At 41.0% G+C, this 60948-nt stretch overlaps 1 protein-coding gene across 2 annotated transcripts; it reads right to left on the bottom strand.

Annotated features, from left to right (window-relative positions):
- Positions 1 to 1723: 1723 nt before the first annotated feature.
- Positions 1724 to 33900, bottom strand: ARGLU1 (arginine and glutamate rich 1). Of its 2 annotated transcripts, none has more exons than XM_003413974.4 (4): positions 33320 to 33896; positions 23026 to 23251; positions 20641 to 20724; positions 1724 to 4241 (listed from the first exon to the last, which is right to left on the bottom strand). In XM_003413974.4, exons 1-4 carry the CDS (start codon positions 33664 to 33666, stop codon positions 4077 to 4079), a joined length of 822 nt encoding a protein of 273 aa, XP_003414022.1. In that variant the 5' UTR covers positions 33667 to 33896; the 3' UTR covers positions 1724 to 4076. The 2 variants fall into 2 exon arrangements, 1 of the variants encoding a protein (XP_003414022.1); XR_002786780.2 differs by having other exon boundaries at positions 4188 to 4241; positions 20641 to 21208; positions 33320 to 33900.
- Positions 33901 to 60948: the final 27048 nt, after the last annotated feature.

Below are 60948 nucleotides of genomic sequence, written 5' to 3'. Positions count from 1 at the left end.
ATGTATCCTTTGCTAATTCCTTATTTTGTCATTTGTTTCATCTGAAGTGAAAGCCTAGAAAATGAGGAAGGGAAAAACCATCCAAAGGTATAGAGAACAAACCCATTTTATTCTTATCCTAATAACCCAGGGTTAGTAACTGACGGTTGTACCAATCTTGGAAAACACACACACACACGCCCCCCCCCCCCAAGTGATTCTGAAACCGAGTCACCTGAAGATACTAAGTTTTAATTTACTAGCTTTAGACACAGAAGGAAACCCTGATGGTACAGTGGTTAAGAGCTCGGCTGCCAGCTACAAGTTCAGTTCAGATCCACCGGGCACTCCTTGGAAATCCCGTGGAGCAGTTCTAGTCTGTCCTACAGGGTCACTATGAGTCCGAATCGACTTGACAGCAGCGGGTTTGGTCATGAACTAAAATTGCAACATCCTCTGACCAAGCCCTGGAGGCTTGGAAAAATAGCAATCTTCTTTCCCAAAGTGACTGCCAATGAAGTGTTTGATTTAAAAATCCAGTAACTTCTGTGCAACGCACATATCACACAACTGAATTTGCAGACAGATATAAAAGCCTTCTGATTTGTATTACTTCGTAAAATCAAAGTTCTGAGGAAATAACTTGGAGAGCAGAGACTAGGCTACTACACACACACACACACACACGCACACACAAACGGTCCTGAGCGTTCCCCTCCCACTGTTCCCTAGCCCATACCACCCAGTGCTCTCAGGCAGTGCAATCTGATCACCTTAAACAAACGGCAAGTTCACCACAAAACGGGTGGTGCAGTGTATTAGCAAAGATCTTCTGTTACTGCACCATTGGTCCTCCATCATGGACAATGTTTAAAAAAGAAAAAAAATGCTAGTAATAATAAAGGCAAAAGTGCAGGAATCACCACCACTATAAAAAGGCAATTCCAAGAAGTAGGGCCTATTGCTTGGGCTTCAGCACCAACCCTAGATTTCTAGACCAACTACCCTCCTCCTCCTGCCCCTTTTTAATCTTCAGTGATGATTTAGGTCTTTTTACAGCTTAAGGGAGGCTCCTCAGTGGCACAAACGGCTTGAACCTGGCCAGAGGCTCTCAGAAGGCCTAGCAGTGATCCACTTCCAGAAGGTCACTGAAAATCCTAGGGAGTGCGGTTCTTCTCAGAAACACAGGGTGGCCCTAAGCCGGGACAGACTCTGCGGCCAATGGTTTGGTTTGTGGAACTGCTCTGAGCACTCCAGTTCTCCAGTGTTCATGAGACTCTTGGGGAAAGGGAGCATTCGGAACCTCAGAAATTAAGATAATCACGTCTTCAGAATTTCTCATGGCTAGTGATGCAAAATCGATAGGAGGTTCCGGGTGTAAAGGAGGGGAAAAAAAGAAACTAAAAGCAGAAAGTCTAGTTGACAGCTTCCAAGAAAATTACTGACAAACTGAGCATCTTCAGTGTAAGATGAGGCGTCAGAAACTGTACATAGAGTCCAGTCAGTCAGGACTCCATGCTTGTTTTACTTCAGAGAATTAAATACAAAGCCACAGAAAATTCTTATCTAAGGAAGGGTGGCAATACAAAAAAGCTGTGGACGTACACTAGCACAACAAAATGATTAAGTAGGTAAGAAGAGAGCTGAATTTGCTACATCCTCATAAAGAAAATGCAAGTGATAAATCTTCAAACTACAAATCCTTTCCCCTGTGTGCAAGCAGTAAAGAGTCCTCACACCAAGCTAATTTAAAGGTTTAGTTTATACAACTGGTAATTCTGCAAACTCCACAATATAAATGGCAATGACTACATATTTTAAGTACTGTAGTAAAAATAAACAGTCATTAGAATTACTTCTATAATGCATTAAGAGTAATCTAAAAAAACAAATTATGAATAAAGGCATATTTAATAAATTAGGGAACATCTCAACTGCTAACAAACTGGGATAGAATTTGAACTTTTATAGTATGTACACAAAGGCAGTGGAAACAAAGGAAAGAAAACCAATTACTACACATTGTTGCAGCACAGAAAAAAAAGACTGGGGTGTACATGAACAATTACACCCTCTTCCTGCAGCCTGGCGGAGAAGAGCAGTCAGTTCCCAAGCACAGGAACAATTTCAGTATCTGCAGTCAATCTTCAAGTAGATGCTGCAATGTCACTATGCAACTTCTGTGGTTTGACACCGTATGTGGAAGTACGAAAATTAAAAAAATTAAAAGGCATACACAAGCTGATTTCAGACATTTTAAGTCCAGGCTACTTTTTTTAGATACAATGTTTAGAAAATACGTATAGCAAAACAATTTTTAAATAAACATTTTTCAAAATTTGAATACAGAACTTCAGAATAATGAATCTGCACCAAAAAAGTTACATTAAAAAAAAAAAGTTAAGAATCATGAAATAATTAGAGCTAACTTATATTTAGAGATAAAAAAGATTTATAGACCACTTATACTCTTTAGGAAAATAAAGTGAAGGTTTGATTTTAGAGTAATAGACATCATGTTTACTAAAAGCCAGTTGTCACTACAGTTCATGCTTATTTAAAATTCTATCTTTAAAGATACTTAAACTGATCATTTTGTTCCTTACTACAGGACTCACTGAAGAGCTCAAACTAAAGCGACAGCATTTTTTCCTAGCATGCACACACAAAATCATCTACCAGTTAGTCATCTCATTAACTTGTTCTCAATTTTAAAGACTGATCAGCCAAACTGATGTCTCAAAAATACCGGGAAACATTTTCTCCACTCTGAGGACATGTTTATCATCTCTGGTAGCACTTCTATATCCACATCCTTTCCTTAAATAATGTTTTGATACCAGCAGATTTAAACACACGAGAGGATAAATGAAGCAGATTCTAGTGTATAAAAAGAAAAATTCATCCATAAAATACCACATGCAAACCCTTGTAAAAAGTTTAAATGTGCCTATCCCCAAAATAAACGTGCAAGTACCCTATACTGAAGACGATTTGACTAGGTTAGCCTTCTTTAAAAGCACAAAGCTCTTTCTGACGGCCTACCCTGAAAATAATCTAAGAGTCTGTAAATTTTTAGAAGCATTTTTTTCTACTCTTTACTAAGCATCATTTATGGTGTAATACTTATAAATCCTAACACAGAGGCACAGGTTTGAGGATTTAACTCTTCTTCTCTGGGTGCTGTTAGTCTGTCTTAAAGGTAATACTGCTGTCATAATTGCTTTATCAGCATAAAGGAGTATTTGTAAAAATAGCCATTAAATTCTAATTCACAAGTATATTTAATGTACATATAAACCCTATGTTAAAAGTATAAACCAGAAGAGAGGAAACAGAGCAGAGTTCTAAGACTTCTCAATTGCTGACCATCAAAAAGGAAACCACCCTCTTTTAAGACTTAACAGAACTTTAAAAAAAATTGCTTAAACATATGAATTTAAGACTTTGACTTTATTCAGCAAAATCATTTATTTACACAATGGGGAATGCTGGTTTGATTTTGTCAATGAAATAAAAGCAAACTGAACAGAGACAATGCTGAACTGTGTATACAGATCCTGCATCGAGGTGACCAACTGTTTCCTTACCTGTATCAGGAGCAACCGTGTCACAAGGACACTGGGTTCAAAATACACCACACAGGTCCAGTAATACCCTGGGAATTTTCCAATGCAATTACCAACTTTTCCTTTTTTTATAAATATATAAAAAAACAAAAAGTCAGCAAAACCAGCATTATGGTGTAATAAACAGAGTATAACTCTGAAGTCAGTGAGCCAGTAAAAACCTTATCAGACCATCTGTAGTTTACACACAGTGATCTGCTCTTCTTCAGACCACTAATACAGAATCCAAACAGGTGAAAATACCTCACTCTTCAGAAGATGACGACGATCTGATAAGGATTTGACTTAATGGAAATTAAGGGGGAAAAGGAATTGCAGAGCATAGCCCCTATTAGAACAAGCTAATTTTCCATATTTTCCAAATTAAAATAACAAAAAACAAAACAAAAAAAACCACTTCAACATGAAGCTACCATACAAAGTTTTTCCATTTTTTTTTTTTTTTGTAAAAAGTTCAGAGTTTGAAATTTAATCCTGGGTTTTTAATGAGAAGGACAGTTTTGGCCTGGACTTCCCCTTGCCCAGGATAATTTTTTGTTCTTCCTTTTGTTGACGTTGTCGCTCTTGTTCTAGTTTCATCCTTTCCTCATGAATCTTTCTTTGTTCTTCGACAATTCTCAATTGTTCTTCAGCCTGGAAGATAAAAGTAAAAATCAGACCTTTCTATGAATTCCGTGTCTTCTACTAGTAATATTTGAGAAATCAGGTTGTAACTTACAATCAAAATATGAAATACAATATAGCACATTTCTTTAAATTGCTGAAGGTCACACAGTAAACAAAAGTATCAAAGTCTCTCAAAATTGAAGAAATTAGGCAAAAACCATTTATTTTCATTGTTCCTACACATTTTCTGCATTTTGGTCTTCACAGAAAATGAGTATACTGTAGGAAAAGGATATATACATTTTAAAAACAGAAAGCAATGTCCATAACTTTGAGATCAGTGTAACTTTTGTTGTATTACCTGTCTGTATCTATACCTTCAGCACATGCAGAGAACACAATTATCAACAAGGTATGGGTTTATTCAGAGTATGTCATCTAGCACACTGTATGTATAATTAGAAGGGACTAAAAGCTTAGGAAAAGCCCATTAGGGCTGCACTGTAATGACCACACATAATCAAGAATCACCCAAGATCTCTTTCCCTGCACAGAAAAAATTAGGAAGCCCTCTGACGGGCTATCTCATTTCAAATGGACACTGATACAATTAACTCCCTTAGTACTTTCATCTACTTCAGCCTCTAGCAACCGACTTCCTTCCCGCATTCTCCACAGGTGATTTCCTCTCTTTACCAGAAAATTCAGGCCATTCTTAGGAGCTCCTCCTTCAGGCCTCTCCCTCTTCTTCCTGCCTTCCAAAGATACCATGCCCACTTCCTCAATTCGGCAATGTGTAGAGATGATTTTAGCTGTCATAACAGGGCGAGAGGGGTGGATGGGGCTGGGGGGGGGGGGGAGGTTGCTAATGGCATCCACTAGGAAGAATACAGGGACATCACTGGACATCCTACAATGCACAGTACAGCCTCCCATAGCTAAGATTCATCCAGCCCCAAATCTCAACAGTGCCAAGGGTGAGAAACCCTATTCTTACTCTTGCCTTTTCAACCCGTTATCACTGAATTGGCCCCACTCTCCCCTTCATTTGACCTTGATCACTTCATCCTATGAGCTGCCTTCCTGTTTCCAAAAGTCAAACTTTAAGAAGTTGTTGCTTCCATGCCCATGATTCTACTGAAATTACTTTCTAGATGGTCAAACACAAACAAATGTAGTGACCTTTCACTTTATTCATTCTCATGTTCACATAGTCTTTTTACAGTTCTCTCTCTTCCCACATATTCTCTAACACTCTAAGGTTCTCGACCTGATCAATTCTGCTTGTCTCCAATATTTTTTGGTTCAAGGAACAGTAATTCCATGTGACTGGATTACAGGCTTATGAAAGAAGGTGGGAAAGGTAATGGACCTTGGCAAGCAACACAAAAAGTTTAGATTTTATCTTGTGGACAACAAAAAGGGAAGAAAAACCCAACAATCTTTAAATAAAGATTCAAATAAAATCTTTGTTTTACTCTAAGACAGCAGTGTGGGGGTAGACTAAAAGCCTTAGAAGATGGGTGGAAGGGCAAATCCATTATCATCAAATAAGACCAGAGATAATCAAGATCAGAATTAAAAATAGTGGGAATCTGATAGGTAACTGAGGTAGAAAAGGTAATTTCAGTATCTCTAGCTCTTTATATTCCCACAAGATGGAAAATCCAGAGAGCTGAACTACATCTTTTCTCCTAAGCTATATTTCCAGCTGTCTACTGGTATCCCACCTGGGAGACGACCACCTAGGGATACTTCAAAATTGAACATGTTCAGTATTTCAATTCTTCCACCTTACCAGTCCTTTCTACCTTCTTTAAACACACACACACACCCATTGAGTGAATGCCAAGCATTTTATAAGACACCAAATAAACAGTTCCAGCATTTTATAAGACACCAAATAAACAGTTCTACTTTTAAACTCCCTGACTTTTTGCGTCGTTGCTGTAGCTGGGTACCGTCGAGTCTATTCTGACTCACAGAGACCCTATGGGACACAGTAGAACTGCCCTATAGGGTTTCCAAGGCTGTAATCTTTATGGAAGCAGACTGCTACGTCTTCCCACCTACTTTTCTTACGGTCACCTAAATTCTATAGCTTAGTGTTTGCCTTCTCCCTCTTGCTCTGACACGTTCAAAGACGTACGTAGTCACCAAGTTTGTTAATTCTTCTTTTATATTCTCTCTCCTCTAGACTTTCTTTTCCATTTCTACTGCCACCATGCCAGTTCAGGGCCACGTATCTCTTGTAGGCCTCAAATGATTCCCGTTTCCGGTCTCTGTCCTTCAATCTATCCTATACCATGCTGCTAATCGTTTTTGAGCACTACTATTTCCTGTCCTCAAACATGCAATCATTTCAACTGTCCAATGAATACGGCTTAACTTTGTAACTTAGCATGCTATTTATCACTTTCTATAATCTGGTGCCAAAGTATTTCTATTACTCTCAAATTATTTTTTCTTTCTACCCTGCCTCCTCTATCCTCTGTTCATGCTATTCTTCCCTCCTACTGACATTCTACCTGTATATTAAAATCCATGTTGCATTGCCACCCTCTTCATAAGACTTTCACTGATAGCTATAACAGAAAGTTATTTTCTTCTTAATGTCAATTACTTTATACAATCATAATTAATAATCACACATTTGGGATAAGAGCTTAGTAGGTGCCACTGAATCAAGACACAGTAATGGCTTTTCAAAGGGTGTGTGCCATGTACTAAAATCATCTGGGAAGCCTTTAGCAATATCCAACACTGACTCACATTTCCTTAAGGTTCTAACTCAGCATAAAAGAATCTTGAAAACATATCGTAAAGCAGAGCCTCAATCCTTAAGAGAAATCTAATTAAAATTGCGTAGATGCTATGTTTTACACCTGCCAGACTAAGAGAAATTCAAAAGTGTGAACAGCATAGGCTCTTGGCTAGTCTGAGAGGAAAAAGACACTCCCATGTACTGCTGGTTGGATGGCAAAATAGTAAAATTCCTAAGAACTTGGTAATATCTATCTAAAATTACATCTTTATAATGCTTTTACCCAGCCAATTTCATTTTCTAGAATTTATTCTAGAAACATACTTAGACACATGTAGAATTGATATATTTACAAGGTTATCTATTGCAACACCATTTGTAAAAACGAAAGACTGAAAAAAACCCAAATATCCACCAATACGGGACAGGTTAAAGAAATTATGGAATATCTATAAAACAGAATACTGCCTAGTTGTTTTATTAAAAAAAAAAAAAAAGGAAAACCAAAACAGGAACTCTCTATGTACTCAAATAGAAAAACCTCCAAGTTGTACTGTTAAATGAGAAAAGCAAAGTACCAGATACCATATACTGTAGCAAAAAGGGGAGAATAAGAATATATATGTATTTGCCTGCCTGAATATACATTTAAAAAAATCCTGAAAAAATAAAAAACATAACTCAGTATACGTTCTGAAAATAGAGATAAGAACTGGGAGAACAGGGGAAAAATGCAGAGGCGTTACTGTTTTATTTCCTAAGAAATATCTGAACCATGTGATCACATTACTTAACCAAAGAATTAAAAACAAACAAGGTTTTTTAAGTTAAAGCATTAAATGTAGAAATACCACTAGACTTAAAAGGCAAATAAAGGGTTTCCTTTGAAAGACATGGAGCATCTCGGGAAAACGGCATGGAGAGAAAAACCCGGGAAGTTCATTTCTCTTTACCTCCCCCTCCCGCCCCCACCCGTAAATCAAGCCAAGAAAGGACATTTTAGACAAACCAGTAGTTCAAAGTATTCCATTAATAATATATGACAAGCCTAGAAAGGTACATTAAATAAAGGGGGCTGCACTTGGCTTTGAGGCTTAGAGGAAAGGTGAGAGGGAAGGAAAAGAGGCTGCTCCAAGTAAAAACCCTGACATAGGCAACAAAGTCTACTTTGGCACCTCCTACCATCCAAGCTTAAATTTAAAACTAAGTTCAAGTAAATGACAGATTTCACTCCCCCTTGCTAAGTGCCCAATTAGCAGAAAAGAGTTGTGAGCCCAAAGCAATAATAAGTGGTCGTTCAAAAACCCAGCGCCGTCGACATTACTGAATATATATTTTAAGTCTTTAAATGTACAGGAGAAGTCAGATACTAATTTCATAATATAAATATCTTACTTGTAATTGTAGACCCATATTAATATGTCAACAACAAATGTTAATACTCTTCCCAATCCAGGTAATTCTTTGCCTTTCCAGATATATTCACCTTCTCTTTGTTCCCAAGTAAATATTTTCAGATAACCTCTTTTCAAATGGGAGAATCTTATTTCTGGTGCCAAAGACGAAGAGTCTTAAAAGGCTGCTTAAGGTTCATCTGATCTAAAACGGCTTAGAAAAGTACGACTGCCCTTCCCAGAGACAAACTTCCTTCACACACAGAAAGTACCAATTCTATTGCACTGAGATTAGATTGGGTAAAGAACCAGGGAAAGTTTCATTTTTATTAAAGTCTAAAATATAGAAGTGATAAAGTTTACGTGTGCAGAAGGGGAAATGCAATTTCTCTGAGACTATAGCTCAACAGTGTTACCCCAGCGCTAACCACACAGTGCCTATTAGAAGTACTCGGTAACAAAATGATTTAAGAAGTGAACGGAGCAGGTGAAAACCCTGCCTTTACATACAGATACTTGTATTTCGTTCATTGTAGCTTTAAACTTACATAAATGTTATTCAACTCCATCTTGGGAAAAGCAAAAACAAAAAAAGCCTAGTCCAAGAGACACGGATCATCTTTCCTATTAATATAGTGGCTCTCAGTTGATAGTTATTTGTCCTGTTTATCTGCCTGTCGAGTGTGGTATGGCCACACACCTTCTCACTTGCTGTCTTTTTTCTAAACGCCAGCCTCCCTCTGTAGTCGCTGTTTTGGATCCCCTGCTTCCTTCCTGCTAACCCTACTAGCCAGAGAGTATCCGTCCAGCACTATTCTGCCCTCTCCCTTTTATTCTAAAGTTATGCAAAAGAAAGCATTATTGCCACGGTAGTGTCTCTCTGTGCACAGAAGAACACCACTAAACTCACCACAGGGTCATGTGGTGGACAGACATGGAGGTTAGGAAGAAAGCCAACAACGCCAGGGCCATGAAGGCAGGCCCTCCTGGTGGTTATGCTCAGGACCCTGTTCCTCAGTCTCACGAAGGTGGTTTTCAGCCCTGCACCCCACCCATCCCAAAGAGTGACTGCCAAGACAGAATATAAAGACAAAACCGAAATACCGTTACAGGTGAAAGACCCATTTACCCCATCACCTTACACAGAGGGCTTACCGCTTAGAAACAACAAAAAAACAATCTCTTTTCAAAGCATTCCCCCCCGCCTTGCTCTTTGGCAGGTAAGGATACTGAAATCTACTAAACTCAACTTGGAATATATATGTAATTTTACAAAGAAAAAACCACTCAAAGATAGAAATACTTGTTGGGAGTGGTTATGAGAATGATAGGAAACAATGAAAAATAAAACAATTAGAAACCATGCCACTACTTAGAGAAGAAATTTGGATCTCTGCCATTCTTAACAACCTTTTAAGACGCACTTTACCATTTGCAATTTTAGTTCCTTGGCTCATCTTAGTAACTCATATAATGGGATGTTCCACTTTAGATAAACAATGAATATTAAAAAGAAATTTTCTGCAACTAGTCTCAACCCAAAGCAAACTACATTAATAAAATTTAAAAAATGCACAAGATTAAAAACAACTTCAAAATCAAACAGGATAAAATACAGGGAGCTCTCTCTGCCCCATGGCAATGTAATTATTCTGTTACCTACTTAAGGTACATAACGTGTCACATCTTTCATTATGGAATATCCTTAGCCACCACCTAAAAGAGAATTCAGAGCGCCATCCACTCTCCCTACTCCTTTTCCCTCTCAATTTATTAATTCCTCTTTCTGTTACCTTTATAACCTTAAATATGGTTTTGAAACTTCAACTTTAGATAGTATCTCCTGAGATTCCATATTATCTAAAAGGAAGAAAACTGCTTCAAAAAGAAACCATTAAGAGCTGAGCTTGGTATGAGATATTGGGTACACAAATCACTGCCTCCCAGAACTTTAGAAAGAATGCTCTATAATATTGCCAAAAGACAAATGTAATGCCTTCAGGATTTTCTTTATCGTTCACATTCTAAAATTTAACCAAAAACCAAACCACCCAACTAAATGTGCGCCTTTTAAAATTTCTGTGTCCTAAATTACCTCTTTCCTTTAGGGTCAGTTCTTTTGGTTCTCTTTATTATTCATCCTCCTTCCTCTTTTTTAATTAAACAAAAAAATTGGCTATGACAAAATATACAAAATGTACCATTTTAAGAATACTTTTCAATGGTATACATTACGTTCACAAGTTGGGTAACCATCACCACTTTTTCCAAAACTTTGTCACTACCCTCAACGGAAACTCTGGGCCCATTCATCGGTAACTCCCCCGTCCCTCCTCCCCTCAGCCTCTGCCAGCCTCTCCTCTACCTCCTGTCTCCATGAATTTGACTATCTAAAAAAAAAAAAAAAAAATTTTTTTTTTTTTTTTAGATAGTCTATGTAAGCGGACTCTCACAGTCTGTGCCCTTCTGCAGAAGTCTGCTTTACTTCGCCTGGTGTAACATTCTCATGGGTCATCCACATTGAGGCATGTACCAGAACTTCTATGGCTGAAAACACTCCTGTGTTTACATATCACATTTTGCCTGTTGACGGACCCTTGGGTTGTTTTCACCTTCTGGCTACTGCGAATAAAGCTGTTACGTATATTAGGGTAAAAGTATCTGTTTAAGCCCCTGTTTTCAATTCTTTCCGGGTAAAAACCCAGGAGTGGAATTGCCAGGTGGTGGTTCAGTGGTAAAATTCTTGCTTTCCATGTGGGACACCCCGGTTCGATTCCCAGGCAATGGACTCACGCTCAACCACCACCCACATATCAATGGAGGCTTGCGTACTGCTCTGATGCTGGGCAGGTTTCAGCAGAGCTTGCAAACCAGGGTTGACTAGGAAGAAAGGCCTTCTGAAAAAAAGCGCCAACGAAAGCCCTATGAATCACAACGGTTTGATCCGCAGCCAGTCGTGGGCAGCATTTCATTCCATCGTTCATGGGCTAGCCATGAGTTGGGGACCCCCAATGGCTGTTTTCCACAGCAGCTGCAGCACTTGACATTCATACCAGCAATGAACCAGAGTTTCAATTTCTTCAAATTCTTGCCTACACTTGTTTTTGTTTTTTAGTAACTGATGAGAGCCACCACAGCAGGTCTGAGGTAATGTCTCACTGCAGTTTTGATTTGCACTTTGCTAATGACTGATGATGCTGAACATCTTTTCATGTTCAATGGGCCATTGGTATGTCTTCTCTGGAGAAATGCCTATTCAGATACTTTGCCCATTTTTAATTGGGATTTTTGTCGTTAATTGTAGTAGTTTTTAAGATATTCTGGTTAAGCCTTTACCAGATATATGACCAGCAAACATTTTCCCCCATTCTGTAGATTCTTTTTCTCAGTAATCTCTTTGACCCACAAGTTTTTAATTTTGATGAAGTCCAATTTATCTGTTTTTTTCTTTTGCTATTTGTGCTTTTGGTGTGTTGTGCCTACGAATCCATTGCCAAATCCAATGTCATGAAAATGACCTTTATGCCTGTAGTTTTAGGATTTTAGCTCTTGTCTTTATGCCACTGATCTAATTGGAGTTAATTTTTGTATATGGTGTGAGGGTGGGGTAGGAGTCCAGCTTTTTTCTTTCAGGTGTGGAAATCAAGTTGTCTCAGCACCAATTGCTGAGAGACTATTCTTTCCCCCATAAGATGGGCTTGGCACTGCTGTTGAAAAATCAACTGGCTATAGACACGTGGGTTTATCTCTGACAATTCTATCTCATTGGTCTGTAATGTTTATCCTAAGCCAGGTAACACACTGTTTTGATTACCATAGTAGTAACTTTGTACTAAGTTTTGAGATCAGAAGGGTGAGTCATTCATTCAGCCTTTTCTTCTCTCAAAATTGTTTTGGCTACTCAGAGCCCCTTATAATTCCGTATTAATTTGAAGGTCAGCTTTCCTCTTCTGCAAAAAAGAAGGCTGTTGGAATTATGGTAGGGATTACGTTGAATCTGTACATCACTTTGGGCAGTACTGCCATTTTAGCAATATTGTCTTCCAATCCATAAACACGGCACTGTCTTTCCACTTATTTAGGTCTTCTTTAACTTCTTTCAACAATGTTTTGTAGTTATCAGCGTATAAGTCTTTCAACCTACTACTTGGTTAAATTACTTCTAAGCACATTTTATTCTTTTAGATGTTATTGTAAATGGGGTTATTTTCTTAATTCCCTTTTCAGATTGTTCATTGCTGGTGTATAAAACACAGCTGATCTTTGTGTGTTGATCTTATATTGCAACTTTGCTGAATTCATGTATCGGTTTTAGTAGCTTTCTTGCAGGCTCTGGGATCTCCTATAAGGATCACATCATCTGTGAATGGAGATAGTTTTATTTCTTCCTTTCCAATTAGAATGCCATTTAATTCTTTTTCTGGCCTAACTGCTCTGGCTAGTACCTTCAATATAACGAGAGCAGCACTTATGAAAAGCGGGCATCCTTGCCTTGTTCTTAAGGGGAAGGCTTTCTATCTTTCACCATTAAGATGTTAACTGTGGGCTGCTCATTATCATGCTGAGAAAGTTCCTTCTGTTCCTAACTTTCTAGCAAGTATTTTTATCATGAAAGGGTGTGGGATTTGAGATGATCATGTGTTTTTTTCCTTTGTTCTATTACGTTGCTTTTCTCATGATGAACCACCCTTGCATTCCTGGAATAAATTTTACTTGGCCACGGTGTATAACCTGTTTAACATGCTGCTGGAAAGATTTTACTAGCTCAGTAAAACCTGTGAAAACCAGAACCTGTGTATGGTGGAAACCTGCCAGAGAAGGAAGATTCAAATATTTTCCACTAAAATGAGCAATTAGAAAAATGGTAAAACCTGTCAAAGGCAGACCACTTGTAAGACCCGGAAAAAACAAGGCAGTCTCGTTGAGTTTGAGCTCTTAAAGGTTTCACTGTATTTCATTCCCTTTTGTGAGCTGAAGTTTTCCTCAAATGGCTGGTGATGCTTGTTAATTCATTACGAAGGATTACACCAGAAAGGTCTTTCTTCCTTCTCCTTTTTCTCCTCTTCCTTCCTCTACGTGTTCTATCACTCACCATGTTTATCAATTTTTCATATACTCTTTCTAATGCCGCCTTACCAATTCAAGCCCCCATCTTTTGATAGGCCTTCAGTGGCTTCCTTGTTTCCAGTCTCTGTTCTTCCAGCCATTCTACACAATGCCGCTACACTAATGTCCAAAATGCGTGTTTTTTAATTGTTGCCCCTCATCTTAAGGCCTGACATGAAGTCTTAAACCAACTTACCATACTGCTAACTGGGACCAAGTCTCTCATACTCTGAAAATCTTTACCTAACTTCCCCATTACTTCATTTCAAATTAAAGTATCTAGTTGACACTTCCCTTTGGTGCCATTTTTTCTTAAAATATGTGATATGTATAAATACACCACTGTCAAACTTCTAAATACTGTGCGACTTCTCTACTATAAGTGCTACACTCTACCATAAATGCTATACTCTTCCCAACACTACTAGGCTCCTGTGGTCGCTGTAACAAATGATCACAACAGAGATTTATTCTGGAGGCCAGAAGTCTGAAATCAGTACCAATGGGCCAAAACTGAGGTGCTGGCAGGGCTGCACTCTCTTTGGAGGCTTTAGGGATTGATAAGTTCCTTGCCTCTTCCAGCTTCTGGTGGCTGCCAGCTTCACTTGGCCAGTGGCCACATCATTCCAATCTTCAAGGCCAGTATCTTTGAATCTCTCTCTGCTCTGTCTTCACATCACCTTCACTTCTATGTGTGGAGCCCGTGAGCCTTCCTTTACTTTGTCCGCTGTTCATTTTAGTCCAAGCTGGCAGTCTTCCGGCTGATAAAACATGCTCAAAAGCCCTACAGGTCTGTCAAAAAGGGGATGTCATGGGGATTCACATAATTAGACCAGACAGGTTTCTCCACAGATATTCCCTGAATACAATCTCATCTCTATTCCTGGCCGCTGCTGAGATGGCAGACAGGATTCACGAGTCGCACGTGCAACCTCTTCAGCACTCACGAATGGTCCGGACATGCAGCTGGCCTTTTCTACGGGGCAAGCTTTCATAACAGTGAATCTCCCAATTTTACAGCATCTTGTGCAATTTGGATAGGATGAAATTTTCCCCAAATCATCAAGTGACGGTTTCTTTTTGCTTTAACAGTTCTGTTCTCCATTTGTCTCTTTTTTGTCTCTCATACTTTACTATAAACAGCAAAAAGAAACGAGGTCACACCTTTAACACTCAGAAATCTCTTGTAGGACACAATTCAGCCAAGTTTTCTGCTGCTATATATAACACAAATCACCTTTCCTCCCGTTTGCAATAGCACGTCTCTCATGTCCTTCTGAGCCTTCACCAGAAACACCTTTAACATGCATATTCCGCTCAACAACTGAAGGCAATCTAGGCAATTTCTATTATATGTCTCAAAATTCTTCCGGCCTCTTACTCATTACTCAATTCCAAAGCCACTTCCACATTTTTATGTACTTGTTACAGCAGTATCCAACCTTCTGGTATCGAAATCTTCACTGATTTCCTGGGGCTGCTATAACAAAATTACCACAAACTGGGGGGCTCAAAATAGCAAACTTATTCTGGAGGTCAGGAGTCAAACATCACTATCACTGGGGTTAGCAGGATAATCCTTGAGGAGCCCTAAGGGCGCAGTGGTTAAGGCACCTGACGGCTAACTGAAAGGTCGCCAGTTCAAAACCAAGAGCTGCTCTGCAGGATAAAGATGTGGCAGTCTGCTTTTGTAGAGATTTACAGTCTTTGAAACCCTATGGTGTTACCAGGAGTCACAATCAATTCGACGGCAGTTGGTTTGGTTTAGTTTGGCAGGATAACTCAGGATAAACTTGCCATTCTAAGATTCTTACCTTAACCACATCTTCAAAGACCCTTCTGGTAGCCACATACAGTAGCACAGGTTTTAACAAACAGGATGTGGGTATCTTTCGAGGGACAATTTTTCAGCCTACTGCACCAATTCATTTTTACATTTCTCTGAGAACAGTTTTCAAAGCTACCTCTTAATTGCCAAAATGAAGTTCTGGTTTACTTTAAACTTAAGAATGTGGAACACATCCCACATATAATCAACTTTGTAGCATGGTACTCTTTTCCCTTAAGCTGGAGAGGTGCAAAGCAGGACAGCGTGATGAACACCGTAAATCTCCCCACCTGGCGGGGGGGGGGAGGGGATTATTTCAATACTAAAAGGAGGAAATGGGAGTCCACGGGTGGCATGAACTATTGAGCGCTTGGCTGCTAACTGAAAGGCTTGGAGGTTTGAGTTCATCCAGGGAGAAGGAAGGGCTATAGGACACATCTGTACCCTCACCTTTAACACTTCAGGAAGTTCATGAAACACAGAGGAATATACTATAGGTTTAGGACTCACAATTCCCGTATGTTTTTAAAACTCCAAGGAAGTCAGTTAAAATTACCTGTTCCCTCCTCTGACATGGCATGTCATTTTAAATTTTATTAGAAATGATCAGTCTGACCCCTATTATTGTTAGGTGTTTACATGCAGATTAAGAACGTTTCGTTCTTTTTTGTTTTTACACCATTTTCACCAGGAGATAGTTTTGAGTGTCACTCTTCTTACTAACACAACCTCATAGATGTTATCATAGAGCGACATCTAATTAATCTCTCCACAGTCTGCTTCCATTTCTAAATAAGACGTAAAAATTTCAGAGTATCTGGGATTCTCCCAGATACATCACAAAAGAACTGTGGAATAGAGGATTACAAAAAATTTCAAGTGACATTTAAAAAACCAAAATCCTACATTGTGACGACAGCCCCTCCAATATTTGAAGATAATCGTGCATTGTCAACACTAACTCAAAAACTAGGAACTAATCTGCCAGAAAGCCAAGTCAAGTCAAGCAACGTTTAGATTAATTCTTGTTTCATACTATAAAGTATGCTGGTTAGTATTTTTTGCCTCCTCATGAGCAGAGAAAGCCAAATTTCTTGATAAACAATTTAGAATGAAAATGAACAAGAACTACCATTCAACTAAAGCACCAAAAGTATGATTTTCTTTTATGAGTGCGCCCACCTGGCTCCGTTAATCCATTTTTTATGAAAGTCATTACTGGATCCAATCTTTGAACTTTTGTCAGAAAAGCCTCCTTAGAAGTGGGCCTGAAGTGTGACTTAAATTTATCTTTTTGCTAATTTAATTATTTTTATGTGCTTGAAAGTGATACACATTATTGTTGAAAACAGGGAAACTGGAGAAAAGTATTGTTACACACAGTACAGCCAATTAGATATCTCGAAGCACTTTTTTCTCTTAAAACGAATAAATATACTTTTTCAAAATAGCAAAATCATACTGTGTGTACGTGTTTTGTGTTTACTATTTCGCCTACATTTTATCAGCTTTTTGGCTACGGAAAAGGCAGTGTGTATGTGTTATAATTTCTCTAACATCCTTATTTTTGAACCTTCACTATTCTAAGTGATCTGGGAGAACATCTTTGTACATCTGTTTGCATCTGATCCAATTTTCAGGAGAGAAATTCTTAGAAGCATAAAGTGACAGGGTACGGCCATTTTAAAGTTTTCTGATGTTTACTGTTAGGTCTTTTCTAAAATGGTTATACCCATTTAAACTCCCAGGATCACCACATTTGAAACAACAAACAAAAACCTTAATTTATTATCAGCGAAAAAGAAAGAAGGGGGCGATTCTTTGCTTCCTGAGATTGGGATATATTTTCAGCAATTTATTGTTACAGATACTTTTCATTCTACTTGTGTGAATAGCATCTCCTGCATTTCTCAGGCTTCTTCTTTCTATAGGGGAGTTGGCTTTCTTTATTGACTTGTAAGAGATCTTTGTATCATTCACTCACGCTTATAATGTTTAAGAAATCTCCCCCTGCACACCTCCTCCCTTCCCAGTGTACTTTCTTCTCCCTCCAACTTGTCTTTTCTCTAATCTGCTTTTAGAACCTCATCTCCCATTACTTTCCACACACTTCTTACTATATGTAAAGCTGGATTACTACAGTCACCGCTACTTTTCCTGCTACCCCGGGAGACCTCACACATTCTTGCCTTTCCTTCTTCCATTCTGCTTCCCAAAAGGTGCTAACCCTACTCCATTTCCTCTCATACTTCTGTCCTGTTCCTTAATTGAATTTTTAACTATCCATTGGAGGCTCACCTCAAGGGGTACCCTCTTCTAGGAAGGTTTCGCAGGCCACCCCAGGGCAACATAGCCTATGTCAATAACCTCATATTGCTCACATCACTCACCAAATATTTCCATATTATTAGATAACTTCTCTTGGAGTTGCCCTTTTCTCCCAATTGATACATTAAGAGAACTGAATGCCATGTCTATTTTTATCCTCAAATTGCTCCAAAATAGAGATTATATGAAGAGTTAAGTTTGGCCACATCCTTCCCTCCCCTTCTAGGGGCTAGGGTGCTTCACATTCTTCTTGCTTTTTCTAGTATATAGAACAGTAAACTGTACATATTACTAGCATATGTATTATGTCATGAAGCAAACAGAATAGCTGCTTAAACTAGAAAAAACTACCACCACTGAAATACCCAGTAAAGTCCCAAGCCACCTGTAAGTGTGGCTCACAGATAAGGAGACAAGGCTGTCAGAGGAATATAAGGAGGCCCAAGCTGTCCCTAGGCACCCAGCCATCCACACCAGGGTCACAAACGATCAAGATCTTAGCAGGGCATACCAAGTTGAGGAGCTCTGCTCCAGAAGTCACCATCTGCCATTCCAAGCCACCCACAAACTAAATCCTGTACACCTATCTCGTTTGGTCCTAAAAAGAATGCGAGTCTAACCTGCTTGGCAATTATGCTTCACTGTTTAAAATTATCAATCATATTGCTCCTCTCTTCTGGAATGTCCATGCCTCACAAACAAGACTGTATTTACCCTTCAAAGCTCAAAACAAGATTCACTTTCCCTCTTGCCTCCTCCTACCTGCACTAAGACGCTCTCCTCACATGGAACACTAATGAAGCATTACCACATACTTAGGAACATGCATTTCACATCCTTACCGCTTTTTCTACCTAAGCAGATTGTAAAGTCTTATCAGGAAAGCAGGATTTCATCTTCTCCTACTGCAGCCTTCAGAACAACCAGGACAGTGATGTTCACAAAGAACAGATCGTGCCACGTGCTCACTGAACTGCCTGGGGTACTTCCAGCATTGTCTCTAATCTGCAGCGCACTGTTTTTCAAAGACCACCCCCTAGAACCAAATGCCCCGTTTTTATCTTTCCATAATCAATTATGGGACACATCACTCATGCTCCTCCTTTACCCGCAGCACCCCTAGCAGTATGCACCGTCAATAAATCAAATCCACTCATATCTTTTTCTGTGCATTCATGAAGCAGTTCGAAGCAGTGCCATCATGGCCGACGAAAGCGAAGCTGCAAGAGGCCCAAAGCTTTAAAACTTGGGTGATCTGGAGCAATACCAGGAACGGGAAGCTTAGGGACCAAAGCCCCGGAATGAGACTCAGAAGAGGCGCAGTGAGGAGTGAGACTCAAGAGAGGCGCAGTGAGACTCAGAAGAGGCGCAGTGAGCCCTTTCAGGAGCCTAATGCGTAAGGCTGCTTACTGGTGGTGAACACCACACACTCAAAGCGACGTCGTCAGCTGCCATCTCTGAGCGGGGCGCCGTTTCCAACTCTGCTCAGAATCTGAAGCGCAACACAACTGGTCGCTATGCAGTGCGTTTGCTGCCCTTGCATTCTAAGAGGGAGATTAAGCGGGGCTTTGATCTGTGATTTTTCCCCTTCTAGTTCCCCAAATTTTCAAAATTCGGGTCTGTTCTGGTTTCGCTTCCTTGGCCATGATTAAACAGCGAAGAACTGGTTCAAAGTCCTGTTATAAACATAGCCACACAATTTTTTTTTTTTTAAAAACCACGTAAGTGGATCTTATTTACAAGTTATTTTCACAGTCCACAATAACGACTTATAGGAAATGTTTTCTTTTTTAAAAAGCTGTATTTAACACATTATTGAACACCAGTGAAAACTTTTCTAGACATCTCTCTAGAAACAACAGTCTGTCCTGGATAAAGTGTTCATTCCTGAGCACCAAGTATCACTAACTTTCTACCCAAAAAGCTTTTCCTTATAATTCTTAGCCATTCCCTTGGATTTTTTTTGCAACATTTATATCCATAGTCTAATTCTAGCTTTCATCTTCCTCATACTGAGACTGCTTCAAAGAAATCTCACATTCTTAAAGGCAAGAACCCTTCGGACTACAAAAATGTTACGTGTGCTAATAAATACTGAGAAATACTATTATATACAAGAACTGATTTGGAAGAAAAACAAATGCACTATGGGTCAGTCCTAAACGTTACCTCAGTGTTCTTGTATTACCTTATTACAATTTAAAACTGCTCTGTATGTAACCTCTCATATCACTCTTCATCATTTTATAATTACTTCAGTCTCTGTATTCCTTGCTAGACTATAAACTAGAACTAAGAAACAGAATTTATTAAATCTGGTGCACTTACTGTCAAAAATATACTATCTACTTATTCTGCCCGTGGATGGCTGTTAACTGAAAGGATGAAGGTTTGAGCCCACCCAGAGGTGCCTCGAAAGAAAGGCCTGGCAATCCATTTCCAGAAGTCAGCCATTGAAGACCTATGGAGCACGGTTCTACTGACTGGACACATGTGGAGTCGCCATGAGTCAGAATCGACTTGACAGCAACTGGGCTTTTTTTTTTTTTTAACTGGTACTTTTTTCTGTCTAGTGGTTGGTAACAATTCAAGTAATGTGAAATGAAATGTTACCTATTAGCTGGTTTAAATCCGTCCTAGCTTTTGTTGTTATTGTCTCGTTTTGTTTCTGCTTTCTAGCAGAGGAGAAGTATGAACGGAGTTAAAAGAAATTTGGGATAAGGGACGAGGAAATAAGGCGTATTACAATTTCTCCTCAGGAAACCTGTTTTAAACCACAGCAAATTTTGGCTTTCTCTCTGGATTAGAGATAAGGAAATTTCTGGATGCCCCCCAAGTAGACTGTTCCGGTAGGCAGCAGCTAAAACCCATTCAACTACTCCTCCTCTTGCCCCAAGCCTTTAAAGTAGCCCTGAAAATTAAGTTAAATTACAGAGCACAAAATCATCCCAGAAAATCTAAAGAAGAATAAAGCCAGCAGAAAATACTTTTGGACTTGACACTTACCAGTCTGGCTTGAGCTTCTGCGATTTTGCGGTTATTCTCTTCCAGTATTCGCTCCAGCTCCTCACGTTTTGCACGTTCTTCCTCCTAAAGGGGAGGACATGTTAAGATGTTAGAAAAATAAAATGTTTATTTTTATTCATAAATATTAACTAATCTTCCTCTGAACTTTTTTGATCTGACTTACAGGGTAGCTTTATAGCTACCTCTGTCTGACAAATGATAAACTGTGCAGCCACTAAAATTGGTTTCTAGGACTAAATTTAAATCATCCCTCCCAGTCCAAACAGCAACCAACTAAACCCTCCCTAATGATAGTTTCCTGGCAATTATTACTAATACTTTAATATCACACAAATCAACAAGGACAACTACAAAACTGGATAGTATTTACCAAATTAAAAAAATAATACATAAAATATAAATAAAGTGAATATTTGTCTCACCAATTATGTATACCTACGTATTCTTTACCTATACTCCTTTAATCAGCATTAAAAGTTGAATATTTACTGTCTTGTCCAGTGTCCTGCAGAGTGTGCTCCTCGGCTGCCATACGCGCCAGCTTCCTCTTTAAAATGATTTGTACTGTTAGCTTGGCAATACCTGCATCAGCAGCTCAACCATTTATAAAGAAACAACATACAAGGAAGGCTGAGCTGAGGAATGCAGATGTTTATGGTAAGAAGGAACAAAAAAATGTAATTCATCATTCCTAAGGCAAACAATTAATAAGAAAAATACATTTACTGTTAGTGAAAAATACAAATGGTAATCCATACTTCATGGAACTAAGGGCTTCTTCCATGGGGAAAATGGACTTAACATTCAGATGTTGACAATTTCAATTTCTAAAGGCAGCTTATATTGTCATCTACAGTCTGAACTGAAATTCAGGAATCCAGGGGACGCATAGGTCAGGAAATAAAATTCTGTAATTTATTTTTTCTTGGAGAATTTAATGAGGTTTTATAATGCAAACTACATGAAGACTGCGTGCTGGTTTGGGCAGTGTTCAGATCACAGCATACAAGTTCAAATGATTTTAGTATTTGGAAAGACTGTCAGAGGGCTGTGTCCGTGTTAAAAAAAAATTGTTAATATGAAACAAAAAGCAAACCAAGAGAAAAAAATCTTACTATGATTAATAACTCGCTACAAGACAGCACCATTACTCCAAAAATATCTTCATTATTAAGCACTGATATAAATAAAAATTTCACACATTCAATTTTACAGAGCCTGTGAAATCCACTATAAACAAAGACATGTATATCTAGTTAGAGACAGCACAAGGAAAAATGCATTTTAAAAGCTAAGCTTACTGGAAAGCAAAGAGATTTAATATTATATCAACTTGTCCACAACAATGCCAAGGTTAAAAATGACAATGAGTCATATATTTTGAGTCAAAATATTTAAGCTCAAGAACACGTAACTATAGGATTTCCTACAGCACACACCAATAGAATTCATATTCACTTATGCCAACTATGCTGAGGGACACTCAGTGCTGTAAAATAATTTGCCTTGAGTGTTTCAATGACTTTCAGCAAGTTTTAGGATCCTGGAGTAATTAGTGCAAATAAGCCATAAAGCTTCAGTAGCAAATTACTGTCTCACAGAAAGACATTTTCAACTTCTGCTCCAGCTGCTGATAAAACAAATCATGTGTTTAGCTTGACTCCAGACAAGGACAACCTGTTCCTTCAAAACTCTCTAGAGAAAAAAAGGAGTTGTTAGTAGATACTAAAAAACTGGATGAATAATCTGGACATTTTTCCTAAAAAGATTTTTTGAAACACATTAGGAAAATTGAGGGCCTTGGTCAGAGTGCTAGAATTAGTCCATTGTGTTGAAGCAGGATTTAAGGAAGGAGGTGAGGGATAAAAGGAAAAAAAGAAGAGTAAGAAAACCTATTTATCAAAAGCAGGTGCTGTCACTCAGTGTTAGGCCCTGCTCTTTTTAATCTGACTGAAGGCAAAGAGCCTCTCACAGTCTAAGTAACAGAGTGATAAACAGAAAAGAATACATAACCACAGGTGGATTTTAACTGGTCCCCTTGACCACTCCCTGTCTCCCCCACCCTCCCAAAAAAGAAATGTAAGTCCTGCAGCCATGGCAAAAGTTTCAAACACTTCTCAAATATGTAGGCCAGTTCCATTAAATCAAAGTGTTCCTTGAATATGTTTTATGAAAATAACTTTTAAGCATCAGCCAGCACTTCTGAATAGGCTAGAAAATTAACTTTCGCAGCAACGTAAGTTTAGATGAGAAAGGAATTAGATAGTCTGTATTCCATCTCTTTCTGAACTGAGCAGGAGGCACAACCCGACACTGAAAGTTTTGCCATGGACTGTCTCTACTTTCCAAACGACCGAGCGTTACCTCTCTAGCTTTTTGTGCTGCAAGCTCAGCTTGTCTCTGTCGCTCGAGTTCTTCGAGCAACTGCTTTTCCATGATGCGCTTGGCTTCCTCCACCCTCCGGAGAACTTCGCGCTCAATTTCATCCTTCCTTTTCTCCAATTCTTCCTCTACCCTCTTTGCCACCAATTCTTCCACTCTTCGTGCTGTCTCTTCCTCGATGAGTTTTTCTTCTATCTCCTGCTGCCGACTGGCAAATGAAGTTAAAAAAAAAAATAGCTTAGATACTACAGAAAATAAATCTAAGAATTCAACCAAAACTAGTTATAAGTTTATAAAATCACTGAGCCTACAAAACCACTGATTATACATTTTAATGATTCTAGAATTCATATTCATACAACGTTTTAAGGAGATAATAGATATGAAAATGGTAAGTGACACAAAAATTCAAATAAATATGAAATCGTATTTCTTTTTTATCTATTGTTTTCTAAACATACGAAGAGCTTGATTCTGAAGTTCTGATTTAGAAACTGTAGGTAAATCTAAAATAGAAAATCTACTCGTTATTAATTTCATGAGAGGTTAAGCTGTTAAAATACGTGATTTGCTCATGTGCCACTCCGCTCAATCTAAAAGTTGAGCTGCAGAGCAGTCAGACATTATCAAAAAGCAGGCAGTTCAGACTAGCTACACTTAGGTTTTTTCTCCCCCTGAAGCAATGATGTAGACCTGGTGATGCGGTGGTTAAGAACGTGGCTGCTAACCAAAAGATTAGCAGTCCAAATCCACCAGCTGCTCCCCAGAAACCCTATGGGGCAGTTCTACGCTATCCTATACGGTCTTTATGAGTTTGAATTGACACAACAGCAACAGGTTAAGCAATGCTATAACAAACACAGTAGACTTGGAGAGATTCAGACTGCTTTTAGTGAAAACATAGACCAACTCACTCAAGCTCTGAACCCTATACCCTTTGCTATACCTTCTTTTCCTTCTGTTAATTGATTTTCATTTAAACTCTCCTCCAGAGATAAGAAACTGGGTGAAAAAAATTTTTTTTTATTACCAGTTCTATTATAAAACTCAATGAAATGTGGTACTATTAATCTGATTACTTTAATCTCATTTAGATATTATAAACCAACTTAACCAAATAATATTCTGTACTGAAAACATTATTTATGAAGGTATTATAGTGGAAACCCTTGCACATTGTATACCTTTGATGTCCAATATGACAACTACTAGTCTCATGTGTCTAGCCCAAATTGAAGACTTATATGAAGAAAAATATAAAAGACTACACACATTTATTTGATTACATGGTAAATGATAATTCTGGGTAGTATATTGGGACTATATTAAAATTAATTTCACAGGTTTCTTTTTACCTTTTTAATTAATTATTAGAAAAATTTAAATTATACATGTGGCTCACGTTATACTTCTATTGGACAGCAATGTTAACCGATAATTTGTGATGAAAGAATGAATTCAGAGACGATGGAAGTACACCAACTCCCCACTTGTAGATATGGCTAGGCTTCAAAGACCAGGTCGATATGCAAAAACGGAGGATGATCATGTCAGATCACAAAATGGAGGATGATTACATCATTACATAACCGCCAAACCACTGAGGATCACGGCCCAGCCAAGATGACACATAATCTTAACCATCACAGCCAGCGTTACTCTCACCTCGCACCTCAGCATTCTTTACTGCCAGATGTATGTTGTTAATTCGCAAAATACTCAGACATTTTACTATTGTGGTAACTGCAAAATATCAGATACCGGGATAGTCAGTCAGTAACTGAGGAATAGATATAAATCTAAATCCTGAGAGGCCAATTTATTCTTTCAACTTTCTCACAATCCACAAATTTAAAAATGTGTAACACCCTTACATGTTCTGATGACTCATTTGACATACACATATATGAGACAGTCACCTATCTATTTAGTAAAGACTACATAGTTCCTAAACCTTGGTGACGTAGTGGTTAAGTGCTACAGCTGCTAACCAAAAGGTCGGCAGTTCGAATCCACCAGGCACCCCTTAGAAACTCTACGGGGCAGTTCTACGCAGTCCTATAGGGTTGCTATGAGTCAGAATCAACTTGATGGCAACGGGTAATAGTTTCTAAGTGACCTTTAAATACTCCATTTCAGCTCAACTCTATTTTTTGGGGGGGGGGATCCAATTCCCACAACTGCATTCATTCTCAACTCCTGTTACCCACATTTTGATTCATTTCAGTTTCTACATTTATCCTGTCTATACTCTCCTGTCAAGTACAGTAGCTTCTTGACAAAGCCTATTTTCGTCACTCTTTCGGGCTCATGGGTACCCCTAGGGTCCAAGTACCTTTTCTGCCTCTGAACGTTTATTGGCAAGTTGCTGCATCAGTGACAGTGTGTGCTCCTGCAAGGCATGGGGGCCTTTATAACTCCTGAACCCAAATAAATAGGTGTGTGCTGCAAATGATTGTTTTTACAGGGTACTGTACAAGGTGTCTGAGTTTTTGGTAGGAAAAACAAATTCTGAAAATTTTTACTTGTTACACATACATACCAACAGACCCATACTTCGCATGTACCACTTAACACGGTAGGCTTGTGGGAGGAGCAAGGAAAAAAAAAAAAACCCGTACTACCTACCAAAAATTCTGACACACTCAACGATTCAGCACGCTACCACTAATGAGAACACATAGTACAAACAAAAAATTTAGAGCAGAAATTACTTGATTCACAAAAGACTACAGAGAACTTTACAGAAAGTTTTATATAGGTCCAATATCCATTCTAAGGATCCTACTGCTTGTTCCTTAAATATTTCGATTCATTAATGATTTTTATTTAAAAAAAAAAAAAAAGGAGGGGGGATCTGAAACCCTAAACTTACTCTAAATGTGCTCCTTTTCCTTTTCTAGTCAAATATAGTATTAGAGTAGTTTCAAGAAGCCTTTATCTATAGACCAAAAACCAAACCCAGATCTGTTGCCCTTGGGTCACTCTGGACTCACAGTGACCAACAAGACAGAGAAGAACTGTTCCATAGGGTTTCCAAGGCTGTAAATCCTAACACAAGCAGAATGCCCATCTTTCTCCCATGGAGGACTGGTGGGCTGGAACCGCCAACTTTTCATTTAGCAACCAAGTGCTTAACCACCGCACCACCAGGGTTCCTTTTACATACAGCAGCCGTTATTTATAGGAGCCCTGTAAGAGCAGATACTCACCCCAACACTAAAGGTAAATCACCAAGATTACATCTAAAGGAAATCAAGCAGCAATTTCAATGGAAATTAAACTACAGGTCTAATGAACATTTAAAATGTAAAAATGCTGCTTCTCACTAGCAATGTGTGTATAAATTTTTGTATGTGAAACTAACGTAATGGTAAACTTTCACTTAAAGCACAATAAAAAATAAACAAACAAATAAATAAAAATGTTGCTTCTTGGCTTCGCCCCAAGAGAAAAGTGACAGCTGAAATAAGTAAGGCCAAGTTTGGTTGATGAGTATGTAAGGACTTCTTATAGTGCTCTCTCTATACTTTTGTAGGAAACCCTGATGGTATAGTGGTTAAGAGTTTGGCTGCTAACCAAATGGTGGGCAGTTCGAATCCACCAGGCATTACTTGGGAACCCTATGGAGCAGTTCTACTCTGTCCTATAGGGTCGCTATGAGTTGGAACCGACTCAACAGCAATGGATTTTTTTTTGGTTTTCTACTTTTGTATGTGTTGGAAGGTTTTCATAATAAAAAAAATTTTAGAGTATACATACACACCCCCTACATACTTCTGCTAGTTGGTTTTCATGGAATCAGTAAATATAGAGAAGCCTAAGAAGAAACTAAAATTTTCTAAAACAGTACAATTCAACTCTTATCAATGCTAAGTGGAGCACAGTACTGACTATTCAAAAAGAGGAGACTGTGAAACAATTCCAATTAAAAATTTCCACATAAAATGGAAAAAGGAGGGTAAAGATTGGGATAAAGCCTTAGGTTAGCTTATCAGTAGAAAAGCTGCCAAATTAACTCAAGAATCTGTTAAAGATAGAAGTTTTTGTCAAGCAGTCCCTAAGCACCATCAACAGCGGACCAGCTAGCAGGACCACAGGTATCATCATCACAGCCGTTATCACACTTCCGTAAGATCTGGTCAGTAAGGAGACAAGTTTACATGAATTCATAGCTTCTAGCTTACAGCACCAGCCAGGTCCCCATGGTGTCAGCTCCCTGTGTCCCCAGTCCCACAGACCACCACCAAACCACAGGGGTCAGGTGACATGCAGCCTAGGCAGTGAGGTGCTCTAGTAAGGAGCCAATTCTAACTGCAGCTCAGAGCTTTTATAGCCCAAAGGGGAGGCAGGTAGAAAACCCCATGCTCAAATGAAAATAGGAAAAATGAGAAATGGCCTCATGGAGTTTCTCACAAGGCTACTTATCTCCCTTCGTTCCTGGAGGAACCAGAGAGCATCCCACCATGACTCCTGCCAGACTGCAATTAAGCCTTGCTGATGTGTCCTATGTGGAGACACACAAGGTCAGGGCGGTACGACAGATCTCCTCCCCTACGAGGACAAGCAAGAATGTAATATTGTCATTGCTGCTACTCTCGGCAAGGTTAAAAACTGCTACTCCATTTTTAAAGCCAGTGCTCAAAAGTTAAAGCTCATTACTACCACTCTACCACGTGTATACCTTGGAAGAACAGCGGGCAACACGTACAGCAGAATTAAGAATGAGTTCATCTTCACAGACAACCTCTCATCATAATCAATGATAAAGCAACTGTTAGGCTAACTGCTGTAAGATGCATTGAAACTTTCTCGAGAAAAGAAAAAGCTTCGGGTCATTACTGTTGTACAAAAGACCTATCACCTCATATTGTTGTCTCTCCGCTCCTTAAAACGACCGTAAGACCTGCCACCCTCATAACGTTCTTTTATTTCTCTGATATTTTCCTCAGGCTCCTGTGCTTATTCCCTTGCCAAGAATCTGTAGTACCGTTAAAAGGGTTGACTGAAAATCTTCAAGTTTTTCAATGAAAACAGGGTAACACTATTAGTGGCTGTTGAGTCAATTCTGACTCATGGTGACCCTATTTGTGTCAGAGTAGAACTGCACTCTAGAGTTTTCAACGGGTGTTTTCAGAAGCAGAGTGCCGGCTCTGTCTTCCAAGCCACCTCTGAGTGGACTTGAACCACCAACCTTTTGGTTAGCGACGAGCACTTAACTGTTTTCAACACTGAGGGACTCTGGTTTAACAGTTGTTGTTAGGTGCCGTCAAGTCTGTTCTGACTCATAATGACCCTATAGGTCAGAGTAGAACTGTCCCCTAGGGTTTCCAGGGAGCAACTGGTGGGTTCCAACCGCCAACATTTTGGTTAGCAGCTGTAGCTCGCCTTGGTTCTCAACTACTATGCCACCAGGGCTCCCTGGTGTAGCAGCAGGACCCATCTTCTCCCTGCTCCCAGGTATTTGTAGTAACACATAAATCTTAACTTTAAAAATGGTGACCACTAAAATGAAACAGCAAAGGTGTGGCGCTACATCACTGCTGACTGAGACTACGACTTGGTACGGGGCAGCTGCTGATCAATTTTAATCTCTTAAAAATGTAAAAACTCTTAATCCCAAGGACTTCTAGGAGTCACTCAATAACACTAGCAAACGACATTCACATAGTTAAGAGCTCAGCTGCTAACCAAAAGGTTGGCAGTTCGAAACCACCAGCTGCTACTCAGTAACCCTATGGGGCAGTTCTTCTGTCCTATAGCGTCGCCAAGAGTCAGAATCAACTCGATGGCAAAGTTTTTTTTTTGGTTGTTGCGTGCCAGTATTGTTGTTGTGTGCCCTCCTCAGGTCGATTCCAACTCACAGCAACCCTCCTGGACAGAGCAGAACTGCCCCACAGGGTTTCCAAGGCCGTAATCTTTGCAGATCGCTTGGTCTTTTCTCCTGTGGAGTCACTGGTAGGTCCAAACCACTGACCTTTCAGTTAGCAACAAAGCACTTAACCCTGTACCACCAGGGCTCCTCTGTACCACTCCTGTGGAGTCACTGGTAGGTCCAAACCACTGACCTTTCAGTTAGCAACAAAGCACTTAACCATTGTACCACCAGGGCTCCTCTGCATAGTATTACTAGTTACAAATACTATGCCATGAGTATATTACATCTCATTTAAATCTCAGGATAGTCTTATAAGGTGAGTATTAATATGCTCACTTTTAATGAAGAAACTGGGTTCAAGCCTAGTGCATACTGCTGAGGTTTGACTCGGAATTCAGGTAAACTCAAAAGCTAAGATTTTAAGTACTATGCTACCCAACACTGTTTCTCCATGACAAACGTGTGAGGCAGAAGACAGGCACAAAGGTTTAACTACAAAAATAATTATTAAAAAATTCATAAAATTATGATTTAGTGTCAGCTAGGATCTTATGCCCCAGTGCTGTCTCAAAGCCATAACCTACAAAAAGTAGTTCAATACACTGAATTTGCTCAGAAAAGCTCCTTTGCCCACAATGAGTTCTTCAAGTATTACTGAAGAATCACTCACATAGATGCCGCACACACTGTAATTTAGTTATTTAGATAGCTACAGCACTGCTCCCTTTGTAGCTTTAGAAGGCTCTCAATCTGTCATGTGACTGAACACAAAGGATAATAGTTACTCTGCCATTAACATTTTTCTGATTCGCCTCCTCACAAGTCATTTTCAGCTGACCATTTTCTCAAAAGTTAACAACACAACATGTACACAGCATCTCAGAAGTATATTAAGAAAAAGATAACACTCGTGACAGGAGCCACTAGTATTAAGAGAAAGACTTTTTACAAAGGCATGTCTCTTAATGCATTACTGTAATATCTCATAGGGCCACTTCTTAAAGTCACTAGGCTCAGTCTGGCTGTACTATATAAATTATACCAAATAACATTACTTAATGAGATCCAATACATGTCAAGCACCTTGTAGGTACTTTAAGTGCACAATCTCTAACCCTCACAATAAACAATACAGGCATGATCTCCATTTCAGACAAGAAAATAAGCTCAGAGGTAGGTAAATTATTCAAGGCCTCAAAATCACCAAGTGGCAAAGCACTCTGGTTTCTGATTTTGCCAGATTTCCTAAATGGTTAAATCCAATAAGTGATTCTTGTTTCACTGCCTCTCCACCTAACACTGGGTTTCCTGAAACGACATGCGGCACTCTGCATTCTTCTAATACCACTTGTCTACTTCCACCCTGGGCTTTTCTTCCTTCTCTCAATTATGCACATAGACGCTCCATAAGAGTTAGATCCTTAAACTCAACTGCTCTTCTTTCACCTCTCCCTGGGTCATTCCATCTATTCTCAAGGTTTCACTGACACACATTAAGACTGCCCTCCCCTAGCCTTCAATCCCCCGTATCAACTCTGGATAAACTCAGTATATACCCAAAACTAGCACCAACAGTGGAAGTGCCAAGTGGAAACTCCCTTTGATTTCTCTCTCTCCCTTATCCACTACTTATCAAGTTTCTAACATTTTAACCAGCTTAACACACAGTAGTTACTTAAACATCTGGTGGGTGAGCTGCTATAGTCACACTACATAAATACTACAGTCAACATCAATGCTTTCTTTGCCCTAATGTCCCAGGTCCCATTTAATTTACCCTATTTCTTAAATCTGTCTCCCCTTTCCATTCCAACAACTGCCCTTACTACTCTTAGAGATTTACTGCACGTGTCTTAGTTTCTATCCTGTATACAGCAGGGAGCTGTTTAAAAAAAAAAAAAAAAAAAAAAAGCTGCCATGCCATTAAAATCTTTCCCTGCTTTTATAACACCAAAGGATGAAATCCAAGCTTAATATGGCACACAAGCCAGTCCAGTACTTCCAACCTCTATGTACCTCTCCAGTCACCATGTGACTTTAGTACTTTAGAGCGCCATGTGCCAGTCCACTTTCCCCCTCTCCTTTATTCTGGTGGAGCTAAAGAGAAAAGAAAGACTTTAGTCCACAGTGGTCAAGAGCTACAGCTGCTAACCAAGAAGTCAGCAGTTCAAATCCACATGGCACTCCTTGAAAACTTTATGCAGCAGTTCTACTCTGTCCTATAGGATCATGATTCAGAATCAACTTGATGGCAATGATTTTTTATATCTAGCCTGATGGTCTCATATTCTTATATGCTGCACTTATTTTTCATGACAACTAAGTTATTTACTCATCCAGGATGCTTTCTTTATCCAATCACATCACTACCGATGGATTTACTATACTGTATTATTACCTACCTAATTTTTTTTTTTTTAATTACCTGTCTTTAAGCTAGCTACCTCAAGGGCCCAAACATCTTTATATTAACCGCACCTAGCACCTGTATTGCACTAATACCTGCTGACTGGATGAACTAACCAACAGAAAGACCGACAACTACTTTACCCCAACCTATCCCCATGGCTCCAAAGCCTATCTTTTCCCTTGTTCTCCCCCTGCCCCAATTATTCCAAGGCATTAGAATATGTTAAGGGCACAAAAAAATTCACCTTACAGGTGGCTACTAGCCCTTCCCCCACCAAGGTATGAATGCTAATGACCATGTGCTTCTCCCACCCTAACTGTATTGTGTTCTATTTCCCATAATTTCACCCCTGGATTTCTTCTCTTGCTGTTCATGTGTAGCTTGCTACACGCTTCTAATTGTTCTTTGCATAGTAAGTTTCCTCTTCTACAGATCTCCACTTTCTAGTGACAAGCAGAATCCGCTGGAGGGCTTTGTTGTTTCCACATGGAAAAGTTACCTCAGAGATGTGTTAGGTAATTTTTCAAATGTTTTTCTCTTGATAGTTATTTGAGAGCTGCATTTTTACACTTGAGCTTCTTGTTCCAGACCAAAAAGCTGGATTCTGCAATCAACGTTAACTGAGAAACAATTACGTGTACTTGTTTAAATACACATTACTGCCAGTTCTCCGAAGTACAACAAACATGAATGAGGAGCGCGTTTTAAAATCATACAACGTCAGCAAAAATATCGCTGGGTAATGATTCTTCTATATTATTTGTGTTCCAGTCCTCCACCTCTTAATACTTTTCCTTTTAGAAACAAGTTGTGCTGGAAATTCTACATAACACAAATCACACTGCAGAAAAATTTAAACCCCCGAAAAATTCAATACACATGAATTCCTTCCAGGAAAACCCTAAATTCAGTTAACTTCCCGGCCTCAAGAGGAGTTTCTAAAAATGCACTGAAGAAACCAACAAGGCTGGCTGGTTCAACTGGGAGAGCTAGCACATCTGCCTAACTCTTCTTTTCAGTCTGGCTTTTGGGAGATGAATATCCAGAGCATCACGGTACCATGTCCTTAAAGTTTAGAGCCAAACCAAACCCTGCGTTTGAAAACCAAAAGTCGGTTTATTTGGGGATCATCCAGATACTTGAAAGTTAACTCTTTTTTAGAAATACATTTCTTTTTTACACCCAAACAAGAGAACCTTACTGCCACTCTAATTCTAGTTCTATGCATGCAAAACCAGGTGCCGTCGAGAGCAACGCAAAAATTAAAAGCAAATACTGAAGTGTCTTTTAAACAAGCATACTGGACAGGGCGGACACGAACACGCAGGGCTGCACATAAACCTGCTACAGAGAAGTACGAGGCAAAATAAAAAAAAAAAAAGAAGGGCTGTGCTTTGATTGGCATGGTGCTTACGCGGGAGACATTAAGTGTCAAAACTCACTTCAGCTTCGTACACCCTGTTTTTAAATCTCAAAAAAAGAAAAAAAAAACAGGGGGGGGGCCACGGGTAAGCCAGAGCAGAGTAACCTCCCACACTTTTTAACAACACGAATACACCAAAGTAAAAAGTTGTTTTGTGTGTGTGTGCCAACTGTTGGGCCACAGAAAAGCGTTGTCTTCCAGCATATTAAGTCCTGCCCCAAATTTAAACTTTCAGGTGAGGATGCTGCTGGTCGCCCGGAGCTCCCGCCGGCTAGCTGAGCGGTACCTCCTTTCTGCTATCCCCCCGCGGGGTCTGCACGGCGCTCGGCGCCCACACCTCGAGGCTGGCCCGTCCCCGGCCTTTCCCCGCCGACGGGGCTCCCCGACCTCACGCTGAACCCCACCCCCCGCCACTTCCTGCTCTCGCCGCCTCGCGCGCCAAAACCGCCCTCTCCCCGGGCGCCCGGTCCTGCTCGCGCCCCGCCGCGTGGGCCCCCCGCGACCCCCAGGGCCCCCCGGGCCTCGCCGGCGCCCCCCGGCCTCCCCGCCGCCGGCACGCGCTCACATTTTTCGCTGTCGCTCGAACTCGGCTTTCTTCTCCTCCTCCTCGCGTTTCTGCTTCTCGTCCAGGCTGCTCCGCTTGCTGACCGTGCGCCCGAAGATGTCGATGCGGTCGGGCGGGGACGAGGCGCGCTCCCGGTCCCGCTCGCGCCGAGACACGGCCGTGTTGGTGGAGCGCGAGCGGGACCGCGACTCCCGCCGCCGGTTCCGCTTACTCTCCCGGGACTTGGAACGCTTCCGGACTCGCTCCTTGTCCCGGGACCGCGACCGCGACCGGCTGCGCTTCTTGTTGTGTTTGCTGCTCTTGGTGTGTTTGGAGCGGGACGAACTCCGGCTCCGAGACCGGCCCATCCTTCCAGGCGACGCTGGCTCCGGCCTCCAAACGCTCCCGGCTTCGCTCGCCTCAGCCTTCGAGCGTGCGCTGACCGTTCTGTCGGGCCCCGAGGAAGAAGAGCCACCGGTCAGATGCCTTTTTACCGTCGTCTTCGGTCGACGGACGCCACGAAGGCCGCCTCAAGCGAGAAGGCCGCAGCGAGAGACTTCCCTAAAATGGCAGCTGTGGCCGCACCGGCTACCTTTCCCACAATGCCCAGCGTGAACGTGCCGTCGCGCGGGCCCCGCCCCCTGACGATTGTTGCCGAAGGCGCAGCGAGGATTTCCGAGCGCCTTCGGCTCTTTCCGCGTGTCCTGGCGGAAGCCTAAGAAGCCACGCTCAGAAACTCACATCTTTGCTTTAGCGTATTTATGTTTTTTTGTAAAATTCTTGTAGAATGAATTAATCATGTTTTGGCTCGAGTTAAATCATTCCTTGGTGTGAATTAAATTTCGCCTGGTGGCACAGTGGTTAAGAACTTGGCTGCTAACTAAAAGGTCGTCAGTTCGAATCCACCAGCTGCTCTTTCGAAAACCTATGGGGCGGTTCTACTCTGTCCTATAGGGTCTCTGTGAGTCAGAATGACTCAAAGGCAATGGGTTTGGTATGAATTGATTAATTGCGTTGTTTTCTAGGAGATGGCTTTGTCATACAGCCCTGAATTGTATCAGAGTGACCCTGGGCAGATGACTTGCTTCCCTGAGCTTAGTCTCCTTGTTCGTGGACTGTAGATAACCACATTTCCTAAAGTGGTTGTGAGACTGAGGGCGGTATGTATTCAGCGGGTTTTCATAAACGAATGCTGATGCTTAATGGAGGGTTTAATGTGCCTGCCAGGGCACTGTACTAAATGTTTTGCGTTTATCAACTAGTGTTTAATTCGTACAACGGTCCTCTGAGTTTTAAAGTTGGGCGTGCCGAGGCTAGTAAGTGGGGATGTGTACTGAGGTAAACGCATAACCAGTAAGCCAACCACCCCCACCCCAAGCCCTAAAAAAAAAAAGAAGCCCTAGCCAAGGTTAAGCAAGTTTCTGGATTTTACAATAAATGTGTCACTGTTGAGTCCCAATTAGAAAAGGCAAAATTATTATTTACGGATGATAGGACACCTTGAAAATCCATGTGCCTGAATTTTAAAACTGAGTTCTAGATAGCTAGACAAATTAAAAAATGAGCAATTTTCCTTTGAATATGCAATTACCTATTAAAAATGAAATAAAAAGATTTTCTCCACCAAAGAAATAAAACCTGTAAAATATGTAGTAATAATTTTTAAAAGTTACAAAATCTTGATGGTGAAATCCTTAAACCTTTGTTGGAAGGCAGAAACCAGACCTGAATAAATGGAAAACATATACCATATTTTTGAATAGGAAGTCAATATCAAAATACATGCCAGTTCTTCTGAAGTCAAATTACAAAATTAATGCAATTCCCATCAGAATTCCAAATTCACCTGGGGCTGTGTAGGTTAGAACTAGATACTTTTAAAATCTTATATGAAAGTCACATAGCTGGGAATTACCAAGAAAACCTTGAAAGAGAACAATAGTGTTTGCCCTATCAAAAATTGAAATGAAACAAACACCAAGATATTAGGAAAATAATCAGATACATTCAAATAGAATAGTATTTTAGTATTAAAGATAGTTTTTCTTTTTTTAAAATTAGCTGGTGTATTAGTTTCCTAGGGCTGTGTGATAGTTAAGGTTGTGTGTCAACTTGGCTGGGCCACGATTCTCAGTGATTTGAGAGTTATGATCTAGTTTGGCAGCTATATACTGATGTAATCACCTCCATAATGAGATCTGATATACCGTAATCACCTCCATAATGAGATCTGATATACTGTAATCACCTCCATAATGAGATCTGATATAATATAATCACCTCCATGATGAGATCTGCTGTGAGTAGCCAGTCAGTTGAAAGGGAGTTTCCTTGGGGCTGTGGCCTGCATCCATTAGAGGTGGACTTTCTGGAAAGGCTCTCAGGCTTTTGCGTGATCTAGATCCTGCATCTGGCTACTGTTCATCTGACGTCTGGTTCTTGGGACTTGAGCTAGCAGCTTACCTGTCAATCTTAGGATTTGTCAGCCTCCATAGTCTGTGAGCCAGTGGCCTGCCATCTTACCTGAGGATCTTGGATTCGTCAGCCCCTGAAGCCACTTGACTCAGGAGAAGCCTCCAGCCTAACCCACAGACTTGGTACTTTTCAGCCTCTACAACCGTGTGAGCCATTTCCTTGATATAAATCTCTCTCTCTATATATATATTCATGCTTCAATTGTTTTGCTTCTCTAGAGGACCCAGCCTAAGACAGGCTGCCACAATAAATTACTACACACTGGTGGCTTAAAACAACGAATTAATTCACTCACAGTTCTGGAGGCCAGAAGTCCAAAATCAAGGGTTGGTTCCCTCTGAAGACTTTGAGGGAGAATCTGTTCTGAGCCTCCCTTTTAGCTTTTGGTAGTGGATGGCAATCCTTGGTGTTCGTTGGCTTGGCTTCTTAGAAGGACAATAGTGATAGGATTTAGGGCCTAACATAATCCAGTATGAGCTCATCTTACCTTAATTATATCTGCAAAGACCTTATTTCCAAATTCACATTCTGACTTTCCAGGTGGCCATGAATATTGAGGGGAACATTATTCAACCCACTACAGCTGGATTTTTAAATTTATTTTGTATTTTTCTGCATGTCGTGAATTCTTTATAATGATTATATGATATTTTACAGAAAGAATAAAGGAATGTTTCTTTTTACAAGGCACAAGAATATGACTCCACAATCTAATATATGATAAGGGTGAGGCTTTAGTGGATAAAGAATGGTTTATTTAATAACTGATGTTGAGATAATTAAAATAAAGGCATTAAAAATAAAAGAGTTAATATTAGACCTCTGTATTATAACAGGAACAAAAATAAATTTTAGATGGGTTGAAATGTAAATATGTTCAAAACCATATAAATCATTAAAGAGACTATGAAACGATGGTTCTGCCGCCTTAAAATTGTATTTTAAATGCACAATCCTCGTTCTTGCCTCCAGAAGTATTACATACAGTGTGGGATTCCAGAACCTCCATTTTTAACAAGCATCCCACATGATTTTGTTGTAGGTATTTCATCAACTATACTTTGAGAAACACTGATATAAGTGAATAGGGTAACATACTTGTCTACATACATAAAAAACAAGAATCTGGGAAAAATGTTTGCAATATTTGGCAAGCAAGGCATTAATATCTCTAGTATACAAAGAGCTCCTGCCAATCAATAAGAGAAAGCCAACTCAATATAAAAATGAGCAAGCAGTACAAACAGGCAATTCAGAGAGTAAATACAACTGATTAAAATAATGACGTTGTTGTTGTTAGGTGCCGTCGAGTTGGTTCTGACTCAGTGAAATCCTGGACAACTTCAACATTTTCTCCATTTATCATGTCTTTCTGCTGCTGACTGAAGATCAAACCTTTTTTCTGCTGCTAACTGAAAATCAAACCTGGAAAAAAGTGCATCGAAATTCCCCAGATTACTGGGATTATCTTTGTGGGTGCAGTGAAGGAATGAAGGGCACACACATTTCACACTTTATAGTCTAATTATCAGAATCTTGGACCTTCATACTCCCCTGAACATATCTTGTGCTCTTGTGTATTTACTTATTTTCAGCTATCTTCTGCCACTGGAATCCAAATTCTAGGGGCCTTGACTACTTTGGGTTCACTGAAACTTCATAGTCTGGCACGCTGACCTCAATAAATGTACACTGAATACATGTTAAGTGAATAAGATGTGAGTGACTCTGACTTTGAGCGTGAGTTTGGTTTTTTTTGTTTGTTTTTTAGACTCTCTATTTCCAGTTGTCTCCCCTCCTCCATTCCTTCTCCCGATAAAAACTTTTCCTCAATTCAGCTTTGTTAATTAAAATAAAAATTAAAAAAAAAAAAAGTTGCCAGGGAGTCAATTCCAACTCATGGCAACCCAGTGTGTGTGTGTCAGAGTAGAACTGTGCTCTGTAAGGTTTTCAGGGGCTGATTTTCAGAAGTAGGTCACCAGGCCTTCTTTCCAAGTCAACTCTAGGTGGTCTTAAACCTCCAACCTTTAGGCTAGCAGCCAAGTGCTATAACCGTTTTCACCACCCAGACTAAATAGCCAAATATAAATATCAGATCGTTCAAAAACAGATCATTCTAAAAAGCAATCTTCAAAAACAAAAATTAAATGCCAGAGAAATGTGCCACCAGGGCTTCTCAGCTAGTCAGTAATTTAAATCCAAGTTCTTCAGATTACAAAACAAATAATATAACGGCTGTCCACTCTTAATTGTCGTTTCTTCCCCACGACCATAGCCTATTAATTTGATCTTTATTTAGGGCACTGTCTTAGTCATCTAGCGCTGCTATAACAAAAGTACCGCAAGTGGATGGCTTAAACAACAGAAAGAAATTTGTTCTCTCACAGTCTGCTAGACTAGAAGTCCTAATTCAGGGCATCAGCTCCAGGGCAAGGCTTTCTCTTCTCGGCTTTGGAGGAAGGTCCTTGTCATCAATCTTCTCCTGGTCGAGGAGCTTCTCAGGGTCCGAAGGACCTGAGTTCCTGCTCTTCATTCTTGGTGGTATGAGGTCCTCTGTCTCTCTGCTTGCTTCGCTCTTTTATATCTCAAAAGAGATTAGCTTAAGACACTGTCTAATCCTGTAGATCTCATCGATGTAACTGCCACTAATCTACCTATTACTATCATGGCAACAGGATCTAAAACATGCAGGGAAATCATAGCAGGTGACAAAATGGTAGATAAACACACAATACTGGGAATCATGACCTAGCCAAGTTGATGGATATTTTGGGGGGACACAATTCAATCCATGATGATGTCCCATACTGTCTGGCACGGGGATAGTGACAGGCCAGGACAGACCCTTATAGGCACCCAGTGGCCCTGCCCTGTCACACAACTCAGCTGTGGTGCTCTGGTTGAGGGCTGGAAACGGTGGCATAGAGAGGAGGGGGCAGAGGGGGCACCCGCCCCTCCCCTTCCCTGCTTAAGTTCAAGAGTGTGCCAGACATGGCCAGAGTACCATTCCAAGGTGCCACAAATATGAAAGGCACCTGACTGAGGCAGCTGGACAAGAGGCAAGAATGCCTGTCTGCTGACTAGTCACCGCTATCAATGTCTATTCATCTGGAAATTGGGGGGGGGGGACGCAATTTAGAGTCTGCCCTGGGTGCTCAAACTGGGAGGGGGGCATAATTTAGAGATCGCCCCTGGCGCTATCACCCTTGCTTGCCCCTGCCTAGAAGCCTGAATGGGGTCTCACCACCATGGAGAGTCATCAGCGGAAAACGCCACGCTGCTAGCTGGAGCTGGGGCTGGGGCTGGGGCTGGGATGGCCACCCCTGTGGCCTACCTGAAAATGCTGCAGAGTGCACCTGCCTGACCCCAACCCTCTTTGGCCCGTGCCCAGGCCACTGCTGAGGGTGGAGGGCAGGAGGATTGCTGGGCAGGGCTGGAGAACCAGGGGAAGGGTGGGGCCCAGCCATACTGACGAAGGGCAGGGGAGGCAGGCACTGAGCTGAGAATCTGTAGTGGGGAGTCGGTGAGGGGGCAGGATGTGGCCTCTCCACTTCTCCACCAATGCATGCTCTATTTCCCATCAAACTTCACTTATGAGCCACAGATTCAAACATAAAATTTATTAAGAATTTCAAGAGTGTCCCAGCAGAGCTGTAAATCAAACGGCGGTTCCTTCTGAGCACAGGGGACTGCACTTGTCTCATGTCTGTGAATCTGGCCCTGGTCCTCCTCATTCTTTCTTCAAAAGGTTTTTCTCATTTATTTTTCTCAGCACCCTCCTAGTCTTCATCCACACCCATGACGTCATTTCTCCTTTCTGAAACTGTCAATGGCACCCATGCTTCTACCACTTTGGATCCCAGCTTGTCAACCTGACATAAAGTGACCTTCCTAATCGGGATTCATGTACCTGTCCAGACTCACCCAACGTGTCCAGAACGATCTTACTATGCTCCCATCTCTCCTTCATCAGGGTGAAGTGCTCTCTATTCTACAAACATACCCAGTGCCCTGCTCTTGCTTGACTTCATTGTGCTTGCCCCAACTCCCTCATTCCTTGGGTGGGACAGTCCCCAGGTATGCCCTACACTATTTCCCAGAGTTGCCCCTGCAGTATTAAGCTGAAGTTGCCCAGAGTGGTAGCAGGCTCGATAGTGTACCACTTATTGGTTGCTTTCTCTTCTGTTCCTCACTTCTCATCTACCAGGCTACTCCCCAACATCGGCTTACACTTGGATCCTTCTTTTAGGGCTTTATTTTGCTGTACATATACACATGACCCAATGCCACCTGGCTTGGGACCACTTTGTCTTTGCATATTCGTATGTGTGCCCACGCTCCCAAGAAGTTAAGTGTTGGACAGTTTTAATTTAGACAAACCTCACAATTAGCCCACGGGCAAGCAACCCCTGATCATTGTCACCACAGAAATTTGAGGACTTTATTTCCATTTTTGCTTTGCGCTGTTAATGTATGTATCAATGGCATGTGCCATGTTAAAATCCGGAGGGAAAAAAGGATACAAAAATATTACATGGACCTGAGACTATGCGAGGATTATGAGGACAAGATTTGAGGTAGCAATACAAGCGTCCGGCTCTCCTACAGCCTTCCTCCCCGCTCAATGTCACAGATTACTGACATGGGGTAGCGACCACGGGGCCATGTTTTTTAGGTCTCCTCCCACCCGCAGTGGAGCAAGTATTGAGTGTGGAGGACAACCATTGCTGTTCTACTCTTCTCGCCAGTGATTGGTTTAGGAGTGATCATGTGACATAATTCTGGCCAATGAAATGTGAGGGGGAATTTTGGCTGGAGGCCTCCGAGGCGATTTGTCTGACTCTGTGTCAAGGCCGTCTTGTTCTTGGGCATGCTGCAGCCATCTTGCAACTGTAATAGGATGAGCGTGACGATGAAAGCTAGCATGCTGCAGAAGGCAGAGGAGAAAGAGAAATAAACTGTGACCTTGCTCATGTCGTTGACTCACCGAACTAACCGCTGAATTACCAGCGTGGGGGTGCCCTGCTTCCTGGTTTCTTATTACGTAGGATAATACATTTCTATATTGTTTGAAGCATTTTGATTTGGGTCACCGGTTACCTGTAGCCAAAACTTTATGGACTCAGGATGTTCAACAAGAACAAAAAAAAAAAGAAAGAAAGTGAGGTATCGAGGCAGCTGCAGTACGCTGGCTCGCTTTTGTGTTGACTCTCTTTCCACGATTTTGTAACTTCCACCCAAGTGATTGGCTGGAGCTGTGCAAGTAAGGAAGGGGTGGCCCACCAAGGAGATTGATCCGTTTTTGCTACCCCGCTAGGCTTCAAATGAGCCACCCAAGAGGCGGGAAGAGAGTAAGTCCCACCACCAAGGAGGAGGACCCAGGAGTGGAATGCATCCTTTGGCCCCAGGATCCCTGCGCTCAGAAGCTCCTGGAACCAGGAGACAGAGAGAGAGAGAGCTGTAACACCAAAGAGGGCGAGAAACGACATCAGGAGAGACTGGCAGGAGATGGTGTGGTGGCCTTCCCGGCCCACAGAGCAGGAAAGCTGAGTGCCTTTGGGCAGTGGGCTTGCTGGCGCAGTAGAGTGCCTCTGGGCACTTATCAGCAGAGCTGGAAGAGCTTTGTAACACTTGAGGAGCAGGGCAGAGGCGGAGGTCCGTGGAGAAGGGTGCGTGTGGTGCAGCTGGGAGGAGGCTATCCTGACAGAAGACTTGCATTCCCAGTGTTCCAGAACCTGAACCTGCTTCTTCCCTATGAAGCCCCATAACCGTGAGTATTGACTGTGAGTTCTGTGTGGCCACTGCAGTGAATTATGGAACCCAACAGAGAAGTAAAGGGAGTCGTGGGCAGGACGGTTGGTGTCCAATTGGTAAAGATGGCGGAGAGAAGAGGCATGTTGTCCGCCTCGTATGAATTGGCCTTGGGCTTTTGATGTTGATTCTCCTACCCCCTGGTGAAGTCAGAGGAGGTCAGATGACACCACCATGCCATTTTTATAGCAGAGAAGGTAGATCTTTCTAGATACTATAATTAAATGCTACGCTTGTTCTTACTGGATCACAGGCTGAACAAAACACCTCTAAGGGACACCTTGGGGATACTTGGGGACACTTGGATATGAACTGAGTATTTGGTAATATTGAGGAATTTTCAGTTTTGTTACATGTGGCCATTATATTGTAATTATGTATGACAATGTCCTTAGCTTTTAATGGTGGATTTGAAATGCTTAGGGATGGAATTTCATAGTGTGTTCTTACAGACATAATGACAAAATAGGATGAAAATATGGCAAAAATGTTAACAATAATTACCTCTAAGCAATGGGCACAGGGGCAATCCTCAAGTCACTCTATTCACTGTTTTGTATGTTTGAAACTTTATATAATTAAAAAGGAACAGAAAAAAAATTCTGCAGTTTACATCTGGTAGAAATTAATATGGTTTCATGATGCCCAGCTGTTATGCAAAAACAACAACAACAAAAAGCCAGGTTCCTCTCTGAGAAACATTATCACAGAGAAACACATGGAAAATGGCTTTTAAAACCATGGCTATAGGCACAGTTCTACTTGTTATGGAAGTGCAGCTAACTCACTATGTGTTTGTCAAACTGGTGTTCCTGTCAAGTGAGAAACCATGACCTGGCTAGAGCCAACATCAAGGGAATCCATGATCTGAATAAGAGAGGACAGATTTACTTCTTTTCACTTTGGGGTGGCCACTGTAAGGGTGCCCATGACTTCCCAGAGGGGAGCCATCATATTCTACTGGGAAGTGAATGTCTACTAGTATCCCCAGAGAGATGGCAACCATAATAAACAAATGCCGCTCCTAAAATACTAAGGGGATTGTTATGGATTGAATTGTATCCCCCAAAACTATGTGTTGTAAACCTTAACCCCTGTACCTGTGGTTATAATGTCATTTGGGAATAGATTTTCTTTGTTATGTTAACGAGGCAGTATTAGTGTAGGGTATATCTTAAATCAATCTCTTTTGAGATATAAAGAGCAGATTAAGCAAGCAAGGACAATTGGAGGGGAAGCTACAGACCATATGATTGCCAAGGAACCTAGGGATAGGAGCTGAAAAGAGACAAGGACCTTCCCCCAGGGCAGACAAAAAGAGAGAGAGAGAGAGCCTTCTCCTAGAGCTGCCCGTGCTCTGAATTTAGACTAGTAGCCTCCTAAGCTGTGAAAAAACAAACTTCCGTTAAAGCCACCCACTTGTGGTATTTTTGTTATAGCAGCACTAGATAACTGAGACCAGGATCTAGGACAGGACCTTGCTTCCAAAAGACCCAAGGTAAAAAAAGGTAGGAACAGGTTAACAAGGCTCCATAGGCATCAGGTAAGTACTGGATAGAGATTGGAAGGATTTCATAGCCTCTTGAAAAGCAGTACCGATTTTTAGACTGCAAAGCTTCACTTGAAAACAAGTATTAGAACCATTATCAGCGAAGTGATAGGGATGTTAGGAACAGAAATGGATGTGTCTTATCAGTATTAAAAGCAGTCAGAGGAAAGAAAGAGGTGGGGCCAAAAAAAAAAAAAAAAAAAAAGTGAGAGCTGACACTAAGTCATTCAGTACAGGAAAATGCAGAGAGCGGAATGGGGCAAGCCTGCTTTTAGATAGATGGATAGATGATAGGCAGGTAGGTGGGTAGGTAGATAGAGCTATCTCTCCCTCATCTATCTATCCTCTATCTATCTATCTACCTATCTATCTACCTATCATCTATCTATCTATCTATCTATCTATCTATCTATCTATCTATCTATCTATCTCTCTGTCATCTATCTATCTATCATCTATCTATCAATCATCAATCAAACAACACAGAGAAAATAGCTTTTGTTCACTGCAGCTCCAAAAGAATGCACAAGAAGTTAGGGTGGAGTTTGTTTTAAACCCTGGCCAAACAGGTAACTAGAGCCCTGGTGGCGCAGTGGTTAAGAGCTACGGCGAACTATGGCTGCCAACCAAAAGGCTGGCAGTTCAAATCTACCAGCCACTCCTTGGAAACAAGATGAGGCATTTTTTTTCTGTCCTGTGGGATAGCTATGAGTTGGAATCGAACAGATATACACGGGAAGAGCTGTTTTTGGAAATGCCATCTCTAGCCACTAGATCAGACTCCTCACCTTCCCAGACTTATCAAAACATCCCAGTCTCCCTGGTTTTGTGGAACGTGTGGGAAGAGCATTTTCAGAACTCAGCCCAGGGGGATGATAAACTACCCCATAGTGGTTATTTTCTCCCAATTCGACGTGACTGTGGGTGACGATCTCACTGGCCACAATGATGTCTGCTCCTCTTACATAGTTTAATTGATTTTGAACTCCATTATGGTGAAATGACCCTGGTCACATTAGTTACAGGAGTTAGAGGTGCATTTGATAAACAGTTTACAGAGACACACCTAATACCATGACGAGAGACTGGGGAAGAAAAGATCTGCTTAGTGAACTCTTCTCAGGGAACTGCGGGGAGCTGGAAACTTGACTTCGTTGGCACTGCGCACGGTGACGTTATTTTTTCAAAAAGTAAAAGCTGTTGCTATAATGATGTAGTTCTCAAAATTAAGCCAAAAATATCAAGGATGCCTTTCACTTGATGGCTTGTTGACCATTCCAGACATTTAATTGTATATTGGAATTGCCAGAGTAAATACAGGCTGCCTTGTTAAATTTGAATTTCAGATAAACAGCAAAGAAGTACATCTCAAATATTGCATGGGACACACACACACACACACACACACACACATGAAATCGTTGTTTATCTGAAATTCTAATTTAACTGGGGGGTCTTATGTTTTTATTTGCTACATTTCACAGCCCTGATGGTGTTTCAGAGCCCCGGTGGTGAAGTGGTTAAGGGCTATGGCTGCTAACCAAAAGATCAACAGTTGGAATCCACCAGCTGCTCCTTGGAAGCCTTATGGACAGTTCTACTCTGTCCTAAAGGGTCTCTGTGAATTGGAATAAACTTGATGGCAACGGGTTTGGTTGTTTTGGTTTAATGCCATATCATTTCAGTTTTTCTCTCTCTCAGGAAAGTTCTTGTTGGCATCTACTAATTATACTTCACAGATAAGCCTAAAAACTCCAAGGCTTTGCCAGATTGGTCTTTTCCATTTAGTGCACCATTTTGCACTCCTATCGCAGTGCCAATTTTCCCACAGCCTCTCCAGTAGGCTATGTTGTAAAACTTGGGGTTTTTTGCTAACTTGATCAGTGACAAACTGTGAGGAGAAGTGTGTCAGCTTTAAATCGCATCTCCGACTCCCAACAATCGGTGGATTTACTCTATCTCCCACCTTTTTCCCCTCCCAGTGTCTGTTAGTTGTATCGTTTCTACATCATTAGGGCATACGACATGTACTTTCTTCTTCTTTGACCTTAGTCACCATGTTGGTTTTAGATTCAGTACTTTTGTGGTTTCAGCTGACTTAAAGTTCATCTTCTGATAGTTCTTCAAGAACATCTCATGGGAGTAGTGATCCTTGAGTTCTTGAGCAATTTCAAAATTCTCTCTGCAGCCTTTATATATGAAAGATAGATTTTCTGGTTGGATATGAAATCCTTGGGCCATAGTGATTTTTTTTTTTTAATCTTAGTTACTGCTTCATTGTTTTCTGGCCTTGAATATTGCTGTGAAGGAATCAGATGACAGACTGATCTTTTTGCCTGCTTGTCCAAAGGAATTTGTCTTTATCTTTAAGGTGGTTAACCTCAAGGTACTTTTAAAAGGCTTTTTTTCCTTATCAGATTTTTTAAAAAAATGAGACCGTTTCTTATAAACCGAGATCAAATAATCTCCAAAATATATTTTAAATGAAAAAAGCAACCGATAGAACCATGTGCTACCAATTGTGTAAAAATGGGGAAGAGAAAGGAGAAATAGAAATATTTGCATATGCATAAAATATTTCTGGAAGAATATTCAAGAAATGATATCAGAGTTTGCATCCAAATGGGGGAAATAAATGTCCGAGGGACGCTAGTAAAAGGAAGATTTTTCATGGTGTGCCTTTCTTAACTTTTGAATTTTGAACAATATGAATGCATTATCACTTCGAAGGAAATTAAAATAAGATACTAAAAACTTAGGGTCAGCTGGAAAGATATATGTGTTAAAATATTCAAGATGAATTTTTAAAATAAAGATTAAAAATAATGTTAGCCAGATGTCCCTTGCTTTATCAGACATTAAAATGTTCCATTGGGCCCAGATCTTATCCTCTCTTGTTCTTACCTTTATCTCCTCTGACTTGCATGATTTATTTTTTTTTTCTCCTAGGTTATTTCATCACTGTACAAATATGATGGAATAGCTCCCATTTGAACAACTACAAAAAAACCAAGCTTAAAAAAAAAAACAAAACACTAGTTTTTTTTTCCTTTGGTTCTACATACTTTTCTCTAAACAGTTCTCTGTACACCTGTCTGTATTCACTGTTCCTGCTTTTTCATTCCGCTCTCTCTTCCGGTTTATATTCTTCAGAGGTGAGCCCTACACCTGCATTACAACAGCCCTTGTCAATGTGGCCTAACACCTCCAGCTCACCAAACCCAGTGGCAATTTCCAGTCCTCATTTTACTCCACCCTTCAGCAGATTCAGAAAACCCAGTGGTTAAGTGCTACAGCTGCTAACCAAAAGGTCAAAAGTGTAAATCTACCAGGCACTGCTTGGAAACTCTTCTCTGTCCTATAGGGTTGCTATGAGTTGAAATCAACTCCATGGCAACGGGTTTGGTACCCCCAACCCCCCAGCAGCGGATTGGACAGAGCAGATCTTTCCTTTCTTCTTAAAACACTTTGTTCTCTTGGTTTCAGGGCACCACATCCTTTCCAGCCTGAATGGTAATTCCTCTGCATTCCCCTCTTCCCCTGGGCCTTCTTAAAAAACAACCAAACCCCTTGCTCTCCTTGGGACTTCTTATCACCTCTATTTACAGGCCTTCCTTAGGCCTCCAGGCCCACCTGTATATCACCTGAAGGCAGATGACTCTCCCAAAGTGTACTTCCTGCTCTGACTTTTCCCCTGAGGTCCAAACTTATATATCCAGCCACCTATTTAATATCTCTACTTGGATATGTGGAAAGAATTCCAACTAGCATGTTCAAAATAAAATTCTTGATGCTTGTTCTGGAACTTTCTGCATCCCCAGTTTTTCCTGCTTCAGCATTCAAGCTATCTCAAATTCCTTCCTGTCCAATAAATCAGCAAGTCTTGTCAGTTCCAGCTTAAATACATAGCTTGAGTCTGATCACTTTTCACCATTTCAATAATTCTTACCTTAGACTCTCTTGTTGTTCATTGCTGTCGAGTTGATTTGGGCTCATGGTGACCCAATGTGTGAAGAGTAGAACTGCTCCATAAGGTTTTCAAGACTGTGGCCTTTCTGAATCTGATTGCGAGGTCTGTCTTCTGAGGTGCCTCTGGGTGGGTTCAAACCATCAACCTTTCAGCTAGTACTTGAGAGGTTAAGCGTTTGTGCTACCCCGGGACTCCTGGTCTCTTTAGACTGCTCTGTGTGCTTCCTAACTGGCCTCCCTAGATGTGTCCCTGTCTCACTAGGGTCAATTCTACTCACAGAAACAAAGGTGCTCTTTGAAGCAGTACAAATCAGACCACACTCCATAGCTAAGGAGGTAAAGAATCTTCATTAGCCTCCTACCAAATGTAGAATAGAATTCAAATTCTATTCCATGACCTGCAAAGACCCCAGTTTATCTCTCTGAACTTTTGCTCGTTTATTTCAGACCAGTCACGCTGGCCCTTCTGCTGTTGCCCTAAAATACTAAACTTCTCTCTGCCCCAGGGTCTTTGCACTTGCTATTATTTCTCTACCCCTAGACTTTCACAAGCTTACTTCCTCACAACATTTGGAACTCTGCTGCATTATTCAAGTTCCTTTTGCCTTTTGGCTCTAATATCATTCTTCAGAGAGGCCTACCCTGACCACTGTTGCTAAAACAGCTCTCCCCCGTCCTCCTCCCTCTACTGTCGCCCTACTCCAGTGCCTTGCATTGTTTCTCTTCTTCCTGTTATCACAGTTTATTCATTGCCTGAGTCCCCAAGTAGAACCTAAACTACAAAAGGGCCGGTATCTTGTCTGTCTCATTCAGTGCTTTATCCTTTGTGCCTAAAACAGTGCCTAGAACATAGTATTTGTTCAAAAAAGATTGTTTGAATGAATGAGTGAAGTTCAAAAGCAAATCCAAGTTTATGTAAAAATTTAGTATATAATAGAATGGTATTACAAATGAGTGGATATACAACTGAGTATTTATTTATTGGCATTGGGATAACTAGCTAACTAACCAGTTGGGGAAAAAAATTAAATTTCATTCCTATCTAACTCACCAAAAGTTTGTCAAAAATAAATAAATAAATAAGTTCCAAGTGAATTAAAGTTTTATATTTATGTTTAAATTCATGTTTTTGTATTTCACGAACCCTGGTACACATTTTCTTATTCATATTTTAAATATTTAAATGTAAAAAATAAAACTACAGCAGTTCTTTAAGAATCTATCGTACATATATGTACATATGTGTGTATGTTGTTGTTGTCGTTAGGTGCTTTTGAGTTGGTTCTGACTCATAGTGACCCCAGGTACAACAGAACAAAATGCTGCCCAGTCCTCTGCCATCCTCACAATCATTGTCAGGCCTGAGTCCATCGTTGTAGCCACTGTGTCAATCCGTCTCATTGGGGGTCTTCCTGTTTTTCCCTGACCCTCTATCAAGCAGGATGTCCTTCTCCAGGGACTGGTTCCTTCTAATAACATGTCCAAAGTATGTGAGACAAAATCTTGCCTTCCTTGCTTCTAAGGAGCATTCTGGCTGTACTTCTTCCAAGACAAATTCATTTGTTCTTCTGGCAGTCCAAGCTGTATTCAATATTCTTCACCAACACCATAATTCAAAGATGTCAATTCTTCTTCGGTCTTCCTTATTCATTGTCCAGCTTTCACATGTATGTGAGATGATTGAAAATACCATGGCTTGGGTCAGGCGCACCTTAGTCTTCAAGGTGGCATCTTTGCTTTTCAACACTTTAAAGAGGTCTCTTGTAGCAGATTTGCCCAACACAATACACCTCTTGATTTCTTAACTGCTGCTTCCATGGGTGTTGATTGTGGATCCAAGTGAAATGAAATCCTTGACAACTTCAATCTTTTCTCTCTTTATCATGATGTTGCTTATTGGTCTAGTTGTGAGAATTTTTGTTTCCTTTATATTGAGGTACAATCCGTACTGAAGGCTTTTCTTTATAAAATGTTATGTGAATTGAGCTTGATGTCCTTCCACACCATGGTCTCCAGCCCTCAGCCTGGCAACTCAGTCTTTTAGGGAGTTTGGATGTGTCTATGAAGCTTTTGTGACCTTGCCTTGGTCAAGTCATGCTGACTTCCCCAGTATTGTGTACTGTTTTAGTCTTCACCAGATTTAACTCATTTTTGTAATGCTATATAATATTCCAGAGTACATGTACAGGGTTTTTATTGAACTGTTTTCCTTCAAGAAGTCTATTTACTCATCCAACAAAAAATATTTTCAGGCACTCTGCTAGATCCCATCAAAACAATGATAAAATAGAATAGAGGCCTCCAGAATCTTTTCTTCTTGTGAATCTTTCATTTTGGGGCTAAATAGAGGAGCTAAGAATCCTTGTTCAGGTTTACCCTCTTTTCAAATAAAGTGTTTTTTTGTTTGTTTGTTTTAACTCCAACCTCCTGGATTAAAAAAAAATTTTTTTTTTCCTGGATAATATCTCACACAAATTTTGCCTTTAAAAAAAAAAAGCCTTTAAATTTCCTGTTATCGTTCTTGTTGTTAGGTGCCTTCGAGTGGACTCCAACTGATAGCGACCCTATAGGACAGAGTAGAACGGCCCCATAGGGCTTCCAAGGAGTGGCTGGTAGATTTGAACTGCCGACCTTTCGGTTAGCTGCTGAGCTCTTAACCACTGTACCACCAGGGTTGCAAATTTCCTGTTAGCACTGCTAAAACTACTGAGCCATCAACACTATTTCTAATATTGTCTAGTGGCCTAGGCCGTGTGTGTGTTTGTGGCGGGATGGAGGTTGGGGTTGGGGCAAGGTAAGAGAGAAAGAGGCAGAAAGTATCTGCATCAACAGCCTTTGCAAGCTAAAAGTCTTTCCCTTGAAAGCTCGGTGCGTGATTGGAAATACTGCTTTAAAGGCTCACCTGCATGCTGTCTGAAGGCTGGAGCAAAACCAGATGCTACCTAGAAAATTAAGATCATGACTTTCTTATTTGTTTGGACGAATAGAGACTCCAGTTTATTTTTAATTAACTGTTCCATTGCTTAAGTTTGTTTCAGAAAGGTTTGTTCCGTCTGATAGTGGACAGGATTGGAATGCAAAGTCATGCATGCTCATGGTCAATTTATATCTTCAGGGACAGTTATTATTATTTTTGCCTCAACAGGCTATATATCATGCTGGGCACTTCTACTGCCAAAAGTCCAAGAACATTTTATTTTAAATGTGGTGCTGCTCGGTCCCAGAAGCTTTGCAGTGTGTGTGGCGGGGGAGGGGGGGAGGGGGTTGGTCGGGGGGAGTCATAGGAGTGGGAGTGTGCTCATATCTGCTTTTGTGAATATTTATTCTGAAAAAAATTTGGATTAAAACAAAACTTTATCTCAGATGAGAGGGATTAAGGTTACTAATTTTCCACAATTAGAACTTAGTATAAAACCAAAAAAAAAAAACCAAACCCAGTGCCATTGAGTCGATTCCGACTCATAGCAGCCCTGTAGGACAGAGTAGAACTGCCCCATAGAGCTTCCAAGGAGCACCTGGTGGATTTGAACTGCCGACCGTTTGGTTAGCAGCCGTAGCACTTAACCACTGCACCACTTAGTATAAAGGGACCTTCATTTAAACACAGATGATTTGAACATATGTGATTAATAATCTATACACCCTCCCCAAGCAAGCCCCAACAGAATGACATAAAAGTAATTTTTTAGAAAAGGTATTAAACCAGTTGCTATTTTTTTTTTAATTGAGTAGCTTCCGACTCATGGTGACCCCGTATGTTGCAGAGTTGAACTGCTCTGTAGGGTTTTCATGGCTATGACCTTTTGTAAGCAGATCTCTGGGACTGTCTTCTGAGTCACATCTGGGTGGGTTGCAACTGCCATCCTTTCCACTGGTAGTCAAGCGCTTAACCATTTGTACCACCCAGGGACTCTTAAAAAAAAAAAAAAAGTATAAAGCACACAAAAACAAAAAGGAGTAGAAGAGACCAGCTCAGATAAGTGAAATCAAAGCATTTTTAGAAGGCAAAATGGAAGCAAAAATAGCAACTAGATGACTTAGGAGAGGAGAAGGATATGAAATCTAAATATGTCTGAAAGGGGATTCCAAGAAGTGAGCCAGTCAAAATTCCTTTTTACTGTGGAAAGCAGGGACAGCCCTGGGCTGAAGAGTGGAGGATTGGTTGAAAAACTGTGTATAGAGCAGTTACGTCACTGTACCTCCTATATCATGTCCACCCAGCTGGTCAGCCCCCCAAGATGTCTGCAGGAATGGACATCTGAATGGAAGGACTCTGGACCCCAGAACGCAAAGCACAGTGCAAGGAGGAGTGAGGGTGGAAACCACAGGAATTAACATGGAAGACAGAAACAAATATTTCTATGAAAGAAATATAAACAAATTAAGTTATATTGCAACCGAATATAATTTTGTATATAACATCACTTTCTTTGGATCAAGGAATTAGGTGTTTACTCTCATTTTATGCCCATGATGTGTGCGTGTGTAAGCATGTTCTAAACTTTGCCAACCTTATCTCTCACCATCTACCCACTGCTGTCGAGTTGATTCCACTCATAGCGACCCCATACGGTTTCCAAGGCTGTAGAGCAGACTGCCACACCTTTCTCCCATGGAGCTGCTGGTGGTTTCAAACTGCTGACCTTATGGTTAGCAGTTGGGCGCTTTAACCACTGTGCCACCAGGGCTCCTCTTAGCTCTCACAGTTCTCCTAAAAGAGCATTCTTGTCACTTCAATTGCTCTTCCAAATTTTCCTAAACACACTACCCACAATTTCATTCTGTTAGTATATATCCTGATTGACATATTTTCTTTCTCTTATTCACCTGTCGTTTAACATCAGACTCAAGTCTGCCCTCTCTGAGAAGTCCTCTTTGACCGCCTCACCCCTTCATCTTCTGAGCCTTTAGCCTGTACTTCTCTGGTGCTTAGTGTCTATTGCCTTGGATTGTTGCTTCCTTTAAGTAAATGTATTTTCTTTCTAACTGGAACTTGTGTCCTACTTTTTATTTCAAAAATAAATACTCGAACAGTGAGGCATGTTTATATTATCTGAGTTTACAATATCCTGATTAAGAAAGAGGGCTGGAGGCAGTCATCGCTATCCTGTAGTAGACAGGGGCTGACCGCAAGTTATAGGTATCGCAGTTTTACCTTCATCCTACCTTTTATGGGCTCAGATTGTGCTGTAAATCCAAACCAAACCTGTGACCATTGAGTCGATTCCGGCTCACAGCGACCCTACAGGACAGAGTAGAACTGCCCCATGGGGTTTCCAAGGAGTGGCTGATGGATTTGAATTGTTGACCTCTTGCTTAGCAGCTGAGCTCTTAACCACTGTACCACCAGGGCTCCAAAAGGATACCATAGTGACCTCCATATTTTTGGTGTCGCTCCAGCATTTAGCTTCATGGAGTTCATATGTTTTTTAGCAAACAGAACTCCTCGGAGGATCACTTTTTTTTTTCTTTCAGTATTTGCATTTTGAAATAATTTTAGATTTACAGAAGAATTGAAAAGATAATATAGAGAGTTCCTGTGTAACCCTGACTCAGCTTCCCCTAATGTTAACATCTTACATAACCGTAGGACATTTATAAAAATGAATAAATTAGCATTGGTGCAATACTGTTAACTAACTACAATCTTTATTTGGATTCCCCCAGTTTTTCCACCAGTGCTCGTTTTCAGTTCCAGGATCCATGTCTCCTTATTTTTCTCCAATCTGTGAGAGTTTTTCTTTATCTTTCATGACCTCGTCTTCCCTTATCTTTCATGACGTTGACACTTTGAGTAATACTCATTCTCTGCTTTGTGCTTCCACCCCTCTTTGTTCTGCCAGCCAAGTTTGTAACCACTCCCAGGGTAAATCACAGGATCGAAGGGTAACAGGTGCTGGATGTTTTTTGCGTGCTTCGAAACCATAGTTTAGTGCTTGCTAAGCTTTGCAGATATTTAAAAAAAAAAAAAGAAGTTTTTTTTTTTTTTTTTAAGGCCTTCCCAAATTAGTCGATACCCTTATCCTACACCTGGAAAAATATAAGGATTTAGAAGACTCAGTCATTCTTTGAACTGTTCTTTCAACTGTCATTACTGTTGTCCTCTCACATTGCCACTATTCCTGTCTTACATGATACATGTAAACTGGGCTTACGAAAATGCTTTCGTTGTTATACGAACTATGGGGATATTTTTAGACGTCATTTTGATGTCACCCCCTCTGACAGGGTTACCTGGTGCAGTTCACAACCCCTCCCCACACATCCCTAGTGATGCCATTTAGCCTTGGAAACTCTATGGAGCGGTTCTGCTCTGCACACATGGGGTTGCCATGAGTTGGAATTGACTCAAGGGCAACTAACAACAACAAAACAGCCAGGTGATCGTCATGCCATGTGTTCTAAGTTAAAAATCTTAGCTAACAATGAAATCCTTAATGTTCTACTTATATGGACAAGCACTACGATTTGTTTATGGAACCTAAATGTTTTCCTGAAACTGTATAATCTCTTTCAAATGTATGTTATTAATACCCTTCGAAATAGCTTTTAAAAAATGTGTGTTAACTTGGGGCTAGAGCTGCCCTTCCTTCTCTGCTGAGCATGTGGATGTCCCTTCTTCTGTACTGGATGAGGTCCTTCCTCCCTGCTGACCACAAAGGATATCTTGGAGGGGACTCTTAATCTGTGGTCTCTTTCCCACAATGGTATAAAGAATGAGAATGAGGGACATACTTTTAATTGAAGTGGATAACATGTCAAGACAAGTTACAGACTCATACTGTTAAAAGTAAAAAAAAAAAAAAAAGAGCAAGTATGCTAATCTTGTAAATAAGCTGAGTCTTATTTGTTATTTATAAGTGTAGGGACAAAATAATTTTATATGTTCTTAAATGGACAGGGTGCTAATGGGGCATCATAGAAAACAAATCTCCTCTTTGTAATCACACCTTGTAATAGAGCATACGTTCAGCCTTTTAATTTTGGATGGTATATACGAAAATTGTGCAGGACACAGGGCTATGTTCTCTTTGCAGACTGCCCTGCACGTGGCAAGATATCTGGCAGCCCTGGCCCCTGCCTACTAAATGCCAATTAAAAATAAATAAAACAAAACACAAACCCATTGCCATCAACTCGATTCCTACTCATAGCGACCCATAGGACAAAGTAGAACTGCCCCATAGGGTTTCCAAGGAGCACCTGGCAGATTCGAACTGCCATCCTTTCGGTTAGCAGCCGTGGCTGTTAACCGGTACATCACCAGGGTTTCCACTAAATGCCAATAGTAACCTTTTAATGATTATGACAATCAAAATACTCCCAGAAATTTTCAAACCCCCTTCTGACAGGTGGCACTCTCATTGAAAATCACTATTCTATTATTTCTTGAAAACTCACCGTCACATCTTGTTGACTGTCTCTACTGTCAAAACAAATCCTGGCATTCATGCTTGCTTAGTCCATGTCCTGAGCAGGACTCCCTTAGCTCAGGAAAGGAGTAAAGACCTGGTCCTACGCCAGTCAGTGCATTGTATTCATCTGGTGGCAATGGTTGGCTTGGGGATGGGCACATGACCCAATCAGAGCAACGACAAATGGAGCTTTGCTTGATATCTTGGGAAAGAGACTCTGGGTCACCCCAGCCAACCTGAATGATGGATATTGTGCCTGGAGATGCTACAGCCATTTTGCATCTTGTAGAGCCTGAAGTAAAAACCGAGTAAATATAATGGCTAGTAGGCACTGGGTTCTCTATATGTGGTAGTTTCTGTGCAATAAGTCCTGTCTCAAGAACCGGAGGTCAGGAGATGAGAAGATTTCAGGGTTGAGAAAGGGAGCGAGCTCTGCCAGAACATCCATTTATATACTGGAGGCAGGCCACACCCCCAAGGAAACTCCCTTTCAACTGATTGGCTGCTCACATCAGATCCCAAAATAGACAGTGGTTACATAGTATCTGTCAATCCACTGAGAATCGCAGCCTAGCCAAGTTGACACATAACATTAACCATCACAGTCTCTTTTCCTGGGATGTTACCAGAGGAAGGTTGATAAGATGAACTACAGACTCTGCTGCTGCACCTGATCTTGAAGCCACAACTAATAGTCATCACCTCCCTTGTCTACAGCCCCTTTTTTCACTCCCTTTATCCTCAGTTGTCACCTCTGCTGGTATAGATGGCTTAACTGGTGAAATGATCTGGACCTTATTTCTCAGAGGTGCAAGCCCCTGGTCAAAATGTCCTTATTAGGCTGTGTCTGCTGCATTTGTTCATTTATCTTTAAAACTGGGCATGAGAAGACCAAGAGACAACCATATTCTTCTTTGTCCCCAGTGCGTAAAAGCAGATCTACCTCCTACGATAAGGGTCAATTCCCCTCCCAGGATGATTGCTCCTTGCCTCGCCTGATGGACTTAAGGCGTGTGGACATTGAAGTAACCAGGTAGCAGCCGTAGCTTAAAATTTAATGTGTTTCCTGCTATGCCCCCGTATTAGCAGTATTTCTTCTCAGAGAACGACCCCAACTCATAGCGACCCTGTAGGGCAGAGTAGAACTGCCCCATAGGATTTCCAAGGCCATAGATCTATACAGAAGCAGACAGCTACGTCTTTATCCTGCGGAGAGGCTGGTGGGTTCGGACCGCCGACCTTTTGGATCGCAGAGGAGCACCTAACCACTGCACTTCCAGGGCTCCTCTCAGGGAACCAGACCCTTTAAAACCAGAGTCCAGAGTTGTGGGGATGGGAAGAACAAATTCTCTAAGAGGTACAGTTTGGAATGATGGTAATTGGGGCCACTCCTGCTTCTACTTCTTGGTTCTTAAACTCATGTATTTCTCTATTGGCGCCACAATACCATATGATATTGTTGTTTTGGTGTGTATACTGTAGCCTAGAGGATGACAGCCATCCTCACAAAATCTTATCTCCAGGCTGAGATCTCACTGCACCTTCAAAAGCCCATTCTAACAGGCTGTTGGCTTCTGTGTGTGATAGGACAGGGGACCCTATGCTCATGCACCTATTGCTATAAGGTTGTTTCCTTGGTGTAATGTAATGTGAGAATTCAATGTCATTGGATCAAACTCTGTGGAAGGCAAATGCATATCTAGAATATGTGAATTCTACTTATGGTTCTCTCTGCCCCTTCCAGGGTGGAGGGGGCCCACTGTATTGAACTTGTCAACAAAAAGCTAGTTGATCTCTTTGAGGATGGTACAATATTGGAGGCTCAGGGTTGGTTTCTGCTGCTGACAGCTTGGATAGTCAGCAGCAAGAGTAGCTATCTCAGTGTTCATGAGTAGGAACCCATCCTCTGAACTCAATTGTAGTCTCCATTCCTGCCACAATGGCAGCACTGGTCATGGGCTAATTGTGCAGAGGACAGCCGATGTCAACTGGCTGAGTCATTCCATTTACTAGGTTTTTAAATGCCTTTTCTGTGGCAGATGCTCTCTGATGTTATTTACATCAATATAAAGATCTTCACACTTTGTTCCCACTCCCATATGTCTCTTCGCTTGCTTCTTCCTCAGACATCTGTATCTCTGGACTTTGGATCTTCCTTATTCCAGGTCCTTAACCAACCAACCAAATATTTTACTGTGCTCATGAATCCATATATATCCTTACCATGGACGACATTTTTTTTCCCCCAAAACAAAATAGATTATCGGGTATATGACCCAAAGAACTGCCCATTGGGAAAATTTCTTCTTACTGCTGTTTTTTAGGGCCAGGCCTTCAGCAGACGTCCATTTTCTTTTTTTTTAATTAATTTTTATTGTGCTTTAAGTGAAAGTTTACAAATCAGGTCAGTCTCTCATACAAAAATTTACATACACCTTGCTATACATTCCTCATTGCTCTCCCCCTAATGAGACAGCACAGTCCTTCCCTCCACTCTCTCTCCTCATGTCCATTCGGGCAGCTTTTATGCTCCCTCTGCCCTCTCATCTCCCCTCCAGATGGGAGATGCCAACATAGTCTTATGTGTCTACTTGATCCAAGAAGCTCATTGTTTACCAGTATCATTTTCCATCCCATATTCCAGTCCAATCTCTGCCTGAAGAGTTGGCTTTGGGAATGGTTCCTGTCTTGGGCTAATAGAAGGCCTGGGGACCATGGCCTCTGGGGTCCTTCTAGTCCCAGTCTGACCATTAAGTCTGGTCTTTTTATGAGAATTTGGGGTTTGCATCCTACTGCTCTCCTGCTCCCTCAGGGGTTCTTTATTGTGTTCCCTGTCAGGGCAGCCATTGTTTGTGGCTGGGCACCATCTAGTTCTTCTGGTCTCAGGCTGATGTAGTCTCTGGTTTATGTGGTCCTTTCTATTTCTTAGGCTCATTGTTACCTTGTGTCTTTGGTGTTCTTCATTCTTCCTTGCTCCAGGTGGGTTGAGACTAATTGATGCATCTTAGATGGCAGCTTGCTAGCATTTAAGACCTCAGACGCAACTCTCCAAAGTGGGATGCAGAATGTTTTCTTACTAGATTTTATTATGCCAATTGACTTAGATGTCCCCTGAAACCATGGTCCCCAAACCCCTGCCCCTGTTATGCTGGCCTTCTAAGCATTCAGTTTATTCAGGAAACTTCTTTGCTTTTGGTTTAGTCTGGTTGTGTTGAGATGTCCGTTTTTATCTTACGCACCCATACCAAGCTGACCCATTCACCAACAATGCTTAGCCTTTTTCCCCCTCTGTCAGATGTTTATACAGGACTTCCCTCCATGCAGCCGTTAGGATGAGCTGAGGGAGTGACACAAGTGAGCAGTGATAGATAACATGGAATCTGGGCCACCTGCTTTTATAACTTATTTGTGCCCTTTACCCCTGTTCATGATTGATCCTAGATGTACCACTTTCATCTTACTGTGGATTACTTCTGGGGATATTTGACCTTATGACTTGGTGAATTTGATACCAATTCGTAATGTGCAATTCTGGTTGCATGGTCACTTGATGTCCCATGATTGGAGCTATATCTCCAAATGTGGAATATGCTATCTTTAGAACCTGAAGAAGCTTACTTCTTAATGGTGGAAAATGCAAGAAGCAGTAATTTGTTCCCTGCCTTGGAATAAATGTCCCAGCCTCTCCAATGACTCAACAAAAGCCATCTGACTCCATTATTCCATTATTCTCCTAAGTCGTACCTTCTCTGAATCTCTCAAAAGCCTGAGACTTTGCATCTACCAAGGCATTCTCATCTACTGGTATCTTATTCCAGCTCATCACTTACGGAAATTTTAACAATCGCACTTCTGCAGCATGCCAGGGACTATCAGTGCTTTACCTACCACCAGGGATGGGGTCTTCACTTCTAGCTCACAGGTGGATACTCTAGGTCCAAAATTCCATGCTAGAGCCTGTTTCCTTGGATCACTCCTGGCACCAACTATCTTAGGTTAGGTTCTCTGGGAGACAGAGATGAAGACTTGAATGGAAGAAGCTTATATTGGGGAGTGACCTTGTTATCTATATCTTTAGAGGAGTAAAGGAAGTAACATTGGGCAGAGGGAGAAACTGAATTTTGTTGCAGTCTCAACAAGGGCCTTAATAAATCCCACTGGGAATTCTGAGCTGGGGAGGCCCCTGAGAATTCTTCTACTATGAGTCTAGGGGTGAGGCCTCTATATCCCACCTTTGTTGATTAGATATTGTATGTAGGGTGCTGCTGGAGAGACACCATGAAATTGAGCAAGGTGGCTCTTTTCAGTTGAGGACATGTTCTAGAAAGGGACTCAGCCGAGATCCCTGACCAACCAACACTCCCACAGCTGAGGGAATGAGGCTCCAGTGCTGAGAGTGGGATCTGGGCAAGGCACCAGAGGAGCCACTGCAGTCTCTTCTTGCAAACTCCTCTTGATCCTTCTTTCCTTTATTAGACACAGATTCTCCCGAGTTTGCATTCTCAGGCTTTTTCTTCTTTGACACATAATTTGGAGGGGAGAGAGAGGAAGGGGCAATGCAGATAACTTCCTTGGCTTTCTTCCCTGTCCTTTGATCACCATAATTTCCCTCCCACTGGTTTATACTGTAAACCTAGCCTCTCTGGACCGTCCACTTGTTTGTATCACCTGCTCCACTTTCTGAGTTTCCCTCTGCACAGACTGAGTTACGTTCCCCCAACACATCTGTCAAGTTGGCTATGCCACGATTTCTAGTAGTGTGTGATTGTCCACCATTTTGTCATCTGATGTGATTTTCCTATGTGTTGTGTAAATCCTATCTCTATGATGTTGATGAGATAGGATTAGTGGCATTTATGTTAATGAGGCAGGACTCAATTTACAAGATTGGATTGTGTCTTGAGCCAATCTCATTTGAGGTATAAAAGAGAGAAGTGAGCAGAGAGACAGAGGGACCTCATACCACCAAGAAAGAAACACCAGGAGCAGAGTGTGTCCTTTGGACCAGGGGTCCCTGTGCTGAGAAGCTCCTAGTCCTAGGACTTTCCTCCAGAGCTGACAGAGACAGAAAGCCTTCCCCTGGAACTGGAGCCCTAAATTCAGACTTCTAGCCTACTAGACTGTGAGAAAATAAATTTCTCTTCGTTAAAGCCACCCACTTGTGGTACTTCTGATATAGCAGCACTAGCAGCACTAGTTGACTAAGACACCCTCGAAATACTACTTCTATGTTAGCACCTTACCTGCCTCCCCGCTTCACACTCCATAGAATGTGGGGAAATGATGCTTGACCCAGGCTTCTGTCGTTCTGTCTCCCAGCATGATCACAACCTGTCTGGGAGTGGAAATGGGAGGTATTACTGAAACGGTTTCCTAGTTTTTGTTTCTGGGTCCAGTTTTGCCCTCTCCTTCCAGCCCCTTTGCTCACCTTCATCCATCATGCACACCACCACTGGGGCAAGCTTTTTAAAACGCAAATTTTCTTTCTTTCAAAAATGTTTCTTGAACACCTACAATGTCTCACCTAGACTCTATTCTAGGCATAGAGTGGTAAGCAATACAATGAAGTCCCTGCTCTCATGGAGCTTATGTTTTAATGGGGAGAGACAGGCAATTTAAATACATGCATAATACATAAATATCAGATAGTGATAAATGCTATGCTGAGAATTACAATGATATGATGGCGTGGCTACTTGATATTAAAATCTGTTTTAATAATCTGATTAACGTCTGTCAAATTTTTCCCACTGTCTTTAGAATGAAGTTCAGACTCTAGCTAGAAACAAAGGCTCACACGGAGACAAATTCTGGGCTCTGCCATGGATTAGACTGGAATTCTTTGTGGCCCCCTTGTGTTTGGTAATTTGGGCAGCAGACTTTTCCTGGAGGGGCCAGGCCTTCTGCCCCAGTTACCTTCTTCTCAGGTCTCCTCCCTTCCCTTATCCTCCTGAAGACCTCACTTGCTTGAACAATGTTGCTTATGAGCCAAAGGGACACAGCTGGCTGCAGCAGGTTTATTCTTATCAGTGACCGAATCCAAATACAATTAACAATCAATTTCAACGGTGACATTTGCCACTATTTTTGGGAAATGCAGGAAAGGATATGCTTGTTGGGAGGAGACTTTTTTTTTTTTTTTTTTTTAAGCAGGGAGATGTAGTGCTCATTTGTCAAGCCCTCACACTGGGGCTTGATTTGCCACGTTGCAATACCCATACTTAACATTGATTCCTCCCAGCCCAGTCCTCTTACCCACCACACCAGCAAACAGGGGTTGTGGAAGGAGATTTTGTTAAGTAAGAAAGCAAAACAAAATGAAACAAAGCGTGTTATTTGTAGGTTACTTGTTGAGGCTGATAATTCCTGAGAAATCCCAGTTATTATCGGGTCCCGTGATGTGCACAGCTTCACTGCGCTCATAGCTATGA

The sequence above is a fragment of the Loxodonta africana genome, chromosome 23 (genome assembly GCF_030014295.1).
Source record: "Loxodonta africana isolate mLoxAfr1 chromosome 23, mLoxAfr1.hap2, whole genome shotgun sequence".
Lineage (NCBI taxonomy): Eukaryota > Metazoa > Chordata > Mammalia > Proboscidea > Elephantidae > Loxodonta > Loxodonta africana.
Note: the sequence above shows the minus strand (reverse complement) of the source record. Positions and strands in the feature narration are given on the sequence as shown.

What these genes read in the sequence shown, in the direction of transcription:
- ARGLU1 (XM_003413974.4), bottom strand. Translation starts at nt 33,666, where the DNA reads ATGGGCCGGTCTCGGAGCCGGAGTTCGTCCCGCTCCAAACACACCAAG. An exon ending in TTCGAGCGACAGCGAAAAAT is followed by an intron (nt 23,252 to 33,319) that starts GTGAGCGCGTGC and finishes TTCATTTGCCAG; the next exon opens with TCGGCAGCAGGAGATAGAAG. An exon ending in CAGCACAAAAAGCTAGAGAG is followed by an intron (nt 20,725 to 23,025) that starts GTAACGCTCGGT and finishes CCTCCCCTTTAG; the next exon opens with GAGGAAGAACGTGCAAAACG.